This window comes from Scomber scombrus, chromosome 11 (genome assembly GCF_963691925.1).
Source record: "Scomber scombrus chromosome 11, fScoSco1.1, whole genome shotgun sequence".
Classification (NCBI taxonomy): domain Eukaryota; kingdom Metazoa; phylum Chordata; class Actinopteri; order Scombriformes; family Scombridae; genus Scomber; species Scomber scombrus.
This window is the reverse complement of record NC_084980.1, coordinates 3,366,152-3,438,240: the sequence shown is the minus strand read 5'-3', so window position 1 is coordinate 3,438,240 and position 72,089 is coordinate 3,366,152. Positions and strand designations below refer to the sequence as shown.

Sequence of the window (72,089 nt, the reverse complement as noted above, 5' to 3'; positions counted from 1 at the left end):
ACACCTACAGCTCTTACTAACAGGTTCCCAAGCTACCATGTTTCACATCATTCTCTCTACTTAACGCTGTGTTACTAATGCGTTACTGCCAAACACTGGTAAGGGAAAACACAATGAATAGGAAACCAACTTTAACGTAACACCAGCAATAAACCTACAACCCACTGGCAATACCAAACTAGATACCCTAGCACTTTGGAAATGACTTTGCCAAAAGTGCTCTTTTGTCTATCTTATTATATCTCATCCAGTATGGAAAGGAGTGATTACAGCCACCGTATATATATAGCATGTAGTATGTCAAACCCCGACCTAACCATTTAGGCAGAATATAGGTACAGGCTACATCATAGACAGCTTCAGGTTGCACAGTGACTCACAGCCACAATGTAGTGGTGGTTTTTTTTTTACCTTTGTGATATAAATACCATTCCATTGTGCAAACATATAAAAACTTATCGCACAAAGTATAGGGATGCTAAATTAAACCTGTTGCTTTGGGCATTTTACTTGCCTGGTATTATTCCACTCTGACGGTTTTAAAACATGTCTGAGTAGACTGGAATGCACTTTTATTTCCACAGCTGAGCCAATTGAATAAAGTAAGGAAACCATTGAGTGAGTTTATTCAGTAGTTTTAGAAAGCTAAAGTAAAGTAAGCCCCTGCTAGCTGATGTATGGAGGATGGATTAGCATTAAACATTCCCTTCCCCCCCCCCGCCACACACACATGCACACACCACGCACAAAAATCGTCTCTAAAAAACATTGCAGACTTCCAATTTCAAATAGTCATTCTGACACAATATATTATAAACATTTTACAAATAAAAGCTTTAAGGATTTGTAAGCATCGCTGGATTCATAAATATATGCAGCAAAAATACAATACAATAAATCTCTGTATTTAGGAATCAAGACTGGACATAAAAATATGTAAAAACCTTCAGAAGAGCTTCAGGTGAGAATATCTAATCCTTTCAGTAGCGCTCAGGACATTTTGCAGAAAGAGCAGAGCCACAGATAGATAGAGTTTGGCCAGGTTGTATCAGCGAAAAACTAGCCTTTGTCTGGACCATGCTGACGCTTCTTGAGCTTAAACATTTTGGCTGCAAGTATTTAGCAACGACATTCATTAAACTACTGTGGTGACCCTCGTGGTGCCACTCTGCTGACCGGATCATATACATTTTCGCCTCAGGTTAATCGCATAAATTTGACAGATGGGAGTTTTTTTGAAGACTGTTATTTGCCTTAAGCAGCTAATGTACCAACTGTCAACGTGTTTGTTGTAAGCAAGGTAGTATAGTGCGGCTGAACTCAAAATGATTTTTTCCAGTTTTTTTCACTCTTATCTCCATACATTCATGACGTAAAGTCATTTAGTTGTGACTGTTATATTTCTGAACATCAAAGCCTTTATCCATGTGCGATATTTTCTCAGAAGCCCTGCTGCCCTGACAAAGACTACTGCTGTGTCTCAAATCTCTTCTTCTGTACTTACACTTCATATTTTGAGTGCACAAGTGCGCTCACACTGAAGTATGGAAAAATGCAGTGCACTATGATTACCCGGATGGTGCACTCAAAACGGTCAAAAAGTTGAGTGTGGAACTATGGACACTTCTCGCCCTTAACGGTCGCCATCTTGGCTACATAGCAGAAAGGGAAGGACCACTTTTCAAACAGGAAATGGCAGCAGAGGACGTTGTATTGACAGCGAACATCACTGCATTATACACATTTAAATTATACATGTGTTTTTGCACTAAGCACCACTATATAAGCCATCAGTAGGTTTATTGGGTTCATTCAGTCTGTAATGACGCAGTACCGCAAACGATAACGCAAATGCTAATGCTAGCTTGCTAACACTAGCCTATTAACTTTAGCTTGTTAACTAGCCCATTGTCACTTCCAGTAAGTGTGCGACGGCCGTGTTTGATTTGAGAAAACTTTCGAGATTTGTGCACTACGCAAGTAAATACAGAGCGTACACAGTGTACTAACAGAAGTACGTGATTTGAGACACAGCATACTTCTGGCTTCTGTTTCTGGCACTTTCAAATTGTATGAATTGCAGCAAACAGAGTTACTATATTACACTGACAAAAGTCACTCAGGTTCTTGTGCTGTTGTTCATTGCAACAAGTCAAGGAAAGTCAACATTTGTGTTGAAGATCAACAGCTTTCATTACAAATAGTCATGCCCTGTGCAGTAAACCTCACATTTCATGCTGATTAAGCAGTAAAGGAAACTAGCATGGTTTGCAGCTTTGAGATTAAAATATTCTCAGAAGAGTGTATGTTTGCTCAGAGGCAAGTAAAGGCAAAAGCTAGTCTAAGCGTCTGTGACCAAAACACTGTTCGGTTAGCAAAAGTGAACTCTATGTGGAGCCAACATGGCTGACAGTGAACCTGGAACATCCAAACTCTTGATCGATGGCTCATTAGAACATTTCACTAAGGCAGTGATTTTCAAAGTCTGGGTAGGCACCTTTAAAATATGTGAACTGTCAAACTATTTGAAAAGAACAAGAAATGCTCAATTATTTTTGCATGTACCCTCTCAGATATATGCAATGCATAGCTACAGTATAAGTTATTAGTGTACTATTAAAATAGTGTCTTTAAAACATATAGAGTCAATTACAACCCAAAATTAAAATGGTACTGCCCAGAAAAGGTTTGAAAATCACTGCATTGGATTCGGTTATAGTCATAAAAAAATCAATAAATATCAATAAATAGGTTTACTAATACCATAATTCATTAACATCTAGAGAGCAAAGTGCTGTAAATAGTAAATATTAAAGGAGAATACCACAGATTTTGACATGTGCTCCCAAAGTTTACATAAAATATGGGCCACTTGTCAAAAACAGCGATATTATTATGATTGCAATTTTATACTTACTTATTGATGTGATACACCTCCCATCAAGGAAAATGCTTATACTGTGACATGACAGGCAGTTCCATTATGTCATATAGTTATACTGTTTCAGACATCATGCAAAAGACCAGTTTGACTCTCAAAACAGGACTCCTCAAGTTAACCACTCATTAAAACATTATGGAAAATCATTTGCACTTTGAAACCAGGCTCACTAACAAAAACAGTCCTCTTCTCATCTCATGTTGCAGCTCACAGAAAAACTGGCTTGAACCATTTTGTGGTATAACCCATAGTTTTGACAAACATTGCAATAAACAGTAGCGGCTGACAAACAGGACTATATGGGTTTTCTGGACAAATAAAGGAAGAAGCAGAGGTGCAGGACTTCATTTTGGCTTTTAAATGTGCAGTGTGTAGAATTTAATGACATCTAGTGGAATGCACTTGGCAGAAATGGAATAAAAGATTCATAAGTATGTTTAAATTAGTGTATAATCACCTAAAAGTAAGAATCATTGTGTTTTCATTGTTTTACAATGAGCCCTTTATACCTACATAGGGAGCGGGTCCTCTTCCATGGAGCCTGTCATATTGCACCGCCATGTTTCTACAGTAGCCCAAAACGGACAAACCAAACACTGACTCTCACTCACCTTTCACATTTTGAAGAGTTTGTGGGACACCGTAGGATCACCTACACAATTAAGAGGAGGGAGGTTATACACCTTGGTTGCAATCTGCAACCTTACCACTAGATGCCACTAAATCTTACACACTGGTCCTTTAAATGGCTGTCAGTCGAGCTTTGTCGTAGTTCACTCCTTCTTCTGATTGGCTTGTAGGGAGGCCTCCCATCGCTGTGCCATGGCATTCTGTCGTCGTGGCACCGAAGAGAGGGAAAGGGGGAACTGGAGGGAGGGGGAGATTCAGCTAAACCACTGGAACCAAGATGGGCGGACACGTGGATAGTTTTGAGGTTGAATGGAAGATAAGATGGATGGATGATGGACGGATACAACAAAATGAAGAAAGAAAAGAGGATGGGACGGTAGGAGGAATTGAAGGATGGATGGTTGCAGGAGTGATGAATAAATGAAAAATGAGCCAGATAATGTATATAGTTCCTAAATTGTGAACTAATAGATTAACAGATTAATCAGTCCAACTGATTAACAAATCAGGAAGTTCACAATTATTACATGTAACAAATGAATGAATGAATACAGGAAGAAATCAATTAAACAACATGGAAGTTGCAAAAGAAAAAAGACTAAATATGATTTTCATGCAATGTACTGATACATGATGCAATCCAATACAGTGAAATAAAATCAGCTGCAGTGTAACAATGTGCAGTCCAAAAGTCTATATATTGCATGTTTGTATCAGAAAAGACATGCAATGTTTGAATAAATATTACTTTAAATGAATAGAATATTATTATAAAGTTAAATGTTTGTTCATTGGTGTATTGTGTATGTTATTAAAGCTGCACTAATAAATATTTGGATCAAATAAATATGCATATGTGAAGGGGGATGCTCATAGTGATCACTCTGTGAAGCTTAGCAGAGCAACAGAGTATTTTAGAGATTTTCAGCTCACTGTTTTGGTTTTAAGGGCCACAAAATCAGCTCCCATCAACCTCATCTTCAGTAGCAGGAGCAGCAGTTTACAGTGAAAAAGTTTTGATAAACCCACTGTACACTACCTATCCAACACAGACAAAGTTAGTGCCTCGCTGGTGAACATAGTGCAGCATTTAGCGGTTACAGAGCAAGTTCTTATCTCTAAAGAAAGAACTTAGTAGAGACCAAAGCAGAGTGCAGATTGGACTGTTTGTTGTGTTTTCAGCTTGTTGTGCTGCCCCCATGTGGACAAAAATATCAATTAATGCAGCTTTAAGGCACGTAGGGCCTGATTTACTAAAGGTTTGCGTGTGTAAAAACGTGTGCAAACTTGACAGCACCCGCAAAAAATGTGCAAGCTGATCTACTAACGCAGCGCACTGAGGTTTGCGTCTTTAAACTGTGCAAGATAGTACGCGCTGTCCATTTAGTACGTTTGTCATAATGAATGTAATATTAGTACGTTTACCATAATGAATGTAATATTAGTAGTTTACCGTAATGAATGTAATATGAGACGTTTTAACCCCAGTGTGCAAAATACAGGGAGGAGAAAATGCAAATATGTTATTTAGCACGCGCATTGTGATTTACCAAACCTGAAGGTATTATTTCTGACGCTAACTGCGTCTATAAATAATACCTTTGAAGGGCAGATATTAACCTGCTGCGCACTGGGCACAGATGACTTCTGTTACTGTAGAGAGGAGGAGATTTTTGGTTTTACTAACAGCATTGACTTCATCACAAATACTCTCCCATATGTGGGTTTCTCTGGTAATATTAGTTTTTGTTATAACTCAATATATTAGTTAACCTCTTCCACTAGAACCTGATCACATTTCATTTTGCACTTGCAGCTTTCTGCTCGTCCAAACTCTCCATAAAGACACAAAACCCTCATTTAAATACTGCTGTCTGCACCCGTTGCACCTGTTTTTATTTACGCAGTTATTCTTAGTAGATCACCCGCAAAACGCACGCAAACGGCACGTGCACGCAATTTTGTACCCACTATTTGGGATCTTAGTAAATCAGGCCCTTAGTCTTTGTGTCAGATGAGGAAGCTTCAACTGAAGCTGATTATACAGTAGTGCAAGACAAACTCACCTGTAAATCAGTTTACAACTCAAAATGTGTGTTCTAGCCAAGGTGAAGTATTTAATTTACTAAGCTACAATTTGGGATATTTTGTAGTCATTTTTACTAAATTTCAACTTAAACTGACTTGGAATGTCAGAGTTGGGGAGATAAAACAAGTACCTTGAAAACTAGAATTAATGTACATTAATGTGTGCATGTATTAATGTGTTTGCTTGTGTCAGCCAACCTTATGGTCGCAAGACAAACTGGATCGTTCCATCTTGCGGGTCCTAGAAGGGGAGGAAGGAGAGGAGACAGATCTGTCTGCAACCTCTGGCACTGTAATAAAAATGGAAAAATGGAACAGACAACTTAATCACACAGGGAGACAGTTATCATTTAATAAGATAATCCCGAGACAAATACCAGATTTGTTTTTATTTATTTATTACTGCACTACTGATGGGTTGATCCCTTCATTCCACACCGGCTCCAACCTCAGTTTGGACATCATTGTCCTCATAATCAGCTGTACCCAGCAGCTCTTAGGGAGCTAAGAGAACAGCATTGGCCAGACTGTCTTCACAAGGGGACTAATTTCAGAAATGTACAGGACAAATGTTTTTTACAGAGAAATAGTATAGATGGAGACTTTAGAATCACTGGTTTTATTTTGAAGTTCACGTTAACAGGCAGAGGAAATATGCCTACTGTATAACGGTGATGTGGATAATGTAGATTGTAGATTCTGATTAGATGTTATTAAATTCACCACTGTTGATTACAAAAATTGTGGGGTGTCCTGTAAAGATGCATGTCATGGACGGAGTCTGTCTGGATTGTCACATTTCATAAAATGAACCATGATTGGGGTGGGTGATAAAAAGACTTTAGCTTACACAGCTTTGTATCTGATTTAGAATAATGTTCTATTCAACAAATGCTACAGGATAATTAAAAAAATGCACCATCATCTGCAAACCTTTGAATCATAACTGTCTCTGTTTTGAATTCTTAGTGTAAATTAACTGAGATAAGAAAAGGGATACAAATTGGCAACCATTAATATGGCCACAAAAGGGAATGGTTACATCAAATGGAGAATCAGTTGTGTTGGTCCACCTCAGTTGGTTACCAGTCACTCAAAAAGTCCCCCAATTGAATCATTTGAGCTAAGCTGAAACACAACAGAAATGGTTCTTAAAGATATTTGCAACACTTGGATTCTACGTACCGTTATAACTGATGTTATCGTTCAGGCCCGGAGACACCAGAACAGTGTCGTACCTCTCTCTCCCCCTTTTCCACTCCTCCTCTCTCCTCCTCCTCCACATCTCCTCCCTTTGTTTCCTCCACTCCTCCTCCCTCTGCCTCACCATGCGGATCTCCTGCTCCACCAGCGACTGACTGCTGAGGGAGCGCAGCTTAAAAAACGGATTGGACGAGAAGGTGCTCTCCTGCATTTCCATGGAGACAGGGGCAGAGCTTAGGCAGAACTCGGAAGCACTGCGAATGATCAGATTGGACGTTTCCACAACAATGACGTTGGCGGCGGGCATGGCGTCCAGGCTTGTCGGCCAATCGGAGAGGCCGCCAATTGCGGAGGTGAAGAGGCGGTTCCTGGAGGCGGAGCTGGAGGAGTCGGGTTCCAAAATGATGACATTATTGGCTGTCATTTCATGGTAGAATGATCGGGGAAGGGAAGAGGAACAGGATGGTGATGGGGAGATGGATAAGGTAGGGGTACGGCAGGCTGGAGGTCTGGGTGGAGATCGCCCTGTCTGCAGGGTGGATGGTCTGAACAACAAGAACAACAGAAAAGTCACAATCAACAAGTGTGAAACAATTTCATGGCCCACAAAGGGGGGAAACAAAGTTACATAAATAGAGCCTTTTTGAATGCTGCTGAATACGTTGCATATATTTTTGAAGAGAAAAAACTTTTGTTAACAAGCGATCAAAACTTAATGATCAAATGAAAGGTGAATGGAAGGGGTCACTCGTTGCAACAAACCCAACCCAATTATCATAGTTCCTCTCAGGTCTACGGGGTATTTTAGCCTCTTTTAGCCAATAGTGTTGATTTTACAGCCTAAAAACTTTGCTCTAAAATCCACAAACTGTTCTCAGAGAAAACATTCTAGCCCCATTGTATGTTTCCAGACAGCAGACAAGACAAGTTAGCATATAGCTGATAATGTAGTGCAAAGACAGAGCCACATATTGTTCCAGGAGTTGGTGGAGACCCAAACATATCTGAAATGATTGAATATTGAATTTTTTCATCAAGTGGCCAGAAACACAACTGTAGATAATTGCTAAATATGCTATGCTGGATGTGTACATAGGAAACTGTCTGCTAACACATTTGTCATAAGAAATGTTATCTAGGTGATAATATGTCAAAGTTGTGTTTATAGCTTGTTCTGCTGCCCCCAAGTGGAAATAAATAATAATGCATCTTTAAATTAGACTAATAGTTCAAGTCCAACTGAGAACACATTTAGTCATCCCTTTGCACTCAAAAATAATGTTCTAAAATGTATTGTTAATTGACATGTTTAATATTTGTCTGTTGGCTCGTTCAATTCTCATTCACTAAGGTGCACCACAGTACGAGTGTTCATGTTTTTAAATTAGATGAGGAGAATAGTTTAGCAGGAAAGGTACTGTGGGTTGTTGTTCAGTCTGTGGCCAAAGGTGGACAGAGTACACGACTTCACTACATGAGTAAAAGTACAGATACTCCTTGTCAAATATTACTCCAATACAAGTAAAAGTAGCTTAGTCAAAATATTACTTAAGTAAAAGTACTAAAGTATTTGCTTAAAAATTTACTTAAGTAAAAGTTAGGAAATACAGGAAAGGAAAGTAGCTTTATTGTCATTCTACATAAAAAAAGATAGAAAATATGAACTGAATATCTTCAGTTAAATAGGGTTAGGGCTACAAGAACTTATATTGACATTTACGGATAAACAACTTATTGGCTAGTTTACTTTACTTATATCATGCATCACAGTCACAGCCAAATATGAGCCGGATAACCCACATCAAAGACAGCCTGACCATAAATGTATTTGTTCAGTTATGATTGAATAATAATAGTAAGTGAATATTTATGTTTGACACAAGAAAGTAAAATAGAATATGAAAATCAAATACAAGCTGAACTACACACAAATACAAAATTGACTGGATAAAGTAGATTGAGTGAGGAGAGGTCACGTACACATTTCGCAGCCAAGAAAGCTCATTTTGGGAACTTACCTCTCATTTGTCTGGTGGTGGGTATGTCTTTTGACCATTAGATACTCAATAATACTGTCATCCACTTAGTAGTCTTGACTACAACCCCACCACAAAGACTATACTGCTAAACAAGGCTCTGAGGACTACCCTGAAGAACCACTTATTGTTTTAAAAAGATAGAAGAAGAGCACTATATGTTTCTTACCTGGGTATTGTCAGGCCATGTGAAACAATCCCCCTCTCCCTGCGGTGTCGTTCCTCTCTCTCCAGTGTCAGACGGATCTCTCTTTCCACAGCACTCTCTGGATCCTCTAGGGGGCTGCGGTATGACAGGTCATCGAGGCCTGAGTCCTCTGAACTGGGGGACAGGGTGGAGGATAGAGGGGGCTCCCTGGATACAGGGGCATGGATTTCCCTTTGACAGGACAGGATCAAACACAACTCAAGTTAAGATGAGTTCCAACTAAAAGCCAACCAAACACAAGAGTTATATCATTTGGCGGTTGGTTTAGACAAGGTGTGACAAAGAGAAAGCAACAGGGCCTGTAATATATATGTCCTACCTGTGTTTGAGTCGTGGGCTGCGAGTAGGGGGGTACAGTGAAGTGTGAGTGCCCTGGAAGCTCCCCTGAGCTCTGAGACCCGGTTTGGGGATGGGCTGACCTTTCACCTCCTCCTCCATCTTCTTCCACTGCTGGCGGGCCAACAGGAAGTCAAGATGCTCAGTGGAGACATTTTCACTGAGGGCCTCCTGTTGGATACTGTAATCTACAGGAACCTAAGAAGACCGATTCAAGTGTGGATTAGTTTTAGCATCAGGATAAACATGAAGAAGAGAGAAAGCATACAAGAAAGAAGCCTACTATAGAAAAATCATTTTATGGCATTTAGGTCACGCATTCATCACAATGGATGAAATGTCTTGTACTAAATTTGCACATCAGACCATTTTGACTATCTTTGATATGAGCCTTGACTTAAACCATGAATCTTAGCAGCCTTAAACCAAAGACACATGATGGCATTGCTGTATTCATTGGGAAACATGACTCCAGGCAGTGCACAGCAATCATGTCTTTAATATGAGCTTTTAAATTGTAATCAAGGGAAATTAAAGAATGATTAGTTGATATTTCCGCTGGGGTCTCTAATTGTTTTAATCATGACGTTCAACGGGGCCTGTGATTAAACAATGCACCAGCATGCAAGTGTGGTGTCTATTTCATCGTCAGAGTCATCACGAATGTGACTGCCTTATAGTCAGTTTTAGTATCTTCATTTAGTTGGAACTTGCTAAGATTTGCTGCTATTCCAAAAAAACTGTTCCAAAATCTTCTTTAATTCAACAAGCTGATATTCCAACCACTATGCGTGGGTCTTCTTCAGGTAATGACATGATGAGATGATGATGACAATAGTGCATCATTTGTGAACTGAATAATCAACACAGTACCCATATGATTATCACATCAACATTGCATTTCAATTATTAGTTTAAGTACAGTATATATATATATATATACATGCACAAAAGAGAAAATAATATATACGGGGAATTCGCTTGTACTACTGCTCGCAAGCTAATGTAAATGTTATTTTTCAGTAGGAAGTGATTAAATGATGTTAACTAATGTCTGTTATATGTCTGTCTAATATGATTGCCTTCCCCAGCAAGCATGTCCATGTGGGCCCCATAAGGGTTAAGTTTAGGCTGCAATATGGGTCCCACATGGGTTTGTCCACAGTTTCCATGGTGGCCCCACCTGTGTTTGCCCATATGGGCTTCTAGTGGGTTCTGATTGGTTTTCAGGTGGGGCCCATCTAGGTGAGTTACACATGTGGGGCCCATGTTTGTTAAACAGTACGGGGCTTAAAACATTTTACCCTGTTTATGCCCATGCCTGCTTAGCCCCACTTATCCCTCATGGGGCTCATACAGTCAGTCCACGTGGAATTCACATGTAGGGTCCATGTTACTGAAACCATGTGGGACCTGCAAAATTTGCCCAGTTCAAGCCCATGCCCACTCAATACCCACGTAGTCCGCATTTAACCCATGTGGGACCCACATGGACATGCTGGCTGGGATATTCTAATCAGAGCTGCTAGAAGTCTTTAACTAGGCAACAAATCAAAGATTTGGAGAGAAAAGTTTGTGGTAATACAAGTATGAAATTACTTCTTGAAATGTTTAATTGAAAAGAGGGGAAAGTCTTACCCTCCTGTCAGGGTCTAAGGAGCTGGTTGTAGAGCTGGCAGAAGGAGACCGCATCAAAGGACCTCTTCTCGCCATCATCTGCTCTTCATCTTCATTCCCTGCTTCTGTCCTCTTCTCCTGCTCCTTCTCCACTTCCTCCTCTCTCATTTCCTCTGTCCCTATCTCTGCCAACTCTGCCTCATCCTCTTCCTGCTTTCTCCCCTCCTCTTCTTCTCCTCCTCCTTTCTCCTCTTCCTTGCTATCTCCCTCACAGATACCATCCTGAGTTCTACCACTGGCTTCCTCCTGGTTGCTGGTGAAGGCTACCCATTGGTCCTCCCCGGCGTCGCTGTCTGAATAGACGATGGCCAGCTCTGCTTGGAGGCAGTCACTAAGGTGACCGTCGCTAAGGTCATCTCTGTTGCCGAGGTCGTGACCCCAGGCCTCCAGCAGCGTGGCAGCAGCAGGCTGCTCTAAAGGATCTGAATTGACCACGCAGGGCCCTGATGATGGAGGACACAGTGGACTGCCAGAGATGAAGAGGAGGTCTGACAGAGCATTGTCTCTCATCTCTCCCGCCATCTCTTCTCTCCATCCATCTTCTTCTCTTCCTTCTATTTCCCTTATCCCTCCATCTTTCCCTTCTGTTTCTCCTATCCCCATATCCTCTCCTTCTGTCTCACCTCTAATTCCATTTTCTCCCTCTACTTTTTCTCTCCCCTCATCTTCTCCATCTGTTTCTCCTCTCCCTCCCTCTTCTCCCTCCTCTCCTCCTCTCTCTGTTTCCTGCCCTCCTTCATTTTCATCTCCCTCCTCTCTTTCCTTCTTCTCTCCTATTTCAAAAACAAGATAGTCACACTCGTCTTCATCTCTTTTTCCATTTTCTCCCTCCACAGCTTCGATTTCCTCCTGCTTATCACTGATTGATTGCAGCACCCCACGGACTTCTGGGTAATGGAGTTCCTCTACTTCCTGGCTGAGGCAGCTCACAAAGTTATCTCTTTCTAGGTCCGTCGGCGATGGCGATGAGCTGATCTCCATGGTAACTGGATCTGCTGGCTGTGTAGGCGTGGGAGAGTCGTCGACAGGGTTATTGTTGTCGGAGCTACCGTCGTCTTGGTTACCGTCCGTCAGCTCAGCTGTTGTCCTCCTCAGCCCAGCTGTGGCTCTCTGTGGAAACATACACTTAATTATAACCTGACTACTGTTACATTTTAAACATTTTGCAGCTATTTATACAATATGTATGGAAGTCCATTACTGCCAGAAAAAGAAAAAAAACCATGAATGACAAAAATAAAAGACTGGACTTTTTGAGTCAACATTATTAAATACTTAATCAAAATTACTGTCTCATATCTCATATTGAGCTTGCAAGGTCATTATTGACCCCCAGAACATCAAAAACAAAAGACAAAACAATCTTAACTAAAGGTCCACTAAAGCATTTATTCCAGAGCTTTTGAAATCACCACATGGTCTAATGATGAAATCAGTTAATCAAGGAGCTATAAATGTTAAAACAGTCATTATTAGAATATAAAAGGGCTCAAGATTGGGGCCGACGGATACTGGATTTTTGGGGCCAATGCCGATACCGATATTAGGGAGTTGAAAAAAGTTCCGTTATCTATATAAAAAGCACATGATATTTTACAGTTTAACTATATTTATTGTATAAAATGGCTGAAAAACTAATCTTCACTGGTAATTATGATTATAAATGACAATAAATAACACACAATGAAAATTATATGTAGGCATTAAAGTTGAATCAAGAAAAAGGATACATATACATGTGGCCAAAAAACTTTTAAAGAATATAACCCTGCATATCAGACAACATATCCACCGATACAGATAAATCTGTGATAGGCCAATGTTGGCAGATAATATCATATAACTGATATATCGGTCTGGCTCTACTCAAGATAATGAAAGTTTGAACATCTAAATCAGTTCCATAACAACAGCTGAGTAAGAATTTGTGATAAGGTCTAAAAACTATGGATCTTGCTAAAAATAGGACCTTGAATGTTCTTGAATATTATCTCATTGTAAATATTATGACAATATGTATTACATTATACATTTCTCAAAGACATTAAGTACTAATTCAAGAGGTTGTGTTTATGTAGCACAACAAACTAGTGAAACTGTAAACAGAACCATGTTTGGCAGTGTAGTGGTGTCTACTGTACAAAGGGATGAAGGAACATGTCACTTAGTGCAGTAGTGTGGCTCATTGGCATGTTTTTAATTGTTTTTGGACAACATTTCTGAAAAAATATATCATCCAACAAAAGTACATATCGTGATTGTGACTAAAAAACACGTATCTAAAATTTGGCTTCCAATATCATGCATTTGAGCTATAAAGTCAAAATTCTGAGTAAATTCTGAGTAATTTCTTAGTATTTCATGATTGTCAGATAAAGCTGCATTAGAGATTGATAACTGTAACATAAAAGGGGTCAATCAAACTGATATACCAATAGACAGTAATCACCAGAGCGTTTTAGTATGCTTCAGCCCATTTTTTTTGTTTAATGGCCCGCACATTAACCATTTAGTTCAGTCTCACCACTCTTCTCAACATCGTTTATGCCGTACATAAATGTCTGAGGGGTTAAACTCATAGCTTTCCTATCGTTACCATGGTGGCACAGCGTTGGCTGTGAGTGGGTTAGCAGACTATTATGGTCTGTCCTTCCAAGCATGTGGTGGTGACAGACGGGAGGTGTTGCTATGGGAACACTAAGTATAGATGCAGAGGGAGGCAAGCTGCTAAAGTCAGATCTCTTTCAGTGAAGTGGCAATGTTTGATGAAACACTATACAAAAAACTGAGAAACAATACTCAGATTTTGATGAATATGTTGCACTTCTTGTGAGTTGCATGATTGTTATGTTGATGTGATGTTTTGGTCGTTAAAATTAAATATGAAAGTACAATGATTACTGACCTAAAAACATAGAAACATGAGGATAAAGTAATTTCACAATGCACTTTAGCCTAAGACCAAATTAGAACATTTATGAAAAGATTAGTTATGCCTCTGCATCACTGACACACATATTCATTCAGAAACACTGAATGACTGCCAAAGCACCTATAACATGCCAATGTCTTCCTCCAGCCAGTTTGTACAGCTTCCAGGTAGAAACTGGGTGATTCATTTTTTTTGCAGCGACTCAAAAACTACAAATGATAATAATAAAATGTGCCACAGGATTGTTTCATCTTGAGCAGCCCAGAAAACGGTGTGATGTTTGAATTGAGCCTTTTCTCTATACTCTCACTAAGCCTTCGTTACTACAGCGGATACACAAAGTAATAGCTTCAGTTGTGTTAAGCCTGTTCAATTTACATTGGTTAACAGCTCTTTTTATCAAATAACAGCATGAACCTGTCATACAGTTGAGTGGATGAAATCACCATTAAGTGGACTGCCATTAGTCGTTGCTGGAAAAACATGGCATCTGTTCAGGAAACTAAAATCAAACACCAAATCAAGGTCAGGCCATTTAGTTGCACAATGGTGCTTCATTTTATATCTACCATGACTAACAAGACATTATATCCCAACAACAAAACACGTCATCTGTCATTGCCTTTCAAACGAGAGCAAGATTTGGTCAAGTTTACTGACTTAAACTACAGTATATCGTTAAGGACCGGAAAAGACTATAGTTGTGGTTACAAGAAATCAATGTTGGAATGCCCCTGGTGGTGTTGACCATGAGAAGAGGCTTTCTCAGTTTGGGTTCAGCTGAGAACTTGTGTTGCATATCATTTTGCATCTCACTATGTGCTAAGAAACTCATGAAGGAGGTACAGGGTCCCTATGAGTAAGCAAAGCTGTTAGAAACATTCATTCGTCCTTCTGTCAGATAGAGTCATTAAGGGGCAACACTTGTGTGCTTGTGAGCATGTTAAATTGAGATGTGTTGTTGATTGTAACTTGTGGTCTAAGTCTTAGACCACAAGTTACAATCAACAACAAACATACATATCTTAGACTCTAAGATATGTATGTTTTGAGAAGTGTGCCTTTGAATCTATATAAGTTTGAACAGTGTGAATAACATTGTGACTAATTTGCTCCGAAGCTAATGTTTGCACATTTCCCTATTTCACCTCCTGAGACCAGAGCTGTTATTTGATATGTATTTTAATGTTTCCTAGATATTTGGGAGAAGCAGGACAGATAGGTACAAAAACGAAGCACTGTCTTTGGACAGTACAAACGAGTACTTCCTGTTTAGTAGTGCCATAGCCTGTTGCCATAGCCTGTTGCCTGTTAGTCAAATGTGTACAGTATATCAAACTACAAATGTTATTAAGCATAAATAAACAAGTTTCAACCATAACATTTGATGATGTTTTGTACCTGGTCCACTTATATCTGGGGATCAGCTTTTGATTGACTCGGCCAAAATGCCTGTCATCTCGTTTTTACATTGATTCTTACACTGTATTGTGCTTTTGCTGCCACTAGGTGGCACAAAAAAGCGTATACATACTAGGACAACAGGTCAAAGTTAAGCAGAATGAAATATAAGCTCCAAAACCCAAAATGTAATGTCCCCATATGAGGACCTAGGGTCGCAGGAGGTCAATTTATTTTTATTGTGATGTCTGGCTTGATGCAGCAGTTAATTTAATCCAAGACAATTTTCCTCTATGGGAGACAAGAAAGTAACCTTAGTCTTAGCATTCACCCTTACCTCTACAGTGTCTAGCAAAGGTATAAAACGACCCCCAAAATGATTTAAAAAGAAGAAACCAATATTGACTACCAACCATCCACCAGGCAAGCTCAGAGGATAATGACCGACCCATCACATATCTTCCACAAAGAATATGAGCTCTTGCCCTCTGGCAGACAATACAGAGTCCTCCTCTATAAACTCAATTGTTTTAAAAACTAATTTGTGCCGACCTCTATCATACTTTTCAACAATGCTGCTTGAGGCTGTAGGGATTGTGCAGTGTGTTTCATGGTGATTTATCTTTGGCTGAGTGCAATATTTTGTTATGTGCAATTTAGTGTTGTGTTTGAAACAGCTGGTGCTGTTTTGTTCATATGTAATTTGTTTAACTGTAACTATGGAGGCATTTATGTGTGCAGAGTCCAAGACAAATTTCGCTACGAAGACAATAAAGTATACTGTAGAAGCAAAGCTGGAAGTAACAACCAAGCACCAAGCACAGTTGCTGACAGTCAAGGAGTTTTGATAGGTAGTGAGTCAACATTAACACTTTGCCTGGTCAAACCGCAATTAACAAGGCATGTTTTCTAGCACTCAGTAAACAACATGGGCAGAACTGTATACATATGCTGCAGGTGGTGGCTAGCTGACTAGCAACAGCATCCAGAGTTATGCACTTTGATAAAACATCCATCCCCTCAATCACTTTTCCATAAATAACATATATTCAATAGTTTACTCTATACAGACCAGTATATTGAGATCCTGAATGATCATCATTGGTAGCAAAAAGGTCTACACATGCAATGAGAATATATCATTCCATTATAGAAATGGTTGTGGGCACTAAATAGAACACTTTTTTCTGAGAATCAGGATATTAGAATAAAAGATAAAATTACATAAATGTAATGCACTATAAAAGCTAAGCGGGAGTGATTTCAGAGACAGCCTTTATGGTCTTACTCTTCAGCTCATTTCATCATTCAGTTATGTAAATATGGATACAAACAGTCAATACCACCCTCCCTTCAACTGGATAGACATCAGTGAGTCTTGGGATTTCACATGTAAAAGCTCAATGAGACTGAACTCAGTGTACGCTGAACAAGGCGGGGTCGATTAATGCCTGGCATTGAACGCGTCTCGCTCCCTTCCTCGATAAAATGAATGGGAAATGAAATGTTGACCTTGCTTTAGCTTGCTGACTCTTACAACACACGCCTGCCAGGCTCAATCCATTTACATCGGGTGTTTTCCAGACTTTAATCTCACAGCAAAAACTGATCTCAAAAGACACAGACATCATTCTGTTTTGCCAAATTACCAAAGTTCCAACAGCAGTAACTAAAAGTCACACTGATCCCAACAGAGTTTCTCATAGCAGACATCTTGACTTGTCAGAGCAGGAAAAACTCAGGTGTAAGTAATACTGGCTCTGGTTATAATTGTGATCCAGCATGTACAATCAAGCATGGGACTGTTCCCATTGGACAGTTTTGCTGCTCTAACCTTAAATCACTCTAAAATCTCTCTCATGACACGATGAATGGAAGGATGACAGGATAGAGATTTTGGGAGCGCTGTGCAGTCAAAACAAATCTGATCCCAGTCCATGATTAGTTCATCTGGTCATCATGGACTACCAGTTAGAAACAAATGAAGAAATAGCCCCAATGAGCATTAGCTCAGATTTCATTTAGTTATGCTAGACTGTGCAACAGCTGTGACCTAAAAGCTGCCAACATCTGTCTCCCTCTCATTTAACCTTGAATTGCAGGATTTATTCTAATGGTTGTTTTATTAATTCTCACTTTTAAAAAAACTGCATTGCAGTTCTGCTGCCAATGATTCTTCAGCTTTTCTGAGCATCAGTGCCACCTGATTTTGAATGTTATTTTAAAAGTGCAATATGTAAATATTATAGGGGAAGCACCAATATCGGCCATATATCGGTATCAACCGATATTCCCCTTGTTGATTAACATTGGCCTGTTGATAAATAGGATACACTATGCTGATGTCAGTGGCCGATGTTCTGGTTATTTGTGGTTGGACAGTCATACTCAAACAGTAGTAGCAACAGTTGCTATAGAAGTACAGAAAATTCTTCTTATTAAGTAGATAGTTGGAATTTTGAAGCAGTTGTTTTTCAAGAAGAAAAAAGAAAGTTTATTAAAGTTAATTTCTTGAATTTGTGCTCATTCACAGATAGTGTTATGATGGGCTGAATTACTTTAAAACAATTCAGTTATTTTTTACAATGATGTCTTTGTTTCCCTGTGCAATAAATCGCAACAAAACATAATAACATCATCAAAAATAAATTTAAAAAAATAAATTGGTATATATTGGTTATCAGCCAAATTCTTATTTTAAAAATCAGTGTTTGTATCGGCCCAGAATTTCACAATTGGTGCATCTCTAAAAAAATATGTATTTTAGTTTAAAACACTCAGAAAACTAAATAAATTATCAACAGAATGTTAATAAATATTAAAACGATACCCAACTTTCTCTCTTGTCTATGACAGCCTGTCGACTGATATGTTAAAGACATGGGACAATTTTGCAAGGAAAATCTAAGCTAACAGGATGCAACACTAGCTAACGTTAACTAAGAAATGGAGCCTGCTTACACTTGAACCTGACATTACTGCAAAAGCATGTCAAATAAAGTGTGATATTACAGTTTTAGCTGACTAATGTTAGCACTACTACTCACTCACGCTAACGGAACACAAAACTGACTGCAGTTCACTTAACGACCAGCAGTGTCATTAATGAGAGAGACTTTCTAATTCTTACATATTGCACTTTTAATTGTACAGCTACAAACATGCATCACAGTCTTATGAAGGCGGGGGAAGGACATCTAAAAATAACACATACATATGCAGGTTTCCACATAAACAGAGGACATCAATTAATCAAGTATATAGTTGCTTATACAATCAATGTATTCTCAACGCAGCCAGCATTCACATATTCTTAGTATACCCAACATATGGGGAAGGATTGAAGAGTTATTAGTTGTGCAGCGGCTCTCAGCTTTAATCCAGCGTCCCGATCACTGCCTGCCTGGATTTGAACCAGCGACCTTTTGGATTATTGGTGGACCTCTCTAACCTCTGTCATCTCACAAAACGTTCCTTTGAAATCCAAACAAGAAGAAACCGGCTGCTGTGTCTTTTGAATACTCCCCTCTTAAAAACTGTCTGAAAACATGAATTCACTTTGAGTCTCAAGCCTGTGTTTGCCCCACATCAACAGCTGGAGACAGCATCATTTCATCAGACACCTCAGCATGTGTGTGTGAGTGGTGAGAGGATTACAGAGCAGCTTTAAGCATAATGTGTTTAATGGAAGATGAGGAAAAAGTGAAGAAATGATGATTCATCACTAGACATTCAGCAGGTCTCTATTCTATACTATTGTAGTCTAGTGAATGCTCTATAGCCCACTATGTGCTCAGTTGCAGTCTGTTCTACTCTATCCATCATCATTTAATAAAGTTACATTCTAATGATAATATTCTCCTCTGCAGCAGTATTCTACTCTATCAGAGGACCGCAGAGCCAACTGTGTTATATAAGGCAGCATCCTAAAAACGGGCAAAGCCCCAAAATCGTGACAGATAAGCGCGCACACACAAGCCAAGAAACCCGGGCTTTCATGGTAGCTCGAGCTAAGCCAAAGCCTCGCGCGTAGACCTCGCGCATAGGCAACACAGTGGCCGCCAAAACACGTCCTCCAAATCTCCAGCTCACGAGGAGGAGGCCGTACATCCCCCGGGAATAGTGCTGTTGTTTATTTTAAAGACGTTGTTGATGCGTGTCGTTGATTGGTTCGTTTACCTACCAACAGCTTCCAGCACAGCAGCCAAAACGAGATCATCTCCAGGCGGCCGCGGCGCGCGCATTCCTCTCCACCTCTCCCCAACGGCAGCGCGAGCAGCCAGGCGGCCACTCGCTGGCGCGAGGAGGGACGCATATATGTAGTGACGGCTGCTGCGCGGCTGTGTGTGTGTGTGTGTGTGTGTGTGTGTGTGTGTGTGTGTGTGTGTGTGTGTGTGTGTGTGTGTGTGTGTGTGTGTGTGGTAGAGCGAGGTAGAGAGTGAGAGAGGAGATTGAGGAAGGATATCGACCTGAGCTGTTATGTTGCCGATGAATTAGAGCAGAAGAGACAAATCTGTATTGGCAGACTATTGTACATCTCTCTATGTCTCTCTCTCTCTCTCTTTACTGTATCCCTGCTTCTCTCTCCCTCTCTCTCTCTCTCTCTCTCTCTCTCCCTCCCGTCCTCCCTCCCTATTGTATCTCTGCCTCTCTCTCTCTTTCTCTCTCTCTCTCTCTCTCTCTTTTGTATCTCTTTGTCATCCCTCTCCTCCCCTGTCCTCTCCTCTTCCTCCCCTCTTTCTCTCCTCTCTCTGTATCTCTGTCATCCCTTTCCTTTCTCCCCTCTTTCTCTCATCTCCTCTCTTTTCTCTCTCTGTCATCCCTATACTCTCCCCCCTCTCTCTCTCTCTCTCTCTCCATGTCTCTCTCTCTGTATCATCCCACTCCTGCTGTGCTATAGCCATCCTAACAAGTAGGCTAGGCCTGTAGGGATGTATCATTCATTAAATTCACGCTTTGATTGGATGCAATACGGTGACATCACAGTTTGATTCATTTTGAATGCAACATAATGAAGTAATCCTAAGAGCAGACATTTATTACAACTAACATTTTTTTCTCCAGCCAATCAGCACAATTCACTTGACTTAAATTTAGCTGCCTGCTCACTAATGCAGTCAGACATCCGATAGAATATAGAGGCATGTGGACACACAGTTTGGATGCTTCAAACCTTAAAAAAACAACAAGTAACACTATCTTCTGAATCTAAAACCATGAAAAGGTTCATATCTATCCAAGTACGGCTGGCACGCTTTCAGTTAGTATTGATGTGTCAGTTTTTGAGCTGTTTTGCTCATAGCCTATGATGTGCCATGGTCTGAACAGCAAATCAATGTGGGCGTCTGGCAAATAGTCTCAGAGTATAGCACCATTTCTGTGTTTTACAATGTAGTACAAAACAAAATGAATCATGTAGTTAAGTGTTAAATCTGCTTTACAGTTTTTTTCCTTTGTTGAGTTTGACACTTGTTGAGTGTTCAGGGCTTGTGTCTAACAAAGAGGCTTAACAATCCAAATAAAGAATGCATTTAAAATTATGTCAAAATGCCTCCAGTCTTTTCTATATTTATCCAACTTCCATTTTATTTTCCATTTTGATCCCCCACTCTCTCTTTTTTTCACATATCCTGCACTGGTGATAGATCAATTCACATTTCAAACTGCACATGTCTGATACATTTATGTGAATTAGTCATTGATTTAGTTGGGCTGGAGTGAACAAACAGCTAGCAGGTTGCAGGAAAAACCATTGATTTATTGCTGCATCAGACCAAAGTTATAAATTCTAGATTTTCCATCTAATATTCACCCCCTCTCTACCTCTCTCTCCACCCTCTCTACACCTACCTCCTTCCTTACAACAGCACCTCCCTTTGCTCCTATCAATCAATAATGTATGGTCCTCCAACTGTTTCTGTTCTCAGCCTTTCTCTTAAGTTGCTCATAATTTCTTTCTTTTATGTCTTTAAGCTACATTATGTCTTCCCGGTCCTTCTCCCCCTCCGATCCTCCTTTCCAAAACTTTTCCAGCTGATCTCGAGCATTCACCATATCTCAAATGCATTCATCCTTCTTTTTGCTTCCTCCATCAGTGTCCATGTCTCTGATCCATATGTAAAATCAGAAAAGGTTTTAATCTGATCTTTGTGTTAATTGTGATGTAATGTTGCTTCTCAGCTGTTGCAGTATATACTACCAGTAGTACTACTGTATTAAATGAAAATATATCAAAATGAGAGCCAGACCAATATATAGGTTAGCTGATATTATCGGCCGAAATTGGCCTATCGCAGATATATCAGTATTGGCATATATGTTGTCCAAAATGCAAGATTTTTATGGCAGCATTTTATTTATATTTGATCCTTTTATTTTTCAATTCAAGCTTAATATTTCTACATACATTGTATGTGTTTTATTATTTATAGGAATTTATAAATATTAAATTCCCAGTGAAATGTTATCTTTCACTGCACTGTGTTAAACTGTAAAATATCATGCCTCCATTACATATCTTTATCACAAGTGATACATTTATACAATTATCGGCCGATTTATATTGAATTATCGGAATATCAGTATTTTTTTTACTTTATAATATCTGTATCGGCCCTTGTTGCCATTGTTACAGTTCCAGGAGAAATGACAGATGAAGTGAACAGAACCTGCTCGAGTTGATTTTTGACCTTTAACATTGACTGACAGACTGTTATGTCATCTGTGTGTTTGCGTGTTTGTGTGTGTGTGTGTGTGTGTGTGTTTGCTTTTTGGTGAGAAGGACAGAGAGACGGACAAAGTGATGGAGGTGAGTTAAGGACAGGACCCACTGTCTGCGCAACACATCACATCTGGTTGTACAGACCAAACACACACACACACACACACACACACGCACACACACACACAGACACACACACACACACACGACAAAGGCCTCTGCTGGGTGCCAGCCACCCTGGATGAGGACTGCAGCTTAGGGTGACTGATGGAGACAGACAGATGAACAAGAAGACAGACAGACAGAGAAAGAAATAAGAGAGCTGAGCGGTGGCTTTGCCGTCACTATGGGAAGCAAAACCCCAGATTTGACCTTCAGATACAAAATCATTATTGAACTGCCACCAAACTAGACTGTTGATGTAATGACTTGGGCTTTAATCTGGCGACAATCTGCTCTTAACTCTTTAAAGTAAATAAAAAACCATGATGTAATCTACTGGGACTGTTATTACATGCAGTATAGACCGGAACTGATTCGAACTGTAATTTTCTATATGCAAGTATTGCTATAGATTACAGTGCATGGTGTAATTATGGGGGCACATTCTAATTGGTGTGTATAAAAAAAAGTCTAAATCCTCTACCAGACGACAGGCTAAGTCAGGATCAGGACCAAATATCCCAGTCGTCCTTCATGTCCGTCTCAATGTTTTACTTTATATTACATAATGAATAGAAAAGTGTTGGATGCATTTCCCTCCCCGTAAAACATTTGCAAAGCCGTTGTTGTTGTTGTTGTTGTTTACAGCTTGAAGTATTCATCTTCTAGTATGAAACCACTGGCTGAATAGTGTATTGTGTCATCAGCATGCATGTGCTTGTACATCAATGTATATAACAAAAAAAAATGAGAACCCACTTCAACTTCAAATAACTTCTCCATGGTGCTACAATAGATCAGAAATTCCCATAAGAGACCGTACCTTACAATCTCTTTAATTACAACACTTGTGTCACTCTGCTCTTAACCCTCCTGTTGTCCTTAAGTCAAGGTAGGAAGGGAGGAAGAAGGAAGGAAGAAAGGAGGGAAGGGAGGGAGGAAGGAAGGATGGAAGGGATGAAGAAGGAAGGAAAGGAGGGAGGAAGAAAGGAGGGAAGGGAGGGAGGAAGGAAGGATGGAAGGGAGGAAGAAGGAAGGGAGGATGAAGGAAGGAAAGGAGGGAGGGAGAAAGGAAGAAGGAAGAAAAGGAGGGAGGAAGGAAAGAGGTATGGAAGGAAGGAGGAAGGAAAGGAAGTAGGGAAGGACAGAGGAAAGAAGGAAGGGAGGAAGGTAGTGGGGAGGAAAGAAAGAGAGAAGGAGGGAGGGAGGAAAGAAAGAAGGAAGGGGGAAAGGAAAGGAAAGAAGTAGGGAGGGAGGAAGGAAGGAAGAAAGGGGGATAGAGGCAAGAAAGAAGGAAAGGAGGAAAGAGAGAGGAAGGAAATAAAGAGAGAAGGAGGGAAGGAGGAAGGACAGTCTGAAGGAAGGCAGTGATGTCACTGCAGGTGTGATGTCAAAAGCTGTTGAAAGGTTAAACACATATGAACATTTTCTGATTTATCAACAAAACTCCTGATAAATGACCATCACAGAAATGAATCATATGACTGTTTTTCTCCTGCAATGGCAACAGTTTTAAGCACAAAAACTGTCCATATAAAGACATGATGTCGATAATTACGTTATTGTGCGATAAGTTGATCATTATTGTGAGAGGCCTAACAATGTATAGGAAATAAGAAAGCGATAATCTTCGATGTATAAGTCACATGCTTTGTCCACTCTGTTCCTGACAGAGAAGAGTCATAATTCACACATCCGCTAGATGTACCTTTTCATGGTACATGGGTCGTTATTTGATGTTCCATGAACCAAAACCTCACATTGCTCCTGATGGTTGTTCCAGCACTTTGCATGGTTGCTTGCTTGTCGGTGTGTGAATGTGAGCATGAATGGGTTGAATGAGCAGCAGAAACACTGTACACGGTTTGGATAAAAGTGTTATATATTTGATTAGAATTTCAATAATGCATGCTTATTCTAATATATACATGATGTGTTTGTTTTATGTATCAGAAGAACTACAGTATGTCAAAGATGGAGAAACATAATGTAATAGAAAGGATACCAGAAGACATTTTAACACAAAAGCACAGGTGTAATTATCTCTATGCCATTGCTGATGGCATCTTTGAAAGGGGTCCATTAGCCTGCATGGCCCCTGAACTGCCACATCTAAATGGAATGCGGCCATTATTAATGCTATCTGCTCTAACATGTCAAAATCTGCTGGAGAAAAAGACTATTTGACAAAAAACTATATACAGCAACCAGGTTAACTTCTTCATGTTTGACTATAATGAAGAGAAATAGAAAATAGAATTCAGTGTGTGTGTGTGTGTGTGTGTATGGGGGGGGGGGGGGGGTAACCAACTAGTTACAGAAGAATTTTACTCAAGGGCCTTGAATTTACATTTGAGTACCTTTAACTTATATTCTTTAATCTGAGATAAATATAGAAACATAATGATGTGATGTGAATGATGTGAATCATATGCTGTTTCCCTCATCTTCCATCACCAGATCTCAACACAATACACACCCATGGAAGGATATGGAGCGATATATATTGGACAGCGCTGTCCACCACCATCATCACAACACCAAAACAGGGAATATCCTCTGAAAGGTTGGTGCTCATCTCTCCAGTAATGCTCCACACACTTGGAGAATCATGTTTTTTTAATCGCATTTGCCACTCATCTGTTTATCATATCGGATGTGGACCATACTAAATGGATCAGATCCTATTTTTAATCAGGCGGTCATATATGGGTATATAATCCCAGCTCCATGCATTATGTTAAAATAGACGTACTGTGATTGTATTGCGTGCAGTGGATTTTCCCAACAGCGTAAATCATTACATGCTTTTCTCTTTAACTAATAGATGATAGACAAGGTCACAGCTAGATGACACTGTGCCGGCAGCTCTGTCACACACACATACACACACATACACACATACACACATACACACACACACACGCTTCTTCTTCCTCTTACTCAGTGTGAACATCAGCAGTGTGTCCTGTACTCCACACTCACAGATCAACAATAAACAATAATGCATGAACTCACCACTTGGGTCAAGCAAAAAGTCAATCAGCTAAATAGATTTTTTTTTTTTTTTTTTTTTTACATGTTGTAGGTGTTACAATGGTGGAGCATTGTACAATATTGCAGATACAAATACTGCAATGAAAAAACAACTATAGCAGATTTTCAATGCAATTCCATTTCTGTCTTCAAGGCTGAAGGAGCTTTGTATTATTTATTGTAAAAACTGTGCAGTGTGTTAAGATGCATGAATGGGATTTCATTCAGTAATTCTACCATCATAGTAAAGTTGATTCATGAATCAGCTTCAGAATTATGACACAGAATTTTCTTCTAATCCAAACAGACCTACCAAAAGCCCTTGACGATCTGTGCTTTTAATAATTTAGGATCAATTTAAATTTTTCTCCTTTGGCCTCATTAGTCATTTCCCATAATAACTTTTGGCAAACACTGAAGATCAAATACTGTGATTATCCACCAAATGTGGCTTATTTTTCTGAGGTGATAACTTCAGTCAATGTTGTCAGAGATGCTCCAAAGAGACTTTCAACAAACTCACTCAAAAAATCCACACATATCAGGTGTAATGATGCTACTGTATGACTTAATTCTGAAGGGCTGAAAACAAAACCTGACTATGGATGTTGAAAAAAGAGAAGAGCATCATAATGTATTTCATGAGTCAGAAGTCAGAGAAAAATGGATCTGCTCTTTTTCTAGATTTAAAATGCAAAAAGACAAACCCATACTGTATATGCTGAATATGAATTTTCACCAGCTAAAGACAAAATTGAGCTCCATATCAACATTCTGCAGAAACTTTGAATAAATACTTTCCATCATTTGATCCTTATTTGACCCGGTCTTAAAGCTACAGGACATATTTTACAAAATCCCAGCTCTCACATTCACACAGTGATTACATCACACACCTGGATGAGAATATTATCAGATTTGGCTGTGTCATTTTTTCCCAACAGGTTTCATTCATATTATCAACACTGAATGAGCTAAGATCTCTATATTTTATATTTGTGACACGTATAGATGGATCTCTTAAATCACACTGAAAATCACATGAATCTGACAACTTCCTATTATAGACGGTAGTGTGTTTCGTAGGCCTCAGGAAAACTTCAAGGAAAGCAGCAGCATAGAAAACACAAGCAGTCTTACCTGCTGTTCCAGCTGTTGAAGTGATGAGATGTCAGCTGGTTACACTGCTATAAACGAAAGAAATTCTATGTTTCTGTGTGTCTCTCTCTTCTCCCTATTGATCTCTCTTTTCCTCTTTATATCCCCCACTCTCTCTCTCTCTCTCTCTCTCTCTCTCTCTCTCTCTCTCTCTCTCTCTCTCTCCCTCTCCCTCTCTCTCATGCACATATCTCAGAGTGCCAGCGGGGTGCATATTGAGTGTGTGTGGGCAGCAGCCAATCAGCAAACAGCAGCTTTAGCGACATTTGCGACACACACATGTTCAGCCTCACACTGACACACTTATTATAGGAAGGATACAGAGCATACACAATGCTCTCTCTCCCTCTCTCTCTTTCTCTCTCTCTGACACACACACACACACACACACACACACACACACACACACACACACACACACACAAACTGAAGCACATCTGTCATATCCGCGACCGTCTTATCCAACGTTTCAGAGGATTAGTGTTTTTTTTTCATTCATTTCTGACGTCCAACTCAACTTCATAATCTCCTACACACACTTGTCATCTATCTGCATTTTTTTTGTAATGTTGTGTGTAACAGTTTCAATAAGGCAATAAAGCCAAGCTGCGCCCCTATTTCTGATGTCATGATCATTTACATGCGATGTTGTGTGGGGGTAAGAATGTTATGTAATACACCGATGTACAAATGTGAGAGTCATACTAATGTACAAGGGTTGGTTTTTTTTTCATCAGGCAACCATACAAACAACAGGGCAACATCAGCCTGGAGCCAAAAAAACAAACAATACATACATCACTGTGCAGGTTGAACTGTATGTCAAATATCTAAAAAAAGAAATAGAATAGGCTTCAATACTAACTGTCTCCTGGTTAGTGGAATTAGTGGCCCCAAGCACATTTTCAATAAAGCTTGCATAAACCAGTTGACACACAGTAACCCAGGAGTTTTTCGGGCTCACGGAGTTATAAACCCTAGGACTGATGCGCACTTTGCCTAGATGTTAATCCAGCTTTGTTATGAAATAAATAACCAGCGAATAATTATAAAGCAAATTGCAGCTTAGATGGTGAGATGTCCTTGTGCAAAGTTCAAATTTTGGCTCGATGATAGTGGCATGAGAGGAAAGATCATGGAGTTTTCAAAGTGGAACGTGTTTATTAAAGTGGAAAATGTAGTTTGTGGTATTAAAAGTTTGTAGTATTAAAGTGGAAAATGCACGCTGGTGCATTGGTTAGCGCTGTCGTCTCATAGTAAGAGGGTTGTGGGTTCGAATCTGCCGGCTGGCTGGGGCCCTTCTGTGTGGAGTTTGTATGTTCTCTCTGTACCTGTACCTGTGTGGGTTCTCTTCGGATACTCTGACTTCCTCCCACAGACAAAAAACATGTAAGTTAGGTTAATAGGTTAATTACGTGAATGTGAGTATGAATGGTTGTCTGTCTACTATATGTCAGTGTGATGGATTGGTGACTTGTCCAGTGTGTTCCCTCCCTCTCGCCCAGTGACAGCTGGGATTGGCTCCAATCCCCTCCACGACCCTCAAGAGGATAAGCGGTTTGGAAAATTAATGAAAATGTAGTTCGAGGCGTCTGGATTTATCCTCTGGGGATCATGAATATTGACAGTCATTTTCATGGATCATTACTTTTCAGCATAATCACAGTCCAAAGTGTTGGTATCTGCAGGATACTGTGACCTGACACTGGCTGACTACTACTTCAGTAGGTCAACAACCTCTGGGCACTATCAATGTCCATACCAAATTTAATCAAAAGATTTTATTATTAGTTGTTGGGATGGCTTGCTTGTAATATCTTGGACCGTTGGAAGTGGAGATGATGGATGGATGAACTGACAGCACTATTTTTAGGCCCTGTCTAATGTGTTTGAGATTCAACTGTAACACATAATGTGATAAAGAAAAGTCTCTTTATGACAACACTCTTATGGATTTGTTGTTTATTTTAAGAGCAGGAGGATGAAAACTAACCCTGCCTTCTAAGTGCTTTACCGAGACATGTTAATGAAATTAGATATGAGTTGCCTCTCTTTACTGCCTGTCAGTAATGCAAAACATCACTGACTGGCAAAATGGAAAAACTCACTTCAAATCCATTCAATGTATGAGTCATTTAAACTAAAAAAGAATTACTTTAACAAACATAATTGCCGAAACATTATGTTTATGTGAAGAATGCTAATGTAAAAGTTTTTGATGTCAGAAAATATGCATGTTGAATGGGACGTCACATTAAATTCAGTGTTAATGTGATAACATGAAGTAATGTAATATCATCCAACTGTGAAATCTATGTAATATAATGTATGTAATGTAAACTTTTTTTAAATTTTTATTTTATTTTTTTTTACAGATGATGGATGATATGTAGCTACAAGTTTGACATCATACCTTAATATTCATTTAAACTATGAAAAAATTAAAAAAATTGAATTGAATTGAAAAATAAAACTCAGAGGGGTTTCAGATTGTGATGTGTGTTATTTTTGGATATTTAGATTCATTTCTGTAATAATCCAATTTAACTCTAATCTCTTATGCTGTTTCTCAAATCTTGTACTTCTCTACTTACACTTAATATTTTGAGTACATAAGTGCGTTCACACTGAGAAGTATGGGAGAACGCAGTGCACTATACTTGGATGGTGCACTCAAAATGGTCAAAAAGTGTGGAACTATGGACACTTTTCTCCTTCAACGGTCGCCATCTTGGCTAAGTAGCAGATGGGGGGGGGGCAGTAGAGCACGTTGTAACTACAGTGAACATCTTCACATTATACACATATAAATTATAAAATGTGTTTTTTTTTACACTAAGCACCACTAAACTGTTGTTACATATAAACCATCAGTGGGTTCATTGGGTTAATTTAACAGTCTGTAATGATTTGGTACCGCAAATGTTAGCGCAAATGCTAACAGTAGCTTATTGTCATTTCCGGTAAGTGCGCAACGGCATTGTCTTGATTTGAGTCAACACTAACCTGTGGAAATTTGTGCACCACACAAGTAGGCTAAGTAAAGAGTGTCCACAGTGTACTAACAGAAGTATGTGTCATATTGTATCTTCATTGTGATGCTGCCTGGTAGTTCAGTTGCAGGTTGACACATGTTTAACCAGGAGCAGACAGCTGTTTCTCCATCTTACATTGTGTTACCTTCTGAATTATGTATATACCTACAGTATCTTTAATGGCTTTGTTCTACTTTTGAATTGAAAATCTGAAAGGGCACATAAACTGGGGCAGGGACATGCTCATGCTGTTTCAGCAGTTTACTGTTGCTAGCGGTTACTTTCGATTTTTGACACATGATCAATTCAAGACTGTCAATATTAAATTACAAAAAAAAGGCAACACATGTACTTCTTCACAGCTCTGTAATTCTATGATTACAAAGTAAATGAAGAAAAATACAATTTAAAAAAGTCATGTCTAATATCTAACGGTCAGAAGTTTTGCTTTAGGTGTATCTGTCTGGATCTTATTGAACACTTCATTACAGTAATTAGAACTGAGTATACATGGTGACAGTAAATGAGTATCAAACCTGAAAATAAATTAAAAACCATAAAAAGCACATTTTGCTGAATCAGGGTTTGCTTTAATGAATTATTCAAATGGGGGGCCAATAAAGTGATGCGATTAAACATTAATAATGTTACTGGAAATAGAAATGGAATACTAACATTTAACCAGAAATGCACAAGATAATATAGTGTTAAGTGAAACAGATTTATTTCAAAGTAAATTACAGTGTGTTTGAATACTTAACTTTAAATCATTCATTCTTGCTGTGGTCGGGCTCTGCTGAACTTGATACTGGACTGGTAGGTATAGATACAGTTATAGTTATGGCCTCCATTGCTTTTAGTTAAAACGTGTAGTTTGTAGGGCTCAACGGTGTCAAGGCAAAACCACAGATTGTACCAAAACTCAACTTTAAGAGATGCTACTAGGGTGCTTTGGTCTTTAAATGTGTTTCTATTTATTGCGATTTAAATGTCAAACTTCAGCGATAGAAGACAGCAAGGCTGTTAGGAGACCAGAGTTTCCCAAAGCGAAAGATGCAAAAATGATGGACTTGATGAAGGCCTCCTGAAACAGAAAGAAAGGTAGAAGTTAGGATATTTCTGAGAAGCACAGGTGGAACTAGTAATGCTGAATGAATGGAATGCAGCCAAAGCTCTATGACATGTTAGTAGATGATTTAATATTGTCTAAAAGAATATGATATGAATGTTGCTGTGATATCGCATGACATCACATGATAGAGAAGTAAAAACAGAACATCAAAACTGAGAAGTAAGACTGAAAAAATAGCATTGAGTTTGAGAAACTTACCCATTGACTGGGCTGTGATGTGTTAGTAAGAATGGCCTCTTGGTCAGCTGCTCCAAATGCTACTGGTCAAACAAACAACATTAATTATAGCACAAAAGTACACATGCCATCACTCAACGGTGCATTGTATCATCATAATTTGTCTACCCGTAAAACTCAAAAATGCAAAATGAACTTTACATTTTCTGATGTTAAGATGCTTGTGCAGCAGGAGAAGGAACCTGAACGAGGCCTGCCAGGTGACGTAGCCGATCAGAACGTGCGTTGCCCATGGCGGGGCGAGGAGCATCGATGATTGACGCGCGCCGAAGAACATGGCTACCACTGTGGTCACATACAGTAGAAACCAGAGAAAATGGATTAGACATCTAGGAAGTACTTACAAAGTGTTGCTGAAGATCAAATTTGATTGAAACAAACCCACCTGCCATGAACTCAGTCACAGCCCCAACTCCCCAGTGAGCCCAGTTAAAGATGTATCGTCTGGAGACACAAATCATACAAATAGATGAATATACTGTTAGTCAGCCAGACAATCCTTCATATACAAACACAGCTCTATAGTTACATTAACAGTGAGATTAAACCTAAATCCCCTGTTAAAGTTATTGTTCATACTGGACTCACTGGAACCATTAAAAAACCAGGCCAGAGAATATTCTCCCTCCTTGACTGAGCCACAGTTGATCATTTCTAATTCTAGTCTTGCATGAAGAAATCCTAAAGTACTTCGAAGTAAAAATGGTGGTTTGGTCCCTCTGGCTGACATATTATTATACTGCTACTACTACTACTTCTTCATATGTAGTTCCCAACCTAGGGATGGGGCCCCTCCAAAGGGTCAGCAGATAAATGTGAGGGGTGGTGAGATGATTAATGGGAGAGGAAAGAAGAAAAAACTAAGTTCTGATACACAAATGTGTTTTCAGTTTTTGGACTTTTTCTCTAATCTTTGATTTTTGCTGAAATATTGGATCATTTGAACATTTATTGAAATGAAACCATGTGAGAAGTTTAGAGGTAAAAATCATTATTTGGTGGAGCTGTTAACAACTCATAGACATCTGAAATGTGAGCCTGACTACACACTGCTTTTAGTAAGAAACCACTGGTTTCATCTTTAACAGTATGTTGTATTTTAAAAGCTTGTTATATTATCCATTGTGTCAAATCTTCATCTGAAAAGTAACTAAAGCTAATAAATGTAATGGAGTAGAAAGTACAATATTTCCCTCTGAAATGTAGTGGAGTGGAAGTATAAATCAGCATCACATACTTATACTTAGACACTTTCCACCATACTCAATACACACACACACACACATATATATATATTGTAATTGTCCCTGCATAGAAATGTAAATGTGTTTACCTGTGAGAGTCAGGTGATGGTCTGAATGCAGCCATGATTGGTTGAAACAGAGATAACGCCAGGACACAACAACCTAAGTAAGGATGGACACCTGCATGCTGCACACACACACACACACACACGCACACACACACACACGCGCACACACACACACACACACACACACACACACACACACACACACACACACACACACACACACACACACACACACATATGAGTTGTGAAGTAATAAATAACTGATGCAACAGCCCTCTCTGCTGGTGATGTGTGACTACAGCAAGACAGTAACAAATAGTCTGTGAGAGTTCCATAATGTCTTAAATTTAAATTTTAAACTTGATGCAATAATACAATGTTTGGTATAAGTGTGAATGTTGCAATGCATGTATCATTACTTTCACCTAACTGTTTCTCTTTGAATACTCACAGATGGAAGAAGTAGTCTTTATGCTTTTAAGATATATAACATATCTGATAAAGTTCAATTATCTTGTTAAAACACACACAAAAAATAAACTCCTTAAAATCACAAATTCCTCCGTCACCCACTTCATGTAATTCAGAATCTCTGAATATGGAAATACTGATCATTTTAACATGTGGTATAGAGGTTTTATAGCTTGATATGTAATAATTGGAAATCGTATTTAATCAAATCTGAGCTAGTCTGGGACATAAAATCTGACTAGCACACTGTGGGTAGATTGATTGATGTGAGTGGATACTGTACCTCGCTCCAGCCCTTCCTGTAGAAAAATGGGAGGGTAAAGGCCACAACGGTCAGAACCACAGTTAACGTCATCAGGATTCGATGAACCTACACACACACACACACACAACATATTTGTATATCATTGTTTTTATGTGTGTGTATATGTCTCTCTGTGTGTGTGTTTGTGTGTGTATAATATCCACCTGGAACCAAACCTTCTGGCCAAACAGAAGCTGATTTGGCCAATCGGGTTTATAGAAGCTGGCGATGAAGGTTCCGACACTTCCCGTTAACATCCAGGCTATGAGCATCAGTGCACCTGTTGAAATAGAGAGGTAATTCAGTAGTTACTTGTTGAATGTGGTGAAGTAAATAGTCAAACCTTTTACTTAAAGGTATAAATGTGAGCTTAAAGTACCATGCATTTTCAGAAGGATTGGTCCTCTGGAGCCTTCTAGAACCTCAGGTGGGCCTGTGATACGTTTTTTGTAGGTGGAGATTAGTGGTTGCTGACTATGCCTCTTTGTTTTACCTGGTGGAGAAAAAAACAAAGATAAAACTTATTAAATTCTTCACAGTTTTAATTTCAGCTATCATACAGTATGTCTGAAAAAATGGCTGGTGCATTCAAGACCAGCGGTACATCATGGGAATTTTCACTGTAAGCGTTTAAAGGTCACTCTATGAATTTTCTTCAGATAAAGCAGACAGCTACAGCAAGTTGACACTCCCTCTGGCAGTACAGACAAATCCTTATCCATTACACACTAATGTGCATTAGATATGAAACACACAGCGGTTCAAATAATGTTTAAATCCCCGCTGCCATTGAAACATGTTTATTTATTCTCTTTAGAGTAAAGTGACACTGAAAGGAAGTATTAAGTGGGACTTCATTCGTGTCAGGCAGTCATATAATCTGCTAACGCGAATTAAATATTAACCAGGATGTAAGAAAAAGCCCTTAATCACCAAAACTTTATGTTCTGAACATTTCCTGTTAATGACATCCTCTTGTCCACATAAAACTGATACCCAACCAAGATGCTGATGCTGATCAAACTATCATGTGGCATAATAAAGCTGTGAGCTCTCAGCTTGATAAGAACTTTATTTGGCCTCTAAAGCACAGGAAGGACTACCAGGGTCAGTGAGTTCAGTGTTTATAAAGAGGCACGTGTGTGTGTGTGTGTGTGTGTGTGTGTGTGGGTGTGTGTGTGTGTGTGTGTGTGTGTGTGTGTGTGTGTGTGTGCGCGCGCGTGCGTGCTCTGTCAAAGGCTACTTCTGGGGACACATTTCAGACTAAGGACCAGTTATTTGGGACATAAGCCATGTCTCCGATGGTATGTGTGTTTATGTGTGTGTTTAATCTCCTACCATACACAGCCTGTCCGCTGGCTAGAAACAGATAGTACTCTTGGTCCAGATCATAGCGCTCTGGTTCCTGATAGGACAGTTTGACTGGTCGACTAAAACTGCACTGGATCACTCCATCTGCCAGTCGCCATGACACCCAGGAGAGACCAGCCTGAAAACACATTAATACACATTAAAAGTGTCAGTATATTATGAGGTGTAGTTAGTCAGAGGATTATACAGTACAGTACAGTACAGTACAGTACAGTACAGTTTTGTTTACAACTTTTTTACACTTTAAAGGTGTAAAAAAAAAAAAAAAACATGAGAAAGCTCACTTTTAGGCAAGAGCAGATCATTTTTTAAATCTAGACTGTACAACATATACACAGTGGGCACAGAGAGACAGTGCAAGCATGCTAACAAAGAGACATTTAAATCTATTATATTGCATATAACTAAATATCAAGAAGAAAAATATAAGTCTAAAATGAGTCAGAAATCAAACCTGCATGGATCAAAGTCTGAGCAGGTACTTGAATGATATTTTTGCAAAAAATAAAGCTTTTGCATATAGTTGAAGGCGTCTGAGATTAAATAAAGTTTCTTGGAAGTGATCAAAAATTTGAAAGTGATTGACTAAAAATCGGAATATTTTTCTTGGCCATTTTTATGCTGTTTTATAACGGTCTCTAACGTCAGCTTCATGTATGTTTTAGACAATGTTAAAGGCTTTTTTAAAGGCTGTCTCCCAAATTCTTTTCTAATATTTCATACTTGTGTACTTCCTGTTTACATACCGGATTGTATTTATTCTGGATGTGTTTTCTCACCTGTGACTCGTCCTCTGGGTGTGTTCGTCCACTGACGAAAGCAGCAGTCACTGACACTCTGTTCCCATCTTTTACACACATGTACACATCATCATTACCCTGCACGCACACACGCACACACACACGCACACACACACACACACACACACACACACACACACACACACACACACACACACACACACACACACACACACACACACACACACACACACACACACACACACAGAATGCATATAGCCTTTCATATTCAGGTGCAGGATGTTAAATGAAGTACATGCAGAACACTAGGGACTGTGTTTGAATGTATAGAATGTGTTTTACAGTACTGATAAATTGGGTTTTGATCAATATTATTATTAATATACATACTCATTTTAAACATCTAATCAATAAGTGATGCCTCATGTTCTTGTGTGCCACTTTGCTCTATTTTCTGTCATTTTATTTAACATCAGTTCGGTCATTATACGATTTTATGCGATGGGGTTTGTTGTGTTTCACTTGAAGGACTAACTTACCATCCATGTGTCCCAGGACAGTGCAAAGGCAAGGTATCCTTCCGCTGGTCCACTCAGCTCAAACATCACAGACTGCAGAGAAAAATAATGAAGACACAACTGTATTTCAGTCTGCAGCGTAACCTCTTATATTATTTAGTTATTCCAAAGATTCCAGTTAGTCCAGTCAATATTCATTATTTTGGTAAATATTTGACATGTGTATTCTGCATTTGTCTAACTATGGTTTAAACTAAGAGAGACTGTGTTTGATAGCTGCTACGCAACAAATGGTGACGTATAGAAGGATATTTAATAAAAGCAGAATGAAAGTGAAATGAGTGTGAAAGTTCTTTTTTAAACTTAGAAAAAAATGTGGTCAAAAAAAATCAAAACATAATAAAACTATAAACAGAGATGCCTATGATGCCTTGAAAATGTACCCTAAAATTGAATGTCTCAATTTATGTAGATTGATGTTGAATATTGATGTTGTTTTTTTTTTTTTTTCAGTTGTTTATTTTTTAATTGTCACAGAACAAATCATAGCAAAAAAAACCCATATACAGACAGACAAAAGACTCAGGCATGTATTTGACATACATGTTTAAGTATTAGTATTGAAAATGAAGTGAAGAGAAATCAGAAGAGAAATAGGAGCGATAAATAAAAAAGAGGTATATAGATGAGTAGACAAACAAATAGAAAATAACTGCCAGTTATACAAGGCGCTTTAAGGTGCTATATATTGAGTCAGTGGCAGTGAAGGCAAGTGAATATTGATGTTAAAATTCTACATATTGCACCTTTAATTGTATGAATTTTGCCAGGAAATGAAATAATAAAAGGTCACACCGTTTTGTCTGCTCCCTCTGTAGTCATGGACAGAAAGAAGCACTGAGAATCTCCTTCTGGATCACAGCCTGGAGGGTCAAAGAGGCAGGATTTCTGTTGGCCGCATCCATCAGCTGTGAACTAAAAGAATACATTCAGGGAGGGAATTATTAGTCTTAATATGTGACACTGGTCTTTAAATGAAAGTGTATTGATTACTGCATGTTCAGACAGGGAATCTGTGTCAGCAGCAGTTGCAGCCAAATGTCATAACACTCACAGGTCCAGGCAGGACAGAGGGTGTGGTTGTTGGTCTTTTAGTGGTTGTAGTGGTGGGCTGAGTTGGGTGAGGAGTGACACCATGCTGGGAGATGACCGGTCCTCGCTGCTTCACCCAGAATAGATGGTAGTGTTCAACCATAGTTACACTGGAAAATATACCAAACAATAAAAAATCCACACGCACTGTTAGCAGTCCAGGATTCAAAAAGTAAACATCTGAACGTGTAATGACATATAAAATGATCTTCAAATAAGCTTAAACTCACTTTTCAAAACAGGTGAAACAACTTAGGTTAAAGGACGGGTTCACAATTTGTTAAGTCTGTCTCATAACAACAGTCAACAAATTCTCATTCTCTAAAATATGTATTTAAAAGTTGATCTGAAGCTAATATGAAGCTTCAGTCATCCAAATGAGTCAAATCAAGTCTTCTATGTTTCAACATTACAGTGTTTTTAATGGCAAAGTTCCTCTTTTTGTTACTATACTTCCACCACAGCTCAACAGGGAAACACTAAGAGGGAATTTGATGGTAAAAAGACAGTAAATGTGTCAGATATCACTTGATATGACTAACTCACACTGATAAAACCTCACCTTTAAATGTATTTTTACACTTAATGACTGTGTGTAGGTGTAGAGCTAGGTGGGCTATTGGTGGGTTTATACAAGCGCTTACTTGAGTTAATATCCGCTTTTTGCACTTTTCCTACTAAATCAAACAATAATTGAGAATGTGGGTGTCTTGATTGCCATGATATTTGCTGAGCTCATTCTTGACACATAGAGTACATGTGAAGTGCTGACACTCCACTGACTTTACCAAAGGTCTTGGCTCATATGCATCATACAGAAGGTAAAACATGTTAGATGCCATTGTGTTACATTAAACTTTATGTGGACACTTTGCATAAGGCAGGATGTGTACCTTCTTATGGAGAAATTAACACATTATTCTAAGTATTCGAACTTAGTTTTAGCATTAACCGCTATCGTTGAATTGTCAGTTGTAGCCACGGTGACAGGAGTATACACTCTAGCTTTAAATAGCTTCAAAATGATAAATGTGTTATGCTTTATATTCACTCACAAGAACTGAACCTCACTGGGAGCATCTTCAGGAGCTTTCCAGATGACAGTAACCTTTGTTTGTCTGTGATCGCTCGTATGACTCACCGCTGAACCCTGGATACACACACACACACACACACACACATTTTATATACTATATGAAGCCAGCATTAAATGTTGTAGTTGCACCTGTACAAACACTCTACTCTATATGTATATGTGCACGTGTTCATATGTATACCTGGTGCTTACTACAGGTGAGCAGCTGTGTATGGATGTTATCAGTCAGGGTGAAGGTGCCAACGGTGGATACTGAGCTCTGATTGGTTGCATCTCTGGCCTGAAGGAAGAAGCCCTCGAAATATGTTGATCCGGTCACGATGACTGGAAATGGTGTTTCAAACATTATCACGACATTATTAACTTACTAAACTTGTTATTCAGGAATATACAACCATAATTATTTAAATTTGCTCACTGGCTTCTTTATTTCTGAGACGTGAACTGCTAATAGGAGTAATTCTACTTCTTACTTTCACGTTTGAGGCTTTATGACAGCGCTGGGTTCATGATGGTGCATGCTTGCAGAATGACTCAATCACAGTTATGAATTACCTTGGATGTAATCTCCGGGTTTGAACACAGTGGTGTTAGTCGTCACCCTGTAGGGACTGGGGCTCGTCTGACCGGGGACACCATGGTGGGCATCCATGCTGCCGCACACTTTGGTGACTTTGCCATCTGAATAGCAGCGTGCTGGCACCCAGTAACACACGGTGACAAAGAGGAAGAGGAAGCAACAATGCCCCGCCGGAGACATCTACAGGATAAAGCATCAGCTGCTACAGTGTGTCCACAAAGCATAAAATGGAAAAGAAATCACTCATTCCCCCATGTACAGAATATATTCTACATGGGTTCCTACTCCAGCTGTAAGTTTAGTTTGATGCTGCCTGCTGAGCTCTACTGACAATGGACAGTTTTTAATCCTTATATACTGTTCAGGATCAAATTTGACCCATTTTTACATTTGAGAGCAGTAAAAAACCTCTATACACATTTCTTTAGCAACACTTTTCTCTAAATGTGACCCAGAGTATACAGAAAATTGAAATAAAATGTATATACATTTTTATACATGAAAATGTAAACGTTTGACCTGTTTATTAAAAAAAAAAACCTCAAAAATCAGCATTCAAACAACTTATATTCATCATATTCTATAAAATGTTCTCCTGGATCATAAAATAGTGATTGTGAATGACCTTTTCCCCCTAAGATGAATCAAACATTAATTAATGACTGATGGGGAATTTATCAATGTGTATTGATGTAGAGACTAATTATGAGTCAGAATATGAACAGTATGTGGGAGTTAAAAAGGTATAAAAACCTGAGACCAACAATGCAACTCAACCAGATTCACTCAACTGTAAAAATGTGTTATGCAGGTAGCGACTACTTTAGCGACAAGCCGCTAGCCTCCAGCAGAGATGAGGATCAGTAAGTATAGTCACGGTGGTATCATAGCAGGAAAAACACAAGCATGCCTCTATTCTATTTAGATGTCCCATTAAACCATAATAAACAACTAGCCTGTTGGACTCGTGATGATAAGATTAAGAAAAGCACAGCTGTTATTAATAACATGAACAATGGCTCTGTTCTACTCAAGTGTCCCTCTGTGTCATGACAGTGTGACAGTGAACCAGCTGACCAAACACCAGGACCCTGAAACTGAAGCCGCCAAATGGAACTGAGCCATCATGCAGTCATTCAGTCCTGTGTTTCTCCTACTGTCACTTCAAAATGTCCTCAGTGAACTCACACACATGAATGGAATGCAGCCATGATGAACATTACTAATAACAGCTGTGTTTGAAAAGTCACCTATATGGTGTGACACGTATATGACCGCATTAAATAGCTTTGAATTCAGTCAGTTTGATATCTAAACAGAGAACAGGTTCATCAGTTCAGCTTTTAACACACTGTGAATGGATACAGTTGTTGGACTCACCACTCAGCTGCAGAAGAAGGAAACCGTGCCTCAACTCTGTGGAGTCATTTCCCAATGTGACTATAGATATGTTTGAGTGCAATGTCACTTCCAGTAACCTGTGTGTGTGTGTGTGTGTGTGTGTGTGTGTGTGTGTGTGTGTGTGTGTGTGTGTGTGTGTGTGTGTGTGTGTGTGTGTTTCAAAGTGGATCAGAAGGTAATACTGCAGCAGATTTTACAACCGTATGAATGGACTATTGGAACATGACATACTGATATGACTGAGTCTGAGGCAGGTCAGTTTTTATGATCTTACCACAACTTATATACATGTATATACTGTACATATTCTGTGGATCTATAGAACATATTTGAAAGAATGAAAATATATAGTTTATAGGCTGTTAACATCATTCCAACATTGTAAAATTAGTGTTGGTGCATGGACTTCGTTGAAAATGAGATCCACTGTAGCCTGTAGTTCTGTTCATTTTGGAACAAAGCGAGACAATAATACTTCACTGCTTCGTATCACTCATGTTTTCACACTGATTTATCAAAAACAAACAAACAGGTATATAAATGGAGTCATATAGATTGATAAGAAACTAACTTGTTGGTCCGTTTTAACCAGGTGGGGAGTTTGGGTCCTCTGAAATGATGCGAACGCGGAAGTAACTTGCATTCTATCAAAAGGCCACCAGGGGGAGATCGTTTTGGTGTCAAAAGGACTTCCGTCTCTATACAAGTCAATGGAGAATTCACCAACTTCTCACTTGATTTATACCCTCAGTAAACGTTTTCAAAATGTGTTTATGGTCTCAATCGCTAGTTTAAAGCCTTCTTCAATGCAGTATGATGTTAATTTGTGAAATGTTGGCCTCCCTGATTTTTTATTTGACGATAAAGCAGGGTATGCATTAGGGCGTGGCTACGTTGTGATTGACAGGTTGATTGGTTCACAGGTTCAGGAGGGTGCCTCATGCTCCTCCTGATGCCCATATAAGTAAAATCTGTGGGTTTTTTACCCAGCATGCACCTGAAATTTTCAAGATGGCGCTGGTCAGATCCGATACTATTCGCTTCCAAGCAGCTGTCCACAAACCAATGGGTGACGTCACGGATGTTACGTCCATTTTATATACAGTCTATGGTTTTAACCTGTCTTCCTCATTAAAATGATGTAAAACCACAAATGGTCATTTTTACACTTCAGTTTTTTTTTTACAAATACAACAAATATAACATGTTAATTAGTCAAATTTAGATATGCTAGCAAGTATATTTTATTTTTTATCTTTGGACAGAGACAAACTAGCTGTGTCACTGCTCCCAGTCTATGCTAAGCTAAGCTAACTATGCTTTATATATAATGACAGTTTCATTGATGTTCTCATTTGGCAAGAACACATTTTTCCCAAAAATGTTAAACTATTCCATTAATTAAAGTTGTATAGTAGGGAGGTAGACCTGAAATGTGGGGGCTTTGCAGATAACATGGTACACATACAGTATTATTAGCATATGGACCACCGTGACAACCCCTTACCATCATATCATTTGTATTATAGAGAAGATTTGACCTACAGTAAGCTGATTAACTATATTTAAAAAAAATCTGACTATTAATCCAGTAAGCAAAATATGGTTTTGCTAATTAGCACTAAACACTAGCTACAGCTGTTGTTGATGGCACCTTCTTTGCAGATATCTGGTCATAAACTAAAGCAGCCTAAGGTGCAGGTTGGAATTTTGATAAGGCTCTAGGTGAAAGGTCAGGTGACCTCAGAAGTCTGGAGGGTTTCATCCTCTATGAACCATGAATGTTTGTGCACAATTTCACAGCAATCAGTCAAACAGATTTTTAGTTAAACAGATATTTAAGTCTGAACCATAGTGGCTTCCAATCGGGCATTTCCATCCACAGAGCTAGGTCACTATAGCATGGATACAAATGAAGACAATTTTTACCTTAGAACTTGTTGTAAAGTTGGAGAAGGATTCTGTCTTTCCTGCCTCTCTCATAGCTGCAAAGCAACAACATAAAGGAGAGTTACAGTGATCCTATAAGTTTACACCAGCTTGTTACTTATCAATCTGTAGTGAGATAAAGACCTTCCATTATGTGCTTGCTGCTGATACTGCAGGACCTCACATCCTGTGTTTACAGCTGGTTTTATATTGACGTCAGCGCACCTGGACCACGTATCAGTCAAGTCACTCAGTTTAATGGACTGTTTAATTGTACTGTTACTAGGTTTTATAGTTCAATTTTTTATTACTGTTAGTTTTCTGTTAAGTCAAGTCATTTTTTTTGTAAAGCTCAACATCACAAATCACAAATTTGCCTCAGGGGGCTTTACAGTCTGTACAGTAATACAACATCCTGTATCTATAGACCCTTGATTAGAATTAGGAAAAACTCCCTAAAAAAAAAAAACCTTAAATGGGGGGAAAATGGAAGAAACCAATAGCAACAGAGCAGGGATCTATTGACCAGGATGGAGAGATGTTGTGTGTACAGAATAGAATGAAAAAGACAAATGACAGAAATACAGCATGAATTCATAATGTATATGAAAAATATGACAAAGCAACCAAGCCAAACAACTTCCAGGTACTGCCAAAAATACAATTGGACCTGAGCCATATGAGTTCCATCACAATGGCGACCTGGGGAGAGGACAGACTACACATGCACACAGGGGAGAGTCACATCACACCATTCACATATACAGAGGAGAGACAAGAAACCACACACAGGGTGAGAGAAAGATAATTACATCCTTCACACAGGAGAGGGAGAAGTTCTTTGCTATCTGGCCACGGTAATATATGTACAGAGCTTTTACAGTGTGTGAAGTGCAACAAGCTATAGTGGAATCAAATAGTGAAATAGATCAAAGAAAAGATGAGCATGTAGTTCACCATGAGAGTATTAAAAGTATATTTTCTATATATTGTTATTTGTATTTTTTATTAACTCTTTTACAAAATCTACCATGTATGGTATGCAACAGATGAAGTTGAAATGAAGTAGAATACATTAAAAGATACAAAGAAAGAAATTGTATACAGTCTATAATCAGTCAAAAAAATCTCAAATAGAAATTCTCCATTGGATTTATATCCATGATACATCCATCAAATATGAGGAAGAATAAACAGTGTTCAGAGGAGGCATTCAAGGTGTTCCAATTCCATACACTATACTCATACTGTGAAAAGTACACTCTGTACTAATGTTGATAGTGACATTTTGACAGTTAGTATACAAGATAATCATATTTGTTTTGGATAGGAAAAAGACACAGGATGTGCATCAACACATGTGAGTCAAACAAAACATTTGGATTGCACCTGCCAATTTCATATTTACAGTAAAAAATTAGATGTGGAGCAAAAATACTTTTTTATTCTAAACGTCCCTGGAACAGTGTTAAATTGACCAGTATTGATTTCATTTTTATTATCTTGGAGTTGTTCCATTACATACATGCAAACAGTATGCAAATAGTATTCTACATGTTGTTTTACTGTGAATGCTACATACTCATCATCTGCTTCAGTAATCTGACAACAGGAACTCCACAATATATCTGTGATGATTTTGGATTACCTTTTAAATTTACATTATCTATGTCAGTGGATGACATAATCCTGTCATTATGTTTCATGTAGCTCTTACTGCACAGGCGTGGCATGCTGCTCTCTGTCTGCCCAACTACTGCACTGCAGTGCCAGGTTATGTAACCCCCCCCCCCCCCCTGCCTGTTTATGTGTGCAGCATGTGTGCATGGTTTTGGTAAAGCAACTCAGATTATGCAATTGAATGCTCTTCGTAAGCATTTTGGCAGCAATACCCAATCATTTTGTAGAACCATTTATTGATGTAAACATGACAGATTATAACAAAATGTCAATCTTTAAACTCATTCAGTCCAACAAAAGGAAAAGCCTTTACTATTAGATTGCAGTTTTGCAGTTTAAAATCTTATATGACATCAACTATTAAGCCCAGGTGAGCAAGAAGTGAAGGGTTTGTATCTGAATGCAAGAGGAACAAATAAACAAACACTGTTCAACAACCACCACTGAAGTTCCCCTTAGCAATGTACTAAATTCCAAAGTACTCTAATGCAAGACTGGCTACTGCTGAACATTCATCAATGAGCAAGAAACTCTGTGTGTGTTACTTATTATCACACCGAACACAGTTTTGTTTGAAGAACACATTTGCTTATCTCAAAACGGCGTTCCTCTTTACTGGTGTCATTACGGTAATGAACCCCGGTCACGCCCCCCTCACTTCAGCCTCAGACATCCAGGAAAACAGAGCCGTCAGCCGTCACTCTGTTCTCCTGCTGCTGCTCGGACCAGAGACACAACTAACAGGTGACTGGGAATGTTTTTACATTGTTTTAATGACTAAGCTGCAACGAGTCTGTATCCCCAGCAAGCTCGCAGGTCAGAAGATAAAATATTAGCTGCTTTAGTTAGCTGTCACAAGTTGAGCTATAGGTTAACTCTACAGACGTGACGTTTTCACCTTACTATCTGTTATTTTAAGAACAAATACAGCTGAACACCATTCAAATTTCTGTCTGTTCACTAACGCGTTGAACTTTATCTTCCTTGAGGACCACGGTACTTTATGTTACTTCATGAAACATGTATGAACACAACATAAAATGTTGCCGTGATGGCACCGCCCACTCATTCTGATGGGAGCCGACTGTGTGATTTAACAGCGAAACCACATCTAAACAATGACATTTTATTAAAAAATATGTACTTTCAGCAAATCACACGTATGCCGAATTGTTGACTGGTTTCTAAAGATTAAAAAGTGGTCATGCATTATGTGTTATGAAGCATGGTTGTTCGCCAGTAAACAAGCCAATATTAAACGACCACTCTTTTAAATGGAGTTTGTTTTGTTTTTTTCTACAGCCGCAAACGACGTTAGCTCTGCAGTCTTCTGCATCATCACAGCTAATAGTCATTTTCTGTCATCTTGAAGCGACTGCACATTTATATATCTGTTTGTGTGACTTGGCTAGACGTGCTGAGCTATGGTGTGAAGAGTTTTATAAATAGAAATTGTGACATTAACGGCTGGATTCCTGACCTTGTCTTGGTCAGACTGAAGCGCTGCGCAGACTCAGTGGGAGGGTTCAGTGAAGTTCACTGACTCTGGATGCATTAACCTGCTGCCTGGATCCAGTTTCTTACAGAACTCAACCCAAAGATTTGAATGCATGAGACAATCCTGTAGGAAGCCTGTCTGGTCTTACTGTATGAGTATTCTAGTACCAGCCTCAGACTGCTGTGGTGCAAGTAATAGGGTCTCTGGGGGCTATTTGAAGGCTCCAGGAAGTCCCTACCAAAATAGAATAAAATAAAATAAAGTATTGTACATGCAGTATAATACCAGTTCATTCTGGCTGATTTCGCTGCAATTAAATCTGATCAACCACAGCCTTATGAACACATTCAATCAGTGCATGTGTATTATTCAGATGTTAGTATGATGTAATGCTCCATCTTCTAGAAGCATGTTGAGTTAACCAGTTAATGTTAATCTGAAAATACAAGTAATGCATGAAAATTATGATTGCAGTCTGTAAAACACAAATAAATGCCGAAAGTAATTTAAAGGAACAGTGTGCAATATTTAGGTGCTCCATTGGCAGTGTATAATCAGCTGAAAATAAGATTTTTTGTATTTTCGTTACCTCAGAATGAGCTCTGTATATCTACATAGCGAGTGGGTCCTTTTCCACAAAGCCCACCATGTTTCTACAGTAGCCCAGAATGGACAAACGACTAGGGAGCGCCTTTTGCATTTTTTTGCCAGTTTCAAAGCCACCGTAAATTCTCTTACATGCTTTGTTTCATTGTGCAGCCTCACTGCTAGATGCAAATGAATACTACACTTCTCCTTTAATGAATCTGAATATTTCTGATATGTGGACATAAATCAATTGTGTAATGGTTACTTTCCACCTTTCATTGCTGAAATGGCGAGTGGTGGAGGAAGTATTCAGAGTTTTTACTTCACTTGTCACATGTACCCTATCCACTTTATATATTCTAGTGGAGAGTTTTAATCAATATCTAACAACCTGCAACCCAATTTAGTACAATTACTACTACTTTGAAAGGAGTAGGAAGTATACAGTAACAGACAGGCAATACTCAAGTACTCAAAACTGTATTGAAGTACATTACTTGACTAAATGTATGCAGGTTCTTTACCCCATTTAAATGCTTTTTGGTTTATTTTGGTCACTTGTTAGTCGCCATTGGCTTTGGTTTAATGGGTCAGTCACATCAATGGTAAAGTTTCAATGTAGTTTCTAGAATAGTTTGCTAAACACGACAGTTATTTCATATCCAGTAAAAATGTGCATTAGAAAAGTCAGCATTAGGCTTTATCTTTAGACAGTTTTCTATGGCTATATATATATATATATATATGTGTATCAAATTGGCTGCCTGAGGAAGCTTTGTGTCCTATAGGATCCACTTCTATTGTCTGGTACAGCCACAGTACATATAGTTTCTCCTGGTATACAAAGTGAGCTTCCTATTGCTGTGTCACTAACCTATTTTACACAACCTGTGTCCCAACCACCCGATTGCAGAAATAGGCCTTGTTTAACAGTTAACCCTTCTTATCTTCAGGCCTGTTAGCAGTATTTGCCAACCTTCTGTGTGCCGTTTATGTCTTTCATACAGTTTTTTAGGGAACTTCATCAATGCATTTCCTGTGAGGGTTATACTGTGATGATTCCTTAGCTGTAAATGATCATTTTTTTTGACTGATGCACCTGCAACTTAGTCACAGATGATTGAGGTATCTTTTTTAGCACTGAATGCAGATTAATTGCATGTAAAATATCACCGACTGTGCTTTTATTTATTTAAAGGGGATCAGTCTGTATCAGTATGTATAGCGTTGCGGTTTCTGCATATGTGTACTACACATGGAAACTGAACTTCAGCAAACTGCAGCACAGCCACAAACTCTGCAGCCAGACAGTGAAGAAGTTAGTCTAGTGCCTTTATATTAATAAATAATACTTTCTTCATGTTTTATTTAACACGACAACCCACTGAAGTAAGAGGATGAGTTAACAGGTAGTGACAAGCCTCCAGAACAGCCTCATTCCTCCTTATCATAGATTCTCTCGACTGGAGGGATGAACAGCATTCTTCTAAAAACATAAAGCCTTATTTTTATCATTCGTTCACCGCCTCAAAATCTCCTGCAGGTGTTCAGTTAGGTTAAGATCTGGAAACTGCTAACAGAGGGGGTTGATGAACAGTTTTTATCCACCACTCTGGTTTAGAGAGCTGTGCTTGATACTAAAAACAAAGATTCGCCAGTAGAAATCCATCAGGGAACATTCATCTGAGATCTACTGACTGTCCTTATTGATTAAGATTCCTACTATTATTAACATTAGCTTGGATTCCATCCTCTCAGTTCACAGAGTTGTAATCCTGGGCAGATGTCACTAAGACTTGGTGATGTGCAAGAAATGTTTAGAAACTTATAGCCTCTACTGATTTTTCTCAAGAAGTGTGTCCTCATGGTTGAGGGATGTGGTGTAGAAGCTCTAAGACAAATGATTTGAATGTTTTTTGAAGTGTTTTGTTCCATATAAAAAGGTCACAACTCTTTATTAACCTGTTTTCTCCTCTTCACAGGAGATCAGGGGTCAGCCAACCTTCGAGATGTTGCCTCAACACATGAAGCAGATCCGAGTCCTGGTGCTCAACGACAAGGAGAATTTAGAGCGGACTCTGTTCAGGCTTGATCAAGGTACAGTAGAACTCATTTTAAACACCTGTGCTTTATGTGTTCCACCTCATTTATTTGCCACTATATCCACTATATTGTCCTCTTCTGTGTAGAGTGTAGTAGTGCAGAGTAGGATCCAAATCTTTTGGGTTGAAGCTATCTTATTGATCTGCTAGCTGAGTGATGTGCTAAGATTCAATACCCAATAAATCGATAAATTTGATATGTTTTATATGGTATTTCACTGACCCCCAACCTGAAAACTTAATCATTAATGTGTAAATGATCCCAACACAGTGTATGTTTGCATGCATAAATGTATTTATGTGCTTTTATTTTATTTACCATGAACATATAAGTGCTTAATTTTGAAAAGACACTGAAATTGACAGTAGGTAACCCTGGCAACGGTATGTAAATGCTCCATGATAGTCCTCTTTGGTAGGTAATCGTGGGACTATTCATACCTGGGGAAAAAAATTTAACTTAATAAAGTGACATATTAAAAGTCCAACAGTGAAAATGACAACAGTTTAATCTCATTGATGCTTGCTGGCAGTGGGTGCAGAATTCATTCTGGGATACTGGGCCTTCCATCGCCTTCTGCTGACCAATGATGTAACTTCATCACTCAGTCAGCGACGGACAGACAATCTTGGTTATAGGGCTGGTGCTGGTGCTGCTGTTGCGGTCCAGCCAGAAATTTGATGATACAGTCATTGTAAATAGACAAACAGGTATTAAGCATCATAGTGTTTGTAACAGATACTAATATACTAAACTGAGTACAGCAAGATACAGTAAAATACACATTTAGTAGTAACATACAGGTGGGGGACAAAATGAAAGGAAAAACCAACATCAAGTGTCTCAGTGAGGTGTTGGGTTAGGGTTAGTTCATTCAGACCTGTGCCACTTTTTTCTGTAATTTGTCCCCCGTCTGTAGCAACAGAAACCAGACACAGTATTGGGTTGTTGATGAATTAACCAGGATTTGGTAGCTTTCTTAAAAATAGTGAAGTTTGCAGTAAAATTTGCTTTGCTCCTGGAACTAGTAACCTGTAGTTAGAAATATCCTCCGAACACACAACTCTGACCCATAATATTGCTCTGCTAGCTGCTAAGAACCACTCGCTAATAGTCAGTTGAGGTTTATATTATATAAGGTTTAATCTGGTCCCAAATCACATTTGATTGGATGAATGTATATGACAGGATATGTAAAGGTGGTGTTTTTTGATCTGTACACATGGTGCTTGATGAGGAGGTACAAGTTAGCAACAATTAGCTTCCTGTTTTGGGTTTTTTCACACACCTAAGTTCTTGGTTTTAACATTAATAAAGCAAATACTGTAAGTCAAGTAAAGCTGGAGTATTTTTTTTAAATTATAAGTAAAATCAATGTAAAATAAAGAGTGTGTGTTAACTGAAGAAGGAGCAGCTTGCTGTCTTGGAGGGAGAAGTGTACTGCTTGACATTTAGAGTGATCTGAACCTGAGAGGGATTTGTGGACTGCTTTTTCAACTGGTCTATATATAGATAATACTGTCATGGTCCAAACTCTAGAGGGCCAAGAAGACTGGTTGGGTTTTTTTTTTGGCTAATTTCATTATGAGTGACTGTATATGTGAAGCATTCCTTTTGTTTATTTCAGAGCTACAGAGCTGTGTCTTGTCTTGTGGGTTTTGGAAGTGATGTTAAGTCTATAAAAGGCCAGTGTGGATGAGAGAACAAGCAAAAAGTCACTTAAGAGCTTTTAAAAATTAAAAGAAATCTTATTTTCCGCTGCAAAAATGACATGAAAATGAACTGAATTACAACATAGAATTGAAACCTCTTTGTCTTTTCAATATCACCACATGTTCCTTTCCTCCTCAGGGTTTGAGCTCTACCTCCAGCTTGGCCCCAGTCTTCAGGGGAGGACCGTTACAGTATACACAAACTACCCACTTGAAGGACAGCCGTTTCAGCGTAAGAACTACCGTGTTTTGAAGTGGAACAACCCAACGGGAAGAGAGGATGACTCTGATAAGTTCTGCACTCTGGACCTGAAAGTATCCGGGTCCTATCAGTACTACTTTTCTCATGGGTAAGATCATGTAAATAATGGACTCAACAAGGGAGTACATCAAATATTATTGAAGGGGATCAATAAGTAGGGGATCTTTAAGTTTAAATTAGTACGGCAATTAATATATGTCTGACAGCTGCAAAGCACTTTTAGTATCATAGTATTAAATATCCGTTAATAGATGAGTGTCAGACACTTTCTCTCCAGTTCCAGTTGAGACAAAATACTGATGATTTTAGAGCAAGTCCATACAAATAGTTATATTTTCGAGCTCTGGGTGCAAAAAAGATCGCTTGCAGGTACCGTTTGACGGGCTTCATAATGCCAATATTCATCTATTGCATGTTCAGAAAGTCTACTGTGGTGTCTTTTGGTTTGGATTTTATGTTTAGTTCTTGTTCATAACATTCTTTTTTTTTTTTTTAAACCATATATTAATTGTTTATTGTCATAATAAAGCACAGTAAAAGTACAAGTAAGGTGAAGTACACATTAATAATACTAAAATAATAATAAAAATCAACCTGGAACACAGAGAACAAGGTCCATATACTTCACAAAAATAATAAATGGTCCTCAAACTGTTTCAAATATGTCCTGTCCTGTATGTAGTAGTCATTTATTCTAATGGAAGACTTGAGATCATCTGCTCAGCCAATCTGCAATCAGTTCATTCCAGTCATATCATAATGTTCTTTCTTCACCTCCACCTTATCAATCATCTTTTAGCTCTCTCTCTCTCTCTCTCTCTCTCTCTCTCTCTCTCTCTCGTATTGTTCCTGAATTCCATCTTTTTCTCTACAGAATCTCAGATCGGTCAGGAGGAGGCTACTTCGTCGTCAACCCGGTCCTTCAAGTCGGACCAGAAAGCCACGTCCTTCCACTAGACTGCATCACCATCGAGACCTACCTGTCCAAATGTCTGGGACACCTGAATGACTGGCCGGATAGATTAAGAGTGTCCAAGGAGTCAGGTGTGTGTGGTAGATTAGTCTTAACTGAATATTTACTCACATTACCCACCGACACCACAGTGCTATCAGAGAGAGGAAAGAGTAAGAATGTCTGAACTCTCCTGACATCACCGCATCATCACAATGGTGACTATTTGTTTACAGTATATTATTTTAGCTGTCATCTTGAATTGATCAATCATTACCCTTGTTTTGTGTGTGTAAGTACAGTGTTTTAGGACAGTAGGAAGATACTTTATTAATACTGTGTGTGTTTCTGTGTCCCGTCCTCTCCCAGGATACAACTTGATCCACTTAACGCCCTTACAGACTCTGGGAGAGTCCAGGTCCTGCTACTCCTTGGCTGACCAGCTGACCTTTAACCCAGAGTTCAGTCCAGAAGGTCAGAACTACGGCTGGACCGACGTAGGGGGGCTGGTGGAGAAGATGCGGAGGGACTGGAACATGCTGTGTATCACTGATGTGGTGTATAATCATACTGGTGAGTGACTGTGTGTGACAGCCTGACAAGTCTAACACATAATGTGGGACTTTAAGGACAGATAAGCTTTATTTATATAGAACACATCATCCTTAAGAGAAAAGACATTTGAATTCTTTGCTCATAGGAGCTCAGAGCTTTACATTTGCTTTATCTGGCAGGGGTGTGATCAAATCAGATGAAGTGATTGATCCTTGAGCGAAACTGGGTCATTGTAGTGATACATTGACACATATACTAGAATATAACGTGACTATTTCAGGTAGTGGAATGAATAAAGCAAATAGTAGTAAAAGAATAACAAGATGGGGATTATTAAAACTAATGTTGATTTCTTTTTAGCAGTAGAATATTCACAACCCAGATGCATCAGGACACTCAATTAAGCAGTGAAATGTATACAATCTCTAGTTAAAATAACACTTAGGAATGCAAATCTAATCGATTGTTGTTAGATCTCTTTTCTAATTAGTAATGATAGACATTATTTATTCAATAAACTTGTTGAAAGTGGTGAATTCAAAGAAATAAGGATTCCTCCTCAGTGGTTTTCTAGGTAAAATAAAGGTTAATAATGTACCAACTTTGTTATAAAACATATGTGTTCAGGCGGTGGTGGCTTTCAGAATAAAGTATCCCCCACTCCCTCTCTCTCTCTTTCTATTCTATCTGTCACACACACACACACACACACACACACATTGTGAAGTATGTAGTGTGTGTATGTGTGAGCAGCATGCTAAAACCAAGGACGGGCTTCACTTTAATAGAGGCCACTGGCAGCAAGCCATAGCTACTAGCCCATAGAGAGAGCAGTGAAGTGACTCAGCTGAATGAAGTATTACATAAAGTAGCACATAAATACATAGAAAATATAAATAAGGGTTGACATTTTAGAGATTGGAGATTATAATAACTGCAGCAGTTACACCTTTATGTGTAAAAGAACAGAAAATGCAGATTCACACAGTTATGATGTAATGGTTGTTAATCAGTAACAAGACTACAGAAAAATCTCTTGTTTTTTAGGGGTCAGAATGATGATGCATTCTTTGAAACAGGATGTAGATTCTGAATGAAAACTGCACACACTAACATGAAAGTAAATGAAACGAGTGCAGCTCTGTGTGCTGTGTGTGCTCTCCAGTGTACCCTTCTATCCTTATCACCAGAAAGGTCAAAGAGTAAAATGAGCCAGTTTAAAAGGTTAACGACAGAGTGAGACGTCGCTTTACCGACTATCACACTATCTGTACATCTGTGATAAGAGATAGAAAATGTGTCATTCTCACTTTAGAGCTTTATTGAATATGACAACTTTTTCTATTTAAATAAAACTGCTTCATCATCTGCTGCTAAAATCTAGTATTATATGCTTTTTAATGCACTTGCACTTATATATGCATATTTTCTTGTACAATAACTTGAAATACCAGTAAGCAGACTTTACCATACTACATGTCAGTAAACTGTATCCATTTGGTTTTACCATCATCCTTTAAAAAACTAAATCATTTTACCCCCTTTGTTCAAATCTGTATGCATCCTCTTTGATTTAAACCCTTTTTTTAATGTGTTCAAAATTGATCTTACTTCAACTTCCAAATCCATAATTGCAATAACAGGTCAGCCAATAAATCCAGCCTTTTCCAGGACAACTTTTTCCAACTTTTCAATTAGATTCCGAGCTCCTGTCTGTTGGATGTGATCATATTGGGAATACCACCGGTCTAAAATCATTTAAAATTGAACCATACTCTTCCTTTCTGGACCAGTCAAGTAATGCAACATCATAACTGCTCTCACTGTCATATTTCATACATCGGTCAATTGTCACCTTTCTCTGTACTCTTTGTTTTTTTATGTTTTTGTGTTTGTCTGTGTTTCTTTATTTTTAAGTTTTTATGCTGTATGTCTGACCAAAGCAGGGTCACCTGACAAGTTCTTCTAGGTTTCATTGGCTCCACCTGCACATGTCTGTTTTGTTAGTTATTGTTCTCTTTTCCTAATCTAAAACATTCTGCTTGTATTATGTATGAGTCAATGATGGGTTTTTTTGTCCATGTGGTTCAGTCAAATTTAAAGGGGTTAAAATGTGAAAATATACGTATGGACCCAGCATCAAATTTCTGTTTTTAATCCATTTTGAGAGAATATATTAGAGGATTATGGCAAAAATGTCTAAGTGGCGTAACCATAAAAACTTTGTACCAAATAATTCAACTTGCTTAAAAACACAACATTCTCAATAAAACACCATATCAACTAGTTTGGCATGATCTTACATTATAACTTTTTATATTAAATAAAGGTAATGGAATACAATTGTTCTTAATATTACATTTCATCTGGGGAATCACGTCAATCAGGAAACATTTACATGTTTTTAAATGAAGTAATTATTAGTATAAGTCCACTTAAATACACTGTAGGTGGATAAAATATGTAATATTTATCATTCTTTTGTGGTTACACCATTTGACATTTTCAGGAGCATTCAGTCTTACTTTGGTAAAAAATGGTGCAACCAATAAAAATACTAAATGTACATTTTAACAAACCTGATGCTGCTTTTAAAACTATTTTTTAACATATTTTTGAATTGATCATCTTTTGTCACTGACCCATATACTTTTCTTTCATGTGCCATAAATGAATCAAAATCTTTCAGTGTAGCTAAAGTGAGGCAGTTCAAACCAGTGAACAATTGAAATCCCTACATGATTCCTCTGTGGTTCATCCTCACCGTTGTTCTAAAGTGTGTGTTCCAGCATTCCTCACTGCTATCACTTGTTATTTAAACAGCTAAATGATTATTGTTCTTCCTCTCAGCGGCTAACAGTGGCTGGATCCGAAAACATCCCGAGTGTGGTTACAACATGGTGAACTCTCCTCACCTGCGTCCAGCCTGGGTCTTAGACAGAGCTATCTGGCATTTAACCACCAGGGTGGCGGACGGACGCTACACATCTAAAGGACTTCCTCCTGATATTACCAACGATGCCCATCTTAATGTGAGTACGCATGTTGTTTAGTTATGTTAAGTTAAGTGCACCATAACTTTTTCATGTGGATGCAGGAAAAAGCCAAACCAAATACATTTAGAAGTACACAAATTTGAGAGAGCTCATGACTTGATATAATCTGTGATTTTAAATGTGTTTTCCTGCATGACTAACTGCAAGCAGTGAGTGTGATGTAAGTCAGTGTGAGTCAGTGTGATGTCCACGCTCAGATGAAGTTACATCCTCAAAGAACACAAAGAAACTTTCTGTTATTGTGTTACATAATAATGAATAAATACTGTATGATTTCAGGATGATGTCAGACTACCTGGTGAATGAATGAATTATAATCCTGTGTGTGTGTGTGTGTGTGTGTATCAGGCCATCCGCAGCGTGTTGTGGCAGGATGTGTATCCAGAGATCAAACTGTGGGAGTTCTTCCAGATCAAGGTGGACACCGCTGTGAATCGTTTCAGAGTCCTCCTACAGGACGGTGTGTAGACCAGACACATCACCACTGAACACTGTCAAACCCATTATGACTGAAGCACTTTAAAAACATGCTAAAAACTAAATTAGTAGGGTAGATTTTGGTAGTTGGAACTTAAATCACTAAATATGATTTGAGGTGTGTTTTTTTTAATCATACATGCAGCTACACACAACACAACATGTCTGTGCATTCAGTGCCTCTTAATGCTAGTATGGTATAAACATCTGTTTAAAATGCCATTAACAGAGTCTGTGTTGGTTTTTTAGGTACCAAGGCAGACCATAGTAAGACTGGACAGAAGAAGGGTCTGAAGATCATCCAGGACCCAAAATACCATCGTTTTGGTAACACAGTGGACATGGACTCTGCTCTGGAGACATTTGTACCCCACAGGTCTGACTCAACACCACAAGCTGTTATTTTGAATTTTTTTAACATTGGCTTTTTCAAACATATTAACAGCTATTACTATTACTAGTCAAATTTATATTACTAGTAAAATTAATATTAATTAAATGAATATTCCATCGAGATCGAGTTAAAAACACTGAGATAGATACAGGACCAGAAATAAGTGTTACTTATTTCATATGGAGTTACATTCAGAAAGGTGGAGGAGTTTCTAACTTTCTGTCTTTTGGATGTGGCTATGTTCTGGTTCTCTTTTTTTTTTGCTGAGAGGTTAGCTTTGGTGAGATGGTGAGAACTTTGAATTACACCATTAAAAAAAAAAAAAAAAGTGTCTACTTTGAAAGATACAAATGAGTTTGTGGCAAAAAACTCATTTAAATGTGTTTGAGCCCACAGATAACATTATAACATTTATTTTCTACAGGTGCAATATTTTTATAGTAATAGTGAATTATAGATATTCAATATTCAGATGTTTAGAAAGTGGTCGACTTTTAACCAAAATAAAGAAGAGTGTGCATATGACTCCAGTTTTAGCTACACTTCATTAGCTCCCAGTATCTTTTAGAATAGATTTTAAGCTTCTTTTACTTGTTTTTAAAGCTTTACATGTTTTTTGGGGACCGACCCACATCTCAGGCTCTGTCATTTTACAATCCTTCACAAACTCTCAGATCATTTACTGCTGGATTTTTAAATACACACAATTATGCCAATTTAATTAAGAAAATATGTAATGCAGCTTTCTTTAATTAAAATAATGATTAAAGAAAGCTGCACTACATATTTTCTTGAAAGGAAAGGTGCTCTATAAATAAAGTTTATTATTATTAATATTATTAACATCGTTTTCTGATACAAATTTAGCTGTTAATTGAACTGGATTTGATGTTTGTCATAAGTCATAGTCTAGATCAGCAAACATTCTTCTTACCATTTAGACAAGTTTAAACAATCTTTATAGCACTATACAAAGTAGTAGTAGTAATGGTATTAATATTACCTCTCCTTCCAGCTCCTCTCCACAGCACATAGAGGACTGCTGTGGCTGGTTCAAACAGAGGCTGAACGAGCTGAATGAAGAACAATACCACATCGTGCACCAGCATCAGGAGCAGGTAGGGTTAAGTGTAATCTATCTCCAGGCAGGGTTCCTGCTAACGGCTCAATGTAGTACAACAGCATGAGACAGCACTGAAGGAAAGGTCAGACATGTCATATTGTAGCAGACACATGGGAGCCAGCTGGAACCAAACCTGACAACTGTTGTCATGATATACAGTAGAGACTGGAAGGATGCCTTGTGTCATATACACCATAGGTTCATCATGTATTTCTTGTGTACTGAATACCAAAATAGAGCCTTGTTAAAATTGGAACATAGTATATTAGTGTGTAGTGTATGGTGTATAGTATATTAGTGTGTAGGTATACAGTAGGTGCATACCTCATTATCAATTTGCAGATGAAGAAAAAATAAATATGAATCAATAAAAATAAAATGAGATGAAATGAAATGGAAACAAACTTGGTTAATAAATGATGACATACATGAAACATGTCACTTTAACTTCTTTCAAGCTTCCAATGAACAGATGAAAACATCAGATGTGTGTGGAGTCATGAGGAGACTGCAATATTCCTCAAATGAATACCTGAAACAAACAGAAATATCATATTTACATCATGTTTTCCATCGTTTGAGTTTAGACTGTCACTTTTTTTAAATGACATCATCTCATTGTGTCATCTTCCTCTATAATGGTTTAATGGCATTGACTTGTAAAAATAGCATTTTTTTCCCCCTTATATTCACACAACAGCAGTGGATGTAAATGTAGCCGACTTTCTGGAATTTATATACACATTTGTGCTGCTGTACATTAAGATAGAAAGTTGGCAGGTGTTCATCGTGTTCTCCCTCCTCTTTCCTCCAGGCTGCCAACTGCGTCGTGGGAAATGTAGTATATGAGCGTATGGCCGACCACGGCCCCAAACTGGGACCTGTTAACAGGAAAAACCCTCTGGTTACCAGGTAACAGCTTTAAAGAGAGGACAAGGAGTGGGATAGATACAGTATGAATGTGCAAAGAATATCAACATCTGACTTTAATGAGTCATCTTTTGTCATGTTTTATGTAGACTGTTTTTCAGGTTTTTATTATCAAACCGTATGAAGTACTGTACACTAAGAGAAACTTAAAGGAGAAGAGAGTTTATTTCAGATGTCTGTTGAAATCTCTCACTATGACCACACACGCACACACACACGTTACTCTGATGCAAACAACCCTCATTCCTATTGTAAGTAGTTACACAACGTCAGCCTTTTACTGTCAGTCACTTGAGACAGCTTCTTCCTGTTCTGTTAACCGCAACAGTGAAGGTGGATGATGGAGACACATAGTAATGCCAAGTATAAAACACAAAGCTAAATCATTTCCTGAGAAGCAGGATATGAAATCCGTGATAAATCAGATGTGTTTTCATGTGTGTGTCTCAGGTATTTCACCTTCCCATTTCCCGAGATGACTCTGGCTCAGGAGATGGTCCTGATGGACCAGCCGGACAAGTGTTGTCACTTCCTGGCTCACAACGGCTGGGTGATGAGCGACGACCCGCTACGCAACTTTGCAGAGCCAGGTAAACATCAGGGGCAAAAGCAGTAAAGGGGAGAGAAAAGCATGCTGTTATTGAGACAGGGAGTGGAGGTTAGATGTATTACATGTTTTATACAGCCAATAAATTGAATACATGTATTTATTAGATACAAAAATGTAGCTGCAACCCAGAAGTGCATTCTTTTTTTTGGTCAAATTTAAACTTACAATTGTCATATTTTATTGTATATTTCAGTATATTATATATATATTTGTATATGTGTAATATGTTCATAGAATATTTGAATTTGTTCACTTCTTTGCCACAAATATGAAATTCATACATTTAGCATTTTAATCTATAGAACTGAATTGAACACATTGCATTTTTATAACTGGTTGGTAGTTAGATGTTTATTAACTTTCAACTCCTCTCACTTATGTCTCTTATATGGGATGAAACACAGTTGGATTTGAATGTCTAATGTGAGAATCTCTATAAGTCAGAATAAACCAGTTTAACTCACATGCTGAACTGCCCGTACTTGATGAACGTGTGAATGACTGTGTGTGTGTTTCTCTCCTCGCTGCAGGTTCCAACGTGTACATCCGTCGTGAGCTGATCTGCTGGGGCGACAGCGTCAAACTCCGCTACGGCAACGGACCCGAGGACTGCCCGTACCTGTGGGCCCACATGCAGAAATACACCGAAATCACAGCCAAATATTTCCACGGTGTCAGACTGGACAACTGCCACTCTACACCCTTACATGTAGCTGAGGTACGGTTATATAGAGTCAAGAAGAGTGAGTGACCAGAAGATTTTCAAAATGTCGCTTTTGCTCACCTTGACAGACGTAACATTACTCATCACTGGCCTAATACACAACATATAACGACAGAAGGAGGTGTGTGACATAAATGACAAACATGTTCATACCCCATGAGCAGATTTAGGCATGAACACATAGAAACACAGACTGATGTAGTGCACATATTTACTCTATTTTCATAAATCATCATATAATTTATGTATTTATCTTTTAAAGTCACTGTGACATGGAAATAAGAATTTAAAGTCAAACATTAATGGTTGCCCAGCACTTAGTATGGGACAACAGTTGAACGATTTTACAGACTTTGAAAGTACTTTAAAATGATGAATAAAAGAAAAATCGACACAGTGACACAGGATTAGTACTTGTAAATTGTCACTGAATATTTAATAGACTGGTTTTATATGACCGAAACCCAATCTTTTGATATTATTGATGTAACCCTGTTAACAACTGACTCTCCCTCTCTCCCTGTGTGTAACACTGCTGTATTGTCTCATCTAGGCCATGCTAGATGCTGCAAGAGCGATCAGACCCAATCTGTATGTGATAGCTGAGCTGTTTACAGGCAGCGAGCTCATTGACAATGTGTTTGTTAACCGGCTGGGAATTAGCAGCCTTATTCGAGGTACAACTCTCATGCACAAGCTGACTTTGTTTTTGTTTTTTTTGTCTCTTTTTCTTCTCTTTTCACTGCATCGTGACTCCCCCACACTCAAACTTATATTTTTTTTTAACTTTATAACTCTCACCTTCTTTGACTGCATGCTGTGGTTACTTTGAGGCCTGTTATCACTAACCCCTTCACAATAACTCTCCTCCTCCTCTTCCCTCTTTTCCCCCCTTTTTTCAATCTTTTTTTTTTTTAAACTCACCTTCTGCCCCCCTAACCCCCCCCTACTTTCCTCCCCCCTCTCCTCCTTCCTTCCTTCCTTCCTTCCTTCCTAACACTGACCTCTTGCACTGGTTTGGGTGTGTTGCCTCGCTGTGCTTTAACCAGTACATGCTGGACGTGGCCCGAGCAGTGAATCCTAACCTGTATGTGGTGGCTGAGCTATTCACCGGCAACGAGGAGCTGGATAATATCTTCGTTACCAGGCTAGGGATTTCATCACTGATAAGAGGTACAGTCCTGTATATGTTCAAAATTCACACCCACCCATATATACTGTACTGTATATTCAATAACCAAGGTATGTATGTATGCATATTGCTTGTACAAGTTATTAACTGTTGGTGTAAACAGATGGGTGACAGTTCAAACTAACATGCAGTGTGTTAGTGAGGTGTTGTCCCCCCACCAGTGTGTGAAACTCTAATGAAGGGGTGAACAGCATTCTTCTAAAGGACTAGTGGTGATTTTCATACTCATCAAACTACTCAGCGAGACACTGTACACAAGCATGTGTATTAGTTGTGTTCTTCCATTCATTTACCTGCATTTATTTTTCTTGTCTGTATATTTAAACACAATTCCTAAAATTGCTTTCTAACATTATAATAGAGTAGAAACGTTATCTGCAGCAGGTCCATATCAACAAAACAAACGTAAGACATAATAGAAAAAAAATAATTTAACTTACAATACAAGGATAAGACAGTACAGATATATACAGGGTAATGAAAGTAGTGGTTAAAACACTTCATGCTCAATAAAGTTGTTTAAAAAAAAAAATACAGTATACAATATAATACCTCTCTGAGTAATGACCATCACTGAAGTAGAGGATAATTATTTTTGAATTTTTCAATAATAGCACAGATGTTCCACTTGTAGAATTTATACCAAAATGAGACTTTTTAAAAATACTTTATCTCGAAAAATGAATTAGTTACTGCAGCATTTCAGCCTCTTTAGCCTTCATCAGGTATATCATGTGCAGCACTATCACACTTTAATATATACATACAGTACAAGAGCTGCCCCAATCATCCAATGAGAGGACTAGAAAGATCACTGACTAATTGATGAGCACCTGGGTTAATACAAATAGTGTGTTTCACCTTTTAGACAATAGAGTATGAGAATTAGAGAGAATAGACGAGCATCACATTGGTAAAATACAACAATAGATTACAGTATAACAGTATAATTAAGGACATGATGTCACTTTATTAATAAATACTACATAAGCCAAAGTTGTCCAATGGTAATGTTATCAAACACTAGCAGCCATACTAGAGCTTTGTTTAAATAATATTAAATAATGGTTTTAAAATAATATTCAATCAGGAACTGTCTGATTAAAGGAAAAGTAATGAGTTAATGAATCTGACCAGACTTTTGACAGTTTTCAATTGTATAACAGGCACTAAAAAAGTAGTGAGGTTCATTAACCAGCCTGCTTCTCTTTACTAACAGCAGCTTGTGTTGTCCATCAGCTGTCAGCCTGACTGATGAGTTTAACCAGGTTAACTGCACCAAATGTGTGAATTAGTGGACTTTGGTGCAGTGCATCAGCAGTATGAATTGTGATAATGGTTATACCCACAATGCCTTTATTCTCTGTCCTTCTCCTCTCGTACCCCTCACACCATTTTCCAGAGGCCATGTCAGCTGGTGATAGCCATGAGGAGGGTCGCTTGGTCTATCGTTACGGAGGAGAGCCAGTAGGAGCCATGGTTCAGCCCAGTCTCCGCCCACTGATGCCCTGCATCGCCCACGCCATGTTCCTCGACGTTACCCATGACAACGAGTGTCCCATACAGGTGGGTGTCCGTCCAAGTTAAGTGATTTAAAGATGCTGATAACCAACCGTTTTAGCATGCATTATATATTCTTATTTGACAATTTATAAGATAAAACAAATAAAAATGTCATTTTTGTGTGTGTTTTTATTTTTTTTATTTTTTTATAAATAAATGACATTTCAATAATTCCTGTCATGTATAGAATTTTTATGCAATAGTGGATGCAATTCTATTGCTGCTCTTTTTTTACATACCTGCTCCAAGAAGTTTGAAATAAAATATAATTTAATGTACTCTATTTTTTTTTTACAGCTGCGTTCAGCTCTGGACTCTCTGCCCAGCTCTGCTATTGTCTCTATGGCCTGCTGTGCTACTGGCTCCACCAGAGGATATGATGAATTAGTACCACATCAGGTTAGACAACACACACACACTGATACTTGCATCTGATGCTCTGCGTCTGTCAAAGTGAGATTACAGTCACACTAAAGGAGGAACTGATGTGTTCCACCTGTATTCACCGGCTGATAGAAAACTATAATAACAAGGTGGTTGGTTACTAAATAAAAAGTTTTTTTGCTGCCAGAAAAGAACATTCACATTATTACTTTGGGTTTTGACACTTGTAAAAGAAGTTTTAAGATCAACCATTTAGGCAGAAAAGTTCATCGCCAGCAGTGTCTATCATCATCACATTTAAAACTATGTACAGTGAAATACAGAGATTTACCCAGCAGTGATACAATGTATGAAATATTGTATTAATATGTCAAATTTTGACTTTTACAAAAGAATTACACTATATTATCACATCATCATTATACAATTCCACTGAATGTGTGAGTGTCTGTGTGTAGATCTCTGTGGTGAAGGAGGAGCGTTTTTACCCCAAGTGGAACCCCGCTGCACCCCCCTCCTCTGCTGGCGAGGTTGGACCTCATACTGGCATCATCGCTGGGAAACTGGCACTCAACAAGCTGCACCAGGAGCTGGCTTCAAAGGGATTCATGCAGGTCTGCGTATCAGTACAGTGACACACAATCTTGCTGTAACTCTGCTTTTAGGTCATTCTCCTAACATGAATCATCTTCTTCTACAGGTGTACGTAGACCAGGTGGATTCAGATATAGTCGCAGTTACTCGTCACTGTCCCAACACCCACCAGTCTGTGGTGTCGGTGTGTAGGACGGCCTTCTGGAACCCCAAACACCACGAGTACGGCACCAGCGTCCCACCAATGTTCATCCCTGGTAGGTGATCGACCACCAAACATGGATTTCTCTTTTGTTCGATTATTATTTGACTCATTATTTATTATATTTTCCCCCCCTCTCTCTCTCCAGGGAAGATAGAGGAAGTGGTGTTGGAGGCGAGGACAGTGGACAGGCATGGTGGAGGCTACAAGAAGGACGGCAACTTCATCAACGGCATGCCAGAATATACAGTGGAGATAAAAGAGCACATACCGGTAAATGATGTGATGCAATTTAGTTTTTATCATATGGGTGAAAGAAATGATCATATCAGTACTAATGCTGGTTATATATATACAGTTAGAGGAGAGTACACTGGTGAAGCAGGCTGGGGTGACGTCTAAAGGTAAATCAGAGTTCGTGCAAGAAATCTCCTTCCAGAAGTTAACACCTGGCAGCGTTATCGCCTTCAGGTAAGACACACAAACACACTGCAACATATACAGCAAGATAGAAGACTTACTAGCTTTATAAATGTGGACATATTTACATAATGACCACCTCTCTGTCCTCCTCACAGGGTCAGTTTGGACCCCAAAGCCCAGAAGTTGGTCGGGATGCTGAGGTATTTTCTGTCCCAGTTCAGCCCCAAATACAAAAGAGGTAGTGTAGCAGATGAGAACCCACCAGCTGCTCTGCAGAAACCACTGGCACAGTGAGTCAGCATAAACCTGCACACACTCCTCATGACTTTACCTGCAACCATTTTCTATTTCTGTATTAAAGGTTTCTAGGTGAAATAAATGATGACGCTGTAGATGAACAGGATTTATGAGCTAAAGCTGTATTTTGTGGGTTTTTTTGTTTCCAGTTTGAGCTGTTTGAGAATCTTCTCCAGTAAAGCATCATATATGAACTGTCAGCTTTGTGTGTGTGATGTTCACAGGCTGATGTCCGCCCTGTCTCTGGCAGACCTGAACGTCCTGCTGTTCCGCTGTGACTCAGAGGAACAGGAGGATGGTGGAGGCTGTTACAGCATCCCAGGATGGGAGACCTTAAAATATGCTGGACTACAAGGTACAGTAGATACATCAAGTACCCACTGAACTCAGTCACACATAGCTTCTACAGTAGTATATGAAGTATGAAGTAGAGCCTGATCGATATTTCAGTCAGCTGATATTATCCGCCTATCACAGATATATCTGTATCAGTGTATATTTTGTTTGATGAGTGCCGATACTTTTTTAAAAGTTAGATAGGCAGCATTTTATGTATATTTTTGATACTTATTCTTAATTCAAGTTTATATATACAAACTTTTTCATTTTGGTTCTGTTTTTTTTTGTGTTATTTATAATTATTGAATTCACAGTGAAGTGCCCTGATGTCATTTTATACAATAAAGTCTATTGTTTAACCTTAACACACTGTTCAGGATCAAATTTGACCCATTTTTACATTTGAGAGCTGTAAAATCACCACATAGACCCACAGTTTACAAAAATGGAAATAAAATGTGTCTTTTTTACATTTTTGTGAATCTGATGCAAAACTGTATATATGAAAATCCTACTGCATACTCTGAAAACACACACACACACACACACACACACACACACACACACACACACACACACACACACACACACACACACACACACACACACACACACAGAGTTTAAATATCTGTCACTGTGTCTCTGCAGGTCTCATATCAGTGCTGGCTGATATCCGTCCCCACAATGACCTGGGCCATCCTGTGTGTGATAACCTCAGACAAGGAGACTGGCTGATTGAGTTTGTCTCTAATAGGCTGATCCACAGAGGGGGACCACTGGCAGCGGTGAGGCTTAACAAACAGTACCATCGACAGTGAGACCTGAGGATTATACCTAGAGTAATTGACCATCCATTACAATGACATTACATTGTGTGTCTGCAGGTGGGTCAGTGGTTGGAAGCCATGTTTCACTACCTGAAACACATCCCACGTTACCTCATCCCCTGTTACTTTGACGCCATCCTGGTATCAACCTACACCACGGCTCTGGATGCAGCTTATAAACTCATGTCCAAGTAGGTGCTGTTTGCCTGTTTGTGCACTCAAACACAGATTTAGATGGTGGAAAATAATTTTATTTTCGTTCTTTCTCTTTTTCTCTCTCTCAGTTTCGTCCAGAAAGGCTCGACCTTCGTGCGACACCTGGCGTTGGGTTCGGTCCAGATGTGCGGCATTGGACGCTGCGCCGCCCTGCCTCCCCTCTCCATGAAAATCGACGACGTCCCCTATCGCATCAGTCCAATCACAAACCAGAAGGAGCAGTGCTGCGTCTCATTGTCTGCAGGTAACCTAGCAACACAAAATGATGAAGTACAATAAAATAAGTCAAATCAGTTTCTTCGGACTTCATGTTTTTTGCAGAAGTTTGAGATGAAGATGAAATAAATGATTTATAATAATATACATATATATATACAGTAGGTGGACAGTCATTGGCTGATTTAATGGACACACTCATTGATATTTCCTCAGGTCTTCCTCATTTCTCTGCTGGGATTTTCCGTTGCTGGGGCAGAGACACTTTCATCGCTCTCAGAGGACTGATGCTGCTCACTGGAAGACATATTGAGGCCCGGTGCGTGTGTGTGTGTTAGTGTGTGTACTGAATATGTCCCGATGAGAGATTTTAAGCGTATAAAGTAGTTGTGGGATTCTCTTCTTTTGTGTATCAGCCTTCCAAGCACAAAGTGACTAAACTATTTAATGTACGGTTTCCATAGTAACATCATCCTGTCCTTTGCTGGGACCTTGCGTCACGGTTTGATCCCCAACCTGCTGGGTGAGGGTCGCTGTGCCAGATACAACTGCCGTGATGCTGTGTGGTGGTGGCTGCAGTGCATCCAGGTAGTCCCAAAATCATCAACCAGCAGCATAGATTCAAAGCACAGAAGCTGATCATCAAAGTATTGATCACAGTCTGACAAACTGATGATACTGTATCTGTGATGTGCTCCTGTGCAGGACTACGCTACCCACGTTCCCCAAGGCCATGAAATCCTCCGTTGCCCTGTCACACGCATGTACCCGAATGATGACTGTGAGCCCTGCAAACCTGGAGAGGTGGTATGTATCTGACACACACACACACACACACACATTTTATTTCTACCACTACTTCTACTCAAATTAGAAATGCTCGAATTCTAACACTTAATTTATGTGTGTGTGTGTGTGTGTGCGTGTGCGTGTGCGAGTGTAGGAGCAGCCTCTGTACGACGTAATTCAGGAGGCTCTGCAGCGCCACCTAGAGGGAATTTCCTACAGAGAGAGAAACGCTGGATCCAAGATAGACATGCACATGAGAGATGAAGGTAGAGACAACACATGTAGAGTACTGTGGATGAAGCAATAATGCACACACACATAAACATTTTTGTTGCTGTCTGTATTTGTATTATACATATGAATAGGTATGTGTGTGTATACCAAGATATCATTTTATACCTAATGCTGACTCTTTGTTTTTACCCACATGTGCTTTCTTGTTCTGTATTGTTCCTTGTTTGTAAAATTAACAAAATATTCATTAAATCAATAATACACACACATGTATCCCAAATAAAGACAGGTTTAGTGTTAACCTGTTTTATTCCAGCTGTAGTATTTCTGAGCTTTGCTGCTTCTCTCCAGGGTTCAACGTGGCTGTTAAGGTGGATCCAGTGACCGGCTTTGTCAGTGGAGGAAACCGATTTAACTGTGGCACCTGGATGGATAAAATGGGAGAAAGTGACAGAGCCAGGAACAAAGGCATGCCTGCTACACCCAGGTAACACACAGTTATCCCAGCTACTGTTCTTATGTGATTACTTTAATGCATCTGATTCTGATGTCTGTGAGACTCTCTCTCTCTGTCCAGAGATGGGGCTCCAGTGGAGATAGTTGGTCTTAGTAAGTCAACTGTCCGCTGGGTTGTGGACCTCCATGGCAAAGGACTGTTCCCTTACAAGGGAGCTAAAGTACACAGAGATGGTAAAGTACACACATACTGTACACACACACACATACACACCATAAAAAATGATCAGACCTAGTTGTTATTTTGAAATGTTTCAATGTGAAATGAAATTACAGAGCAAAAAAATGTTCAAAGGTTTCAATAACTGAGGAACAAATCTACATTATATTAATAGAGTTGGTAGAGTAGCTCTGGCTGGAGAATAGTAGTAGTAGTGGTGTTTTCAGATGAAGAAGTGGAATAACAGCAGCTGTCTGTAATAATGTGTTCCAGGTAAAGAAGTGTTTATCCCGTACACCCAGTGGAACGATCAGCTCCAGCTGTCCTTCGAAGCAGGTTTCTGGGTGTCTGGGGAAGCAGGCGACCCCAACGAGAAGCACCCTGACCTGGTTCATAAAAAAGGTATCTATAAGGACAGCTACGGAGCCTCCAGCCCCTGGTGCGACTATCAACTGAGACCCAACTTCACTATCGCCATGACAGTGGTAAGTGGACAGACTTTGACCTGCATTGTCTTAATAATAAAGTTACAAATAAATGTGTAGCTTAAGAGGCTAATACGTCTTTATTGTAGAGTTGTGCCTGGCTGGTTGACACCCTCTCTCTCCCTCCTTTTGTGTGTTTGTGTGTTTGTGTGTGTGTGTGTGTGTGTGACAGGCTCCAGAGCTGTTCACAGTAGAGAGAGCCTGGCACGCTCTGGAGGTGGCTGAGAAGAAACTACTGGGACCACTGGGAATGAAAACACTTGATCCTGAGTAATAATTCTTTATATACTCTCAACACACACACGCACACACACGCACACACACACACACACACACACACACACACACACACACACACACACAGGAAACAATTGAAGAGCCCCAGATGAAGCTAAGTGTACACTATAAGGACAAAAGATAAACCCTTAAACAGCCTGACACACAGTTCTCATCCTTTATTTCTATAGTTTGATGCTTTAAACTCAAACCTGAGCTGAGTTTTATGTTATGTTTTAGGTATTATTTTGATAGACAGGTATTTAGTATCTGTACTTTTCACTTGTCTACTGCATGTCATCATGTAATTCTGATGGAAAGTTGAGTTTCAGCAGCAGTTGAGAGTAGTTTTAGTACTTGTAGTAATGCAGAAGTAGAAATATCAGTAGAGATAACTCTCTCATACACACACGTGCTGTTTCTATATCTGTATTTTGATCATATTTTATTATCTTGTCTTATCTTGTATTAGTGACATGGTGTACTGTGGTGTCTATGACAACGCACTGGACAACGACAACTACAACGTGGCGAGAGGCTTTAACTACCACCAGGGACCGGTGAGTAACACCACCCTCTGCTGGTGATGTGTGGTACTGCAGCCCAGTTAAACAACAATAACTATGACTCTCTCTCTCTTTGTGTGTGTGTGTGTGTGTAGGAGTGGCTTTGGCCTGTAGGTTACTTTTTGCGTGCTAAACTGTACTTCGCCAAGAAGATGGGTAAAGAAACCTACACCAAGACTGTCACCCTGGTCAAAAATGTTCTGTCAAGACATTACACTCACCTGGAGAGGTAGGACTGTCACCATGCTCCAGCAGTTTTGTCTCTATGACTTAATGTTGAATTGTTAGCTTCAAACAGCAATCTAACTCATTCTAAAGTAAATTCTAAACCCTCCACATGTCCTCCATCTCCTCAGGTCTCCATGGAAGGGTCTGCCAGAGCTGACCAATGAGAATGGCCAGTACTGCCCATTCAGCTGTGAGACCCAGGCCTGGTCTGTGGCCACAGTGCTGGAGGTCCTCTACGACCTGTAGATGACCGTGACACGTCTGCCTCCCTGTCTTGCTAATATTGTACTTCCTGTTGTAGCCGTGAGAGAGAAAGAAGCTCAATTCCAGAGCTTGAAGATGCAGGTAGCTAGACTAGACTCTAGACTCCCAACACACACACACACACACACACACACGCACACACGCACACACGCACACACACACACACACACACACACACACACACACACACACACACACACACACACACACACACACACACACACACACACACGTCATCATCCTGAGAGGTTACTATGCTGCATTTAAGTCCCGTGGGAAAAAACTAAAATGTTCAAGTGTTTGCGTGTTAAAGATACCATGATGGAATTAATGTAACTTTAACAGTGTTATCCTCAGATTGGAAGTAGTTGAGCCATTTTAATACTTGACCATTAAATAACTAATTAGCAATATTTCAGTATCAATATCTGTTCTTGGTCTATTTAAACCCAGGGTTACCTAGCACTCTTCTAAAGTAGTATTATATTATTATATTAGTATTTATTGCTGAAAGCTAAAAATAACTGTATTTATCTAGGAACCTCAAATTTCCCATGTGACATAAATGCAGCATTTTCCAGCTTGAGCCATTACTTCAAACTTACACCAACTCCTGAGCTGATTCAATGTCAGTGCTCATTTTTTTTAAAAAGTGGAACTTGATAGATTTTTAAACACATTTTAAAGCACTTTGACCTCACAACCAGCAGCTTAACTAAAAGGGTCAAAAAAAAAAGAAGAGGAAAATGTTTCTTATTGAATTAAAATAACCTGCCACAGTCTGCATTTACTGCTTGAATCCTACCTCCTAACTGTCACAGCTCTGTCCTCATGTCACTCGTGTCTCAACATAAGGTCAACACACACTTACTCCATATTTCTGCTGTTAAAGTATCTTTTCCTTGGTATTGTCACTCTATAGAGATTCTTGAACTAACCAAGATTTTACACAGTGGACACATATGCGATAGCAACATACATGTTACAAGCTTAATTGTTGTCATAGGAAGTCTACAGTTTAGATTCAGTTTACTGGACACACATGACACAACTGTGCGATTTTAGAATTCATTTAGAATAACCTCCTGCAAAAAATAGTCTTCCAGGTGTTTCCCTGTTTTCCCCACAAGCCTTATAATGTACTTTAATGTTTCTATCATGTGCTCTGTCATCATTAATCAAGCTGTGTAGTATCATTCAAATAAAAGAAGCGGTTTTAGTGCATGAACGTTGTTCTCCAAGTGCCATGAAGCAGAACACTTCCAGTGCTTTGTGTTTTTAAGTGTCTGTAACCAAGATGTAGATCTCTGCTGGTGACCTTCCACTGTCTTATAGTGAAATAATAGAACCGGTTAAATATTGTGTACCAGCTAACAGAAGTCACTGTGATGTATTGAACTTGTATCACTTCTCACTTCTCACAGTCCTCTGACACACACTGCTGATACGATCGTAACGCATCGTGTGGTCACTTTGAAGTCTTGTTTCTGTAAAACACTGATGTGATTTCAATACTTGATATCCAACTGAAGCTGAGGTACGGTTACTTTGTTGAAAAGTTCAAATAACAAGTATAAGACAGCAGAGCAGAGCAGAGCAGTTGCCTGTTTTTAAGATGTAGCACTTTCAGTTTTCTACTTTTCAACAATGTGGTTTACTGACAGCCAGCAGAGCCAGTGAAGAAGCAACATGTCCCAAAGGATGAGTAATCATGTTGAGGTTAGATGACACTTTATGTATCTTTTAACAGAGATACATCAAGTGATATGACATAGAACAGTACAAAGTCTGTGAACTGAAACATAATGTTAGTTTTTACTTTAACAGTATTAAAGGTTTTACTGGATAGATACTGGACACTTAAACGGTGTAGCCTCATGACCCTCCCCCCACCCCCACCTCACTGTGACATGCATACTGTAGCCTATGTGTGCCTGCCTTTACATCAGTCTGTCTGTTGTCTGTAATGTTGTTGTTCACTCTGTTTGATTGGTGTAACTATTGCCATGGACAGAGCAATGCTAAATAAACTGTTACCTGACTTGACTGATGTCTCCTTTTCTTCCTCTGTGTGTGGGTGTGGGTGTGTGTGTGTGTGTGTGTGTGGGTTGACAAGTGTAATCCTGAATTGTAAATCAGTAAACCAGATAATAGAAATGAGGTTTGTATTTTATTTTAATGAAAAAAGCATGAACAGCATTTGGGGCCAATCAGAGAGTGCAGATGTAAAATGTCAAGAAGGCAAAATAGAGGCATGACTAACTTTGGTTGTTAAACTGGAGTGCTGCTCCAAGCCACACACCTATGTTTTTTTTAGATTTTATATACATATGTGTGTGTGTGTGTGTGTGTGTGTGTGTGTGTGTGTGTGTGTGTGTGTGTGTGTGTGTCATCAATAGGCAGAAAGAGTCAGCAAGCTGATGAAGAGCAGCACTGATGAGGAAAAGACCTGAAAAGAGAGAGAGAAACATGTCAGTACTGCTACATCTCAGCTTTGACATGGAGCTGTGTGTGTGTGCGTGTGTGTGTGTGTGTGTGAGAGTGTGTGTGTGTAGTTAGTAAGGTCAGTCATTGCTCACTGTAGCTGTAGAGCTTCCGCTTTTGTCCAGTTTCAGAGAGCTGCTGTTCAGCTGAGCCCAGAATGTTCTATAGTCCTGTACCAGCGTGGCGCTGCCATGACAACAAAGCAGTGGCAGTGTTAGGAAGACGTGGATTGAATGGTTGGCTGGCTGTCAGTGGATGCAGTACCACTAATGGTCCTAACTGCTAATCCTGTCTAACTAACCTGTTCGTGACATGACTCTTTTTGTCATGATTTAAGCAGGTAAATATGAGTCTCTTCATGCTGTCTACCAACCTTAAAAATGTGACAAATCTGTGATATCTGCAAAACAACTCTTTATACTTTAAAACCTGCTATTTAAAATAAAAGAAATGAGAAAGGTTGAATTAAAAAAAAGTGCATTAAAGAAGTACTTATCCTCCATTGTCTGTGTGTGTGTATATGTGTGTGAGTGAGTGTGTTACCTGAAGTATATATCTCCATAGTTACTATTGTTAGGTGCCTTCCAGGTCAGCTGGACCTTTGTCCTCTTGGCTCCTGATGCTTGACTGACAGTGGAGTTCTGCACACACACACACACACACACATATATATAATATCTGCGTGACAAATTAAGTGTGGAATTTGACTTTGAATAAAAGCAGTTGAATTCATTTCAACTTAAATTGTGAAAATGAACCCATGATGATAATAAACTGACACATACCTCCATGTCTTTACAGTGCAGTGCAGTAAACATGGTGGTATTAATGTTGGTGAACTTTCCTACTGGCCACTGCAGCGCTAGAAACAGAAAAATGACCAAGTCCAAACTAATGTGATGATGACAGTAGATACAGTATCTGAAGAATAGCATCCTTCAATTAACATTCAATATCAATATTGAGATTGTATCAATACAAACCTCTATTGAGTCTACAGCACATGAACTATCAGGCTTTCCTCCTCTTCACATACAGTGTAAAAAGCCCATTGAGTATTTTGTTGCTCAGTTAATTGTATATGGGAACACACTTTCCAGGTGACGCATCATATTCAACTATACAATCATTTACGGGACATATTCTCCTCTAAATGACAGTGCAAAGCAGAATTTAACATTTCTTGTTACCCTGTCCCTTCTTGCTCCTGGCCTGTAACAGGAAACCCTGGAACTCAGTGGAGCTGTTCTTCATCACCTCCACCGTCACTGTGAAGAGAGGATTAAGGAGGAGGGAGGGATTCATGTTAATAAACTAGAGGAATGGACCGGAGGTAACACAA

At 39.0% G+C, this 72,089-nt stretch overlaps 2 protein-coding genes across 3 annotated transcripts; one reads left to right on the top strand and one right to left on the bottom strand.

The window, feature by feature from the left end:
* Window positions 1-30,555: 30,555 nt before the first annotated feature.
* On the bottom strand, window positions 30,556-38,678 carry LOC133990726 (putative ferric-chelate reductase 1). Its single transcript, XM_062429125.1, has 16 exons — window positions 38,474-38,678; window positions 38,100-38,242; window positions 37,878-37,972; window positions 36,785-36,932; window positions 36,526-36,645; window positions 35,692-35,763; window positions 35,171-35,269; window positions 34,359-34,509; window positions 33,400-33,513; window positions 33,185-33,300; window positions 33,000-33,086; window positions 32,267-32,364; window positions 31,319-31,377; window positions 31,075-31,218; window positions 30,895-30,953; window positions 30,556-30,648 (listed from the first exon to the last, which is right to left on the bottom strand). The coding sequence occupies exons 1-16, from the start codon at window positions 38,676-38,678 to the stop codon at window positions 30,556-30,558; spliced, it is 1,803 nt and encodes a 600-aa protein (XP_062285109.1).
* A 5,515-nt stretch (window positions 38,679-44,193) lies between these two features.
* LOC133990257 (glycogen debranching enzyme-like) lies at window positions 44,194-70,309 on the top strand. Of its 2 annotated transcripts, none has more exons than XM_062428513.1 (35): window positions 44,194-44,252; window positions 47,577-47,691; window positions 49,549-49,759; window positions 50,546-50,715; window positions 50,993-51,196; window positions 54,029-54,210; window positions 54,583-54,694; window positions 54,961-55,087; window positions 56,121-56,223; window positions 57,043-57,140; window positions 57,609-57,748; window positions 58,299-58,486; window positions 59,542-59,665; window positions 61,087-61,250; window positions 61,545-61,646; window positions 62,090-62,245; window positions 62,332-62,482; window positions 62,576-62,700; window positions 62,786-62,898; window positions 63,006-63,140; window positions 63,372-63,502; window positions 64,135-64,271; window positions 64,371-64,504; window positions 64,598-64,773; window positions 64,962-65,064; window positions 65,210-65,333; window positions 65,451-65,552; window positions 65,689-65,800; window positions 66,120-66,255; window positions 66,346-66,458; window positions 66,718-66,929; window positions 67,102-67,199; window positions 67,678-67,765; window positions 67,867-68,000; window positions 68,128-70,309. In XM_062428513.1, exons 2-35 carry the CDS (start codon window positions 47,604-47,606, stop codon window positions 68,243-68,245), a joined length of 4,611 nt encoding a protein of 1,536 aa, XP_062284497.1. In that variant the 5' UTR covers window positions 44,194-44,252; window positions 47,577-47,603; the 3' UTR covers window positions 68,246-70,309. The 2 variants fall into 2 exon arrangements, with proteins under 2 accessions (XP_062284497.1, XP_062284498.1); XM_062428514.1 differs by lacking the exon at window positions 59,542-59,665 and adding an exon at window positions 59,046-59,169.
* Window positions 70,310-72,089: the final 1,780 nt, after the last annotated feature.

Bases quoted from the DNA above. Each gene is read 5' to 3' on its own strand.
- LOC133990726 (XM_062429125.1), bottom strand. From the start codon at position 38,678: ATGTCTCCGGCGGGGCATTGTTGCTTCCTCTTCCTCTTTGTCACCGTG. The intron at 37,973-38,099 runs GTATACATATGA...GTGTGTATCCAG, and splicing joins TCACCTGTAGTAAGCACCAG to GGTTCAGCGGTGAGTCATAC. The intron at 36,646-36,784 runs GTGAGTGTTATG...GTATTCTTTTAG, and splicing joins CCTCTGTCCTGCCTGGACCT to TTCACAGCTGATGGATGCGG.
- LOC133990257 (XM_062428513.1), top strand. From the start codon at position 47,604: ATGTTGCCTCAACACATGAAGCAGATCCGAGTCCTGGTGCTCAACGAC. The intron at 64,505-64,597 runs GTAGGTGCTGTT...TCTCTCTCTCAG, and splicing joins GCTTATAAACTCATGTCCAA to TTTCGTCCAGAAAGGCTCGA. The intron at 66,930-67,101 runs GTAAGTGGACAG...TGTGTGTGACAG, and splicing joins TCACTATCGCCATGACAGTG to GCTCCAGAGCTGTTCACAGT.